The following is a 72,089-nucleotide window of genomic DNA, read 5'->3' as shown; positions in this document are numbered from 1 at the left end:
CAAGCTGAAGGACCAGTCTCACTCCCACTGAGCACCGCCCCCCACCCCACCCCCAAAAACCCTGAGTCTCTTTCCAGGCAGTGGGCAAGGTGGGCTTGAGCACTTGCCTCAGGCTACCCACTACCCAGCTGTGAAAGCAAATGGCTCTGTTCTTCCCCCACCTGTGGAGTCTGCATACCAGATTTGTGCCCTTCCCTGAGTTCTGGCCAGGAGGCTTCTCACCTCATTCAAATGGTTACAAAGTTCTGTTGGAGATTTCCTCACAGTGGTGTTTTCCCCCTCACTCCTCTGGCCATCCTCCCAGTGGATCCCTGTGGTCCCAGGCAGGAATGACCTGATTGGAGACCCAGTGGACTCCCAAGGCCTTTCTGCTGCTTCCTCTATCCCTGTATTTTGCTGAGCTCTCTAAATTGACTCACCACCAGGTAAAGTTGGAAACTTCTCCTGCAAACAGACTTTCAGTTTCTCCAGTGGGGGTGAGTGTTCAGGAGAGGAGGCTCTTCCTTTTCCACTTCTGCAGTTGGGGCACTCACAGTATTTGGGGTGTCTCTCAGGTCCTGCAGGAGCCATCTGCTTCCTTCAGAGGGTCTGTGGGTCCTGTCGGGATTGCTGCATTGTTCTTGCAGTTGATCTGGAGCTAAAACTCACAATGCAAGCCTCTGCATGCTGCTCTGCCCGTCTGAGTCGGAGCTGCAATGTAGTCCTGCCTCCTGTCTGCCATGATGAGCCGGTAGCTTCTTACTTTCTGTTATAAAATGTTCCAGCTCATCCGGTATAGTTCTAGCCCTAGGTGTGGAACCAGCTATTTCTCCAAGGAGCTCTGGTTATTTTGATCCAGAAGTAGTATTTTAAGGCCACAGTCTCAATGCTGGGTCTCATTACTACTGGGTTTGACATTGGTTCTAGATCTTTTCAGTGCACATACCAAGAAGTTTTATTTTAGGGTAAAGTACATTATGAAATGTTTAAAGATAAAATACATAAGCCTATCCTGTCATTTCCAATTGAATTCAAGTCTACAAAATTGTATTTATCTCTACTACCTTATATCAGTGTTCCTTCTTCCCAAGCTGAAAAACCCCGTTGTGAATAACAACAGAAATGACAAAATATAGTTCCTCATTTGCTTTGTCTTAAAATGCAACAATACAACTTTGAATATCCATCATCAAGATTATAGTCACAAAAACATTTTACAATTTTGTTTTTTACATTTCTTTTTGTTCTTACAGTATATACTACAAAGGTTGTTATGGTCAAATTACTATGTTTTTAAGTCACTTGAAATACTTTTCCTCTACGTATTATTCTATTGCAATATACATGTGGTCAATACATACACCTTTTGGTAAAACTTTAGGAAACTTCTCTGAAAAAGCTGGGACATTAGAGCCAAATTTTGAAGTACGTTATATGGCATATTTAGGTAGATTCTTCTATATCTGGAAGTAGAACACCCAATCTCTAATTGGCTTGGGCAAAAACAGAATCTCTAACTACTATAGATAAAATGTCCAGAAATAACTCCCCCAGTCACTTGTCATCTTTGCTCTTGCCCCAACTCTGTTCCTGTTTTTCATGTTTGGCAAAGTTCTTAAGCTTGCTTCCTACAGTAATCCCCAGAAGGTTTGGGCCTCTAACTTCAGCATTCTAACATCAGTGAAAAATAAACTGCTTTTTCCCTAACAATTCCATAAATATCTGGAGCCAAGATTTCATTGGTCCATAGAGTGTGATATGCCCTTCCCTAAAACAATCACTTTTGATACAAGATAAAGTGCACTGATTGGCTTAGGCCTGGGCATGTACACACATTAACTAAGACAGGCAGAGGAAGTTCTTCAGTGAAAGTTTCCTGTACTCTTATCAGACAATGGCAAATTAATGATTGATGGTCAACAATAATAAATTCCAGAGTCATTTATACAACAGATAATTTGATAATTAAAGCATATTTACAATGTTAAGGCTTTATCATCAGATCCCACAGGTTCACAGCAACTACTGACACTGTATATAACTGGAATTCCACAGAGTTTTAGAGCTGGAAGGAACGATGGAAATTACTTTGTCCAAGCACTTCATTTGTACAGAATGGAACTAAGTCCCAGAAATTTACTACCCCAAAGCCAAAAGGACCTCAATGCATGGGAGTATGGATAGAAGGAAATATATTATTAGACTGTGAGCAGATGGGCTTGCCTTAGGAAGGTCCCAGAAAATCACATTTTCACTTTATTCTCTTTTTTAACAAAACTTCTATTTTGGGGCATAATTTGGTGTATCCTTCCAACTCACTGCCCTCTTCTTTGGCATAATACGAAATCCACCCATCATGCTCACTGGAAGTACAGGCCTGAGTGCATGACTCTACTGGCTTTCTCCTCCTGGTCTGCAGACAATAAAACTGGAGATAAGCATCCATCTTATGACCAGCCAGTGAGCCAGAAAAAACATCGTATTCTCAGATAGCAAATTTTTAAACTAGAAGACACATAGATTGAAGTTACCCCAGCAATAAAGATTAAATTTAGATACTCATGAAGAGTTGAGGCTAGCAGATCTGTTGAATCATAGAGAAACAAGATGAAAATAAGAACAAGGCAAAACCGTGGAGACAGTGAAAAGATCGGTGGCTGCCAGGGGTTGCGGGGGAGGGAATAATGAACAGGTGAAGCACAGAGGATATGAAAGGCAGTGAAACTATTTTGAATGATACAGGTATACTTCTTTTTGTGCTTCATTTTATTGCACTTCTCAGATATTCTTTACAGGCTGAAAATTTGTGGCAACCCTGCATTGGGCAAGAGGTTCAGCACCATTTTTCCAACAGCATGAGCTCACTTTGTGTCTCTGCATCACGTTTTGCTAATTCTCACAATATTTCAAACTTTTTATTGTTACATCTTTTAAAGTATTTTTGATCACTGAACTTTGATGTTACTATTGTAATTGGTTGGGGTGCTACAAGCCACCCACTTTTAAGATAGCAAACTTACTCTATGGATGTTGTGTGTATCCTGACTACTCTACTAACCAGTCATTCCTACATCTGTCTCTCTTTTTCCTCGGGTCTTCCTGCAATGGCCTTTAAGTGTTCAAATGAAAGGAAGAGTTGCACATTTCACACTTTAAATCAAAAGCTAAAAATGATTCAGTTTAGTGAGAAAGGCATGTTGAAAGCTGAGATAGGTCAAAAGCGAAGGCCTCTTGCACCAAACAGACATTTTTTGAATGCAAAGGAAAAGTTCTTAAAGAAAATTTAAAGTGCTCCTCCAAAGAACACACAAATGATAAGAAATGTCTTATCATGTAAGAAACAGTCTTATCAAAGACTTCATAAGATAAATGTCTATCGTAAGATAAATGTCTTATCAAATAAGAAACAGTCTTATTGATGATATGGAGAAAGTTTTAATGGTCTGTATAGAAGATCAAACCAGTCACAACATTCTCTTAAGCAGAAGCCTAATCCAGAGTAAGGCCCTAACTCTCTTCAACTCTATGAAGGCTGAGAGAGGTGAGGAAACTGCAGAAAAATGTTTGAAGCTAAAGGAGTTTGGTTCCTAAGGATTAAGGAAAGAAGCCTTTTTTATAACATGAAAGTGCAAGGTGTGTCAGCAGGTGCTGATGGAGAAACTGTGTCAAATTATCCTAAAGATCTAGCTAAGATAATTGGTGAAGGTGAATACACTAAGTAACAGATTTTCAATGCAGACTAAGCAGCCTTATTTTGGAAGAAGATGCTCTTTAGGACCTTCCTAGTTAGAAAGGAGAAGTCAATGCCTGGCTAAAAATGACAGGCTGACTCTCTTGTAAGAGACTAAGGGATTGGGTGAATATAGGTTAAAGCCAATGCCTATTTACCATTCTGAAAATCTTAGGGCTCTTAAAAATGATGCTAAATCTACTCTGCCTGTGCTCTGTAAATGGAACAACAAAGCCTAGATAACAGCACATGTTTGTACAGCATAATTGACTAAATATATATATATATATATATATATATATATATATATATATATATATATATATATTTTTTTTTTTTTTTTTGAGACAGAGTTTTGCCCTGTCACCCAGGTTGGAGTGCAGTGGCATGATCTCGGCTCACTGCAAGCTCTGCCTCCTGGCTTCACACCATTCTCCTGCCTCAGCCTCCCAAGTAGCTGGGACTACAGGTACCCACCACCATGCCTGGCTAATTTTTTGTATTTTTAGTAGAATTGGGGCGTCACCGTGTTAGCCAGGATGGTCTTGATCTCATGACCTCGTGATCTGCCTGCCTCAGCCTCCCAAAGTGCTGGGATTACAGGAGGGAGCCACTGCGCCCGGCCAGTTGACTAAATATTTTAAGCCCGCTGTTGAGACCTACTGCTCAGGAAAAAAAAAAAAAAAAATTCTTTTTCAAAATATTACTGTTAGTTGACAATGCACTGCGTTACTCAAGAGCTCTGATGGAAAATACAGGGAGATTTATGTTGTTATCATGCCTGCAAACATAACATTCATTCTGCAGCCTGTGGATCAAGGAGTAATTTTTACTTTTAAGTCTTATTTAAGGCATACATTTCATAAGGCTGTAGCTGCCATAGATAGTGATGTTTCTGATGGATCTGGGGAAAATAAATTGGAAATATTCTTGAAGGGATTTACCATTCCAAATATCATTAAAGTATATAAGTGTATTGGTGATTCATGGGAGGAGGTCAACATAGCAACATAACAGGAGTTTGAAAGAAATTGATTCCAACTCTCATGAATGACTTTGAAGGATTAAAAACTTGAGCGGAACAAGTTAACTACAGATGTGGTAAAAATAGCAGGAGAACTAGAATTAGAAGTAGGACCTGAAGATGTGACTGAATGGCTGCAGTCTCATGCTAACACTTGAGTGTATGAGGAACTGCTTCTTATGGATGAGCAAAGAAAGTGGAAACTAATTTTTGAAATAGAAACTACTCCTGGTGAAGAGGCAGGGAACATTGTTGAAATGACAACAAAGGATTTAGAATATGACATAAATGTAGCCAGTAAAGCAGTGGCAGGGTTTGAGAGAATTGACTCCTATTTTGAAAAAAATTCTAGTGTGAGTAAAATGCTATCCAACAGCATTACATGCTACAGAGAAATCTTTCATAAGAGGAAGAGTCAATTGATGTGGCAAACATCATTGTTGTCTTATTTTAAGAAATTGCCACAGATACCCAACGGTCATCAACCACCACCTGTTCACTCAGTAGCCATCAGCATTGAGCCAAGGTCTTCCGCCAGCAAGAAGGTATGACTTGCTAAAATCTCAGATGATTTTAGCATTTTTTTTTAGTAATACAATATTTTAAATTATGACCTGTACATTTTTAGACTTAATGCTATTGCACATTTAATAGACTACATTACAGTGTCAGCATAACTTTTATATGCATTGAGAAACTAAAAAATTTGCCTGTGACTAGCTTTATTGTGATACTTTATCGCGATGGTCTGAAACAAAACCTGCAACAGCTTTGAAGTATACTTGTGCTATAATGATGGATCCTGTGGCAAAAATCAGTTCGGTAACTTATTGAAGATTGTATATATAGAAAGTGACTGGGCAGGAGTTTAAACTTCAACATTCTGACTCTGGAGAGCATCCTCTTAACCAAGAAATACTGTCTAGGATTTGTTGGAGGCAGGAGAATATGAAACCTTTTAGAGAAGAAACTCTGTTGAGTTCTTAGCAGCTTTTATTCCAGATCCCATAAGTCTACCTAAAGTTTGGTTTCTAGGTCCATGAGGTTTCTTTACATAAGCTAACCACTTCCTCGCACCCAAATTGATCTTAGACTGGTATGACTTGAGTAATTTTTATTGCCATTAAGAGACCTATATAGTATCTTCATCTGGATACAGCAAGAGCTGGTACATTTTTCCTTCAAAAGAACCATTCAAAAAATCACTGGAATCTCTGTCCTGCCCAAAATAAAGATTACAATGTGTATATCTGGTTTTTTATTTTAAAAAATTATTACCAAGTTTGTAGATACGTTCCTATCAACTTTTCCATACAAAGCATGAGGCATTAAGAACTACGTAGTGCTGAGTAAATGTTTTTGAACTATACGGAAGTTCCAATCTCCTCTTTTGAAAGTCAAGAAAAGTTGTGTTTATTAGCCATGTGGGATAAATATCTAGAGTAGGATGAGTTTGCCCAATGTGGTACAGATCAGCATATGTTTACCTTGAAAGTGAGTACAAGTTTCTATACTAATGACCAAGATCAGTTTATTGAATTGTTCTCTGTGCATTGATAGATTTATCATCGGGGCTTTTAAAAATTATTAGTAGAATATACTCCCAAGCAAGTGAAAGCAATGAGTAAAAAATTAAGACATAAAAAGCATGTAAACATCATGCTTTAACTAATAGCTTCCTTTGAAAAAGTCAAACACTGCATATGATTGTAACAACAGCTGTGCTCACTTGTTTTATAGGTTCGTTTATATCAAGATGCAGGCAACAGAAAATTAGAGGAATTCAAAGAGAAAAATATACATGTAAAAGAATGGACAAACTCTAGAGACTCGGCTCTTTAACATCTGCCTTGTATTTGGCTTAGAACATGAAGTTAATGCTCTACTGCTCTCTAACCATCCCTCAAAGGCCTCTGACAGTCCAGTTTTACTTGCCCTAACTTCTCAGAGACGGATGGCTCCCTGTAAGCAGTAGATTCTCCAAGGGAACTTACTGATACTCATTACAATATATTCATCACAGCAGAAGCTCTGTTGACTAAAGGAAACAGGAAGTGGGGGGTCTGAATTCAGAATCCTATAAATCAAAGGCTTAAAAACAAATTAACAAAACTTTACTTACATTTGTCCCTATAGGAAACTTTGGAAGGGAGATTTACTGTGTGTTACTTTAACCAAAGACCAAAGGAAGAGTTCCCTGGTTCAAACATCTAACAAACCATATTTCTTTCATGTATGAGTTATGAAGAACAACTATAAAACTGCTTGGCTCCAAGAAGAGATAGGTACTCTTTTGTGAAAAGGGCAAATATTCCTTTAACAAATACTTCTGCTGGCAGATTGTTAATGGGGCCATCACAAGGGGCTTATGTGATGATCCAGAAGATAATTGAGAAATTTGGGATGCTTGTTCTTCTCTACCAAATCTGGCTTATGTTATTTCAGAGCCAAGTTGTTGACCTTTTCTTACTTCTTTTGTTAAGCTGTGGTACCAAAAGGATTATATATCCAAACACTTTTAGAGAACCTTTTTACCAAGAGAAAAGTAGGGTGCTTAAATATATTGAATACTGCTGCATTTAACCTATTTAATTGGAACACGTTAATTAGATCTAATTGCAAAGTTGTTTTAATTGGAAAATCAAGCATTGCACTGATATTGGTGTGCATGATTAAACAAAGTAACTGAGGTCACCAGTAGATTGTATAAGATTCATGCCTGTGATTGATTAAGTATGAAAGTTAATCAATTTAATTTATGTGATTGATGTTGATTCTTTCCTTTTGAAATTGCCTATTTGTATCTTACTTTTATGAAGATACTGTGTGTGGAATGTCAAATAAACTACAGTAACACTTCAATTTGTTTATTTTCGTATAATGATGTGTTTATTTCTGATCTAAGTAATTTGAACATGGCTTTTGTGTCACTAATTAAGATTTTCAAGTTACTCAAGATAAAATTAGGTTTTCTATTAAGAAAATTTAATTTTCTTGAGGAAATAATTCAGGCAACATGGGAAAATTAACCTATTAGTTCCATTAGTGGAGTTGATGGTTTATTGCCTTAAAACATATGCCATGCAGCTCAGGAACAAAGGTGTCCCTTTTTTAATCATCTCAGTGTCAATATGCTTCATGCTTCCTGATGACTATGAAGATAATTGTAATAATAATGAGAAGATGAAGAACATTTATATAGTACTTATGATGTACCAGGCATTGTTCTAATTTCATTAAATATAACTAATTTGATAATTTAAATTATGTAAAAGCATTTGCTTCTGGGAAATTTTATCAAAGTCACAGTACTAATATCTTCTCATACATTAGATACTATCTCCAGCACAGTTGCAAACATATATGGTTAAGCCATTGCAAATTAAAATTATTTGCCTAGGTCACATAGGTAGTAGGCCTTTGATACATTTTCATATTTAACATTGAGGAAATTGGCCTAATTCATGTGATTGAATCCATACCTTGTTTCAGTCAGGATTCTCCGTCTATAAATATGCAATTTTAAGCTACATTCCTGGCATATAATACTGAGTTGTTGCTGTCAGCTAATGCTCCCTGTCATTCCACTTCTTGCTAAGAGAGAGGTTTGTTAAAGATTTCCTTTAAGGAATTGGCTAATATGATTGTAAGGAGGGTGGCAACTCCAACATCTATTGGGCAGGCTGGCAGAGTAGGCATGCAGGCAGGAGATGATGCTGGAGTTTTGAGTCTGAAATCTGTAGGGCAGGTCAGCAGGCTGGAAACTCAGGAGTTCATAGTTCATACTGCAATCTCAAGGTAGAGTTTCTTCTTCTCCGGGAACCTCAGGTTTTGCTACATCTACAGATTAACCATATCTATAGATTAGCAAAATCGACAAAATGCCTTTACAACAATAACTAGAAAAGTGATTAAATGACTGAGTGCTATAGCCTAGATGAATTGACACAGATTAAGCATCACATAGCTTGACTTTATATGAATGCAATACCAAGTTGAGTAGGAGTCATGGGAATTAATATATAATTAAATACAGTAAAACATAGATATAGCACTGTTCTGAAGCTAGATAACAGTACTAATAACTTGATAATAGGCTTGCCATATTAAAGTTGCAGCATACATTGAAATTTTGTTCACTGAGCAACTTTTCTAAACTTTTCTTTCTTTTCAGTTTTCCAAATTCTTGCCACCTGGGGCTATGGCAGTTTTGGCCCAAAACTCATAAGCAGAGGTCTGCTAAAAAAGGATGTTATCATAAAGAAAGCTTATTTTTCTTCTCTAAGAGAATCATTGCTGCTGCACAAAATTTCCCTTTCCCTTTCCTCTTGTCTGAACTATAGAAATAAAGCCTTGAAGAACAGCAATTACTGGCAACCATGGGTACAAAATTCAACATCGTAAAGGTGACAGAGCCGTAAGATAGGAAGAGCTGACTTCCTGGTGTATAATGCTAAGTTATTGCTCTAAGCCAACACTCCCTGTCACTCCACTTCTTGTTATATAGGGAAAAAAGTCAATCTCTGTTTTAAAGCTATTACAAGATGTGATTCCTGGGCTTTTGTCTGTTTCCATTTTTTGTTGGTATCTGGACACAATTCTAACAAAGTTATTACTTGATTTATTAATACACAGAGAATGAATTTATGAGTTTATATTTATTGCATATACAAAGCAAATTTTGATATAGAATTGAACCACCATCTTTTGTAAGCAAAGTTTTTATATCAGGAGGAATAACTCCAAAAGAATCTTAAAGCATTACAAACTTTCTGAAGCAAAATCAGGGCTCTTATAAGAATATGCACTGTTGACTGTAAGGGACTATGAAATCATCTACATAACCTGCCATATTCCTACCTTACTCCTTAGTCACTGATACTACTAGAAGTTAATGTCTAAGATAAAAGATAATAAGACCTATTTTTTGAATTTTTGGAGGGGAACACTCCAGCAATCAGTTTAAAAAGGATTAATAAGGAAGTTAGAGGCAATGGTAAGCATGAAAGTTGTATGAGACTTTTTAGAATTAATGCTATACACTTTTAAACTGTATTCTAGATTAATTCCTCCCCTCCATAGAGGTGGGAGGGAATGATAGTGGTGTGAAAAACGTAATTTCACCTTTTCCCTGGTCTTGCATAATGTTTACCATTTAGTACATAGCCATGAAGAAATATACACTGGATCATTGAATCCATTATAGCAAGTGAGTTAAATGTGCAAAATTCTAGAGATATTTATGTCAGAAGTACATATAGGAGAACTGACAAAAATAGCAAGAAATTAGTCTTAAAAGAAGTTTAAAGAGAATGCCTCTGAATTCTGTGAGATCTTGAAGTGTACAAATAAAAGGAACACCGGTTTACTTAGCAAAGTTAAGATTACAAGAATGAGACTTGTAAGTATATATAGAAAGATATATATAAAAAGATATATGGAAAGATATCTCTTGAAATTTTAAGATCCTAGGTTATTCACACATGTGCATGTGTATGTAAGTGTGTGTGTGTGTGATGTAAAATAAGGAAAGAAGCTTCATTCCAAGGGTTTTCACAATCTTGAGGTATTAATATAGACTGATCCTGGCATTTCCATGTATTAGTGTTACCTTCTATGTGTTTGCAACAACTTCCTCCAATCTTCAAAAGTCTGGGAACTCAGTGTCAAGTAGGTGACACGTAGGCAGTCAGTACTATGTGTGGTGGAGACATCCCTTACAAACATAAGTCAACATGTATAAATCTGGTGATTTTACATCAGATTTCCTATTTCTAGTTCTCTTGAATATAGAGAAAATGTAGCAGCACTTGATTTGCAGTGCAAGATGGCATCAATAGGAAGAAGCCAATGAATGGGTGCCCTAATAGACTAGGCATGCAATCAGAATTCACAGCAGGCCTCACTGTTCTCCCCAGAAATGAAATGCTCAGTCAGGTATCATTAACCAGGGAACTTGAGTTGTCTTGGTATAGAAGAAATACAGAAATATGTCTCTATAGCCACATCTCTATTGGAAAGGGAAAATGAAATGTAGACCAAAAGGACTTCGTAGTTCAAGAAAAATGGGATAAGGCATATTTTATTAAAAGACTACAGCATATTTAAAGCATGTTTGATAGCAAATTGACAGTGTATTTAGAACTAGGTTGCTTAATATGATTATCTTAGCCACATGCAGCCCTTGAGCATTTGAAATGTGGCTAGTCCAAATTGAATATGTGCTGGAAGTTGAAATGAACACTGAATTTTGAAGAATTAGGGAAAAAAGAATGTGAAACATTTCTGGAATAACTTTTTTTTTATTATTATACTTTAAGTTCTAGGGTACATGTGCACAACGTGCAGGTTTGTTACATATGTATACTTGTGCCATGTTGGTGTGCTGTACCCATCAACTCGTCATTTACATTAGGTATATCTCCTAAGGCTATCGCTCCCCCCTGTCCCCACCCCATGACAGGCCCCAGTGTGTGGTGTTCCCCTTCACATGTCCAAGTGATTTCATTGTTCAATTCCCACCTATGAGTGAGAACATGCAGTGTTTGGTTTTCTGTTCTTGCAATAGTTTGCTGAGAATGATGGTTTCCAGCTGCATCCATGTCCCTACAAAGGACATGAATTCATTATTTTTTGTGGCTGCATAGTATTCCATGGTGTATTATGTGCCACATTTTCTTAATCCAGTCTGTCACTGATGGACATTTGGGTTGATTCCAAGTCTTTGCTATTGTGAATAGTGCCACAATAAACATACGTGTGCATGTGTCTTTATAGCAGCATGGTTTGTAATCCTTTGGGTATATATCCAGTAATGGGATGGGTGGGTCGTATGGTATTTCTAGTTCTAGATCCTTGAGGGATCACCACACTGTCTTCCACAATGGTTGAACTAGTTTACAATCCCACCAACAGTGTAAAAGTGTTCCTATTTCTCCCCATCCTCTCCAGCACCTGTTGTTTCCTGACTTTTTAATGATTGTCATTGTAACTGGTGTGAGATGGTATCTCATTGTGGTTTTGATTTGCATTTCTTTTTTTTTTTTTTTTTTTTTTTTTTTGAGACAGAGTCTTGCTCTGTGGCCCAGGCTGGAGTACAGTGGCCCGATCTCCACTCACTGCAAGCTCCGCCTCCCAGGTTTACGCCATTCTCCTGGCTCAGCCTCCCGAGTAGCTGGGACTACAGGCGCCCGCCACCTCGCCTGGCTAGTTTTTTGTATTTTTTTTTTTTTTTTTTTTAGTAGAGACGGGGTTTCACCGTGTTAGCCAGGATGGTCTTGATCTCCTGACCTCATGATCCGCCCGTCTTGGCCTCCCAAAGTGCTGGGATTACAGGCTTGAGCCACTGCGCCCAGCCTTGATTTGCATTTCTCTGATGGCCTCTGGAATAACTTTTAAATTCATTGTATGTTAAAAGAAAATATTTTTCTATCATTAGTTATATAAATCATATTACTAACATTAATCTCATTCATTTGCATTTTTCTTTCTTTTTCTTTTCTTTTCTTTTTTTTTTTTTTTTTCTTGAGGCAAAGTCTCTCTGTGTCACCAAGGCTGGAGTGCAGTGGTGCTATCTTGGCTCACTGCAGCCTCCGCCTCCCAGGTTCAAGCGATTCTCCTGCCTCAGCCTCCCAAGTAGCTGGGATTGCAGGCACCTGCCACCATGCCTGAATAATTTTTGTATTTTTAGTAGAGACAAGGTTTTGCCATGTTGTCCAGACTGGTCTCGAACTCCGGACATCAAGAGATCCTCCTGCCTTAGCCTCCCAAAGTGCTGGGATTGCAGCCGTGAGTCACTGTACCTGGTCGGTATTTATTTTCTTATGAAGTTACTAGAAAATTTAAAATTCCATGGGTTTCTGGCAAATGCCACTTGGCTTGCAAGCTGTGATATATTTCTATCAGACAGTGCTAATCTAGAATATACATCTAACCTATCCATCCAACTTCACTCATTTTTCTTACCACTCTGGCTTTTATAGACATATAAAAATTTTAGCCCCTTGTATAGGATTAAATTTTGTAGTATTTCTGTTTATTCATATGAAAAGTAAAAAAAATTCAATCTATGGAAATGAGAAATATTTAGATATTTTTAAAAACCATGAAAGCTGGGTACAGTGGCTCACACCTGTAATCCCAGCACTTTGAGAGGCCAAGGCAGGGTGATCACCTGAGGTCAGGAGTTTGAGATCAACCTGGCCAGCATGGTGAGACCCTGTTTCTACTAAAAATACAAAAATTAGCCAGGTGTGGTGGTCTGTGCCTGTGGTCCCAGCTACTCGGGAGGCTAAGGTGGGAGAATCGCTTGAACCTGGGAGGCAGAGGTAGCAGTGAGCCAAGATCACACTACTGCACTCCAGCTTGGGCACCAGTGTGAGAGAATCTCAAAAACCAACCAACCAAACACAAAAACTACCATGGAATTTGTTTGAAAAGTCGGGAACATCACAAATAATTTCCATAAACTGTCTCTTAGAATAACAGACTCATTGTACTTAGCTGTCATAATTTAGACTTGTTTTATTCTTAGAAAGTAAAGATATTTTTGAGATAATATTAAGCAGTTATACTCAATTTGCAACATAAATCCGAATTATCAATGATATCCAAATATTTTAAACTGTATAGACACAACTTTAAGATAATATACTGCAGATCTACAAACCCTTATGTGTATTAGATTTCAGATTTTATAGATGTTTTAAAAGGTTATCTCATTTCTGTACATTACTGCATGTTACCTAATATTCACAGTGAAATCCAGGGCAGTACTCTGCATGAAAAACCTGACTATTTCTCTAGTGAAACGTATGAACATTCGCAATAAATGGAATAAATGGAGTGGGCAAATTGTGTCATTTCAGTCCGAGTTAGAAACATACGTGAGATAGGTTGAGGTCAGGATAGGTTTTGCCACAAAATACATTCTGAAAAAGTCTTTTGGTTTCCAGATATTTTGGGATTTTGGAAGTGTGGGTAAGGAGTTGTGAAGTTGTATTGTGTTAATACTAAATTACTGAACTAGACTTATTCTTTATTCATCTTTTTAACTCAAAAAGGAACTATAACAGTGCATTTTTAGCTTCCTTTTCTTCTTATATGTTAACTGCCACAAAAGTATGTATTGGAATTATTTGGTTTTATGATGCTATAAGACTAAAAATTCAAATAATTCTTGTATAACTAGCAGGAAAAAAAAACCTATGCCATTAAAATATTCAGGTACCTGAAGACTGACTGACTTATTTTGTCACTTCACCTTTTCTGTGAGTCAAAATTTTCATTAATTCTTTACAGTCTTTAAAGACAGTTTTCACCAAAACTAAGAGGAGGTAGAAAAAGAAAAATAGGTATACAAGTCTGCAATTTGAACTTAAACACAGAAAGCCTTTTCAGTAGGAATTATCTATTTTAATGTTACCATTTTAAAATACCAAAAATTGTTCTTTTTATTTTCTGAATCTAGGACCCAAATTTTTTTGAATCTCCTGAAAACCACTAGCAGTTGTTTTATTACTTAAAGAAAGTGACACTGAAAAATACTGTTGAAATAATGTTGACTTATCCTGTATGTTTTCTTTGGTGTTCAAACATATGCTTTCTATTTTTATCTCTCCTTCAGTGGTCTTAATCCAGGCCATAATAAATTCTTTGTTCAAGCTCCAGCCTCTTTCAAACAATCCTAGCCTCCACATTCTTCCTATGTGGGTCCTCTTCAAGGCCAAAGCACCACATGGCTGTGGTTAACTCTTATTGCACTCTTATTCTGTGCCAGATCCTTAGTTAGGCACTTTTTAGATCTCTTTTTATTTTTATCTTTGAATTTTTGCAACAAATTTTGATTATAAAATGGTATTCAGTCAATCAGAATTTATGAAACTTCCCCAAAGTGAGGAATCTGCTCAAAATCACAGTTAGGATTATAAGTGCTATCTGAATTTCTTGTTTTCTGAATGTCATTCTCTTTCAGGGGAATAAGCACCAATTAACTGAATCATTAAATCACTTTCTTTATCTTCTAAAGAATACTCTAGGGAGTTCACCAGGGTGAATTCAAACATAGTCCATGTACATAGTAATTTATATAATTGTGCTACAATGTTGAAGTTATAAAAGAAGTACAGGTTTTATTTGTTTTTATTATCAGCACAAGTCAACATTCAGTTTGAATGTCATTTCTTTCTCTAGACTATTATTTCTAGCTAGAATTCTCAGTCCATGTTGAATATTAAATAGAAGTGGTGAAGCACCCTGGAATACTACGCAGCCATAAAAAAAGAACGAGATCATGTCTTTTGTGGGAACATGTTTGGAGCTGGAGGCCATTATCCTTAGCAAACTAACACAGGAACAGAAAACCAAATACTGCATGCTTTCTCTTATATGTGGGAGCTAAATGATGAGAACTCATGAATGCAAAGAAGGGAACAGCAGACACTGGGAACTACTTGAAGGTGGAGGGTGGGAAGAGGGAGAGGAGCAGAAAAAATAGCTATTGGGTACTCGGCATAGCACACTGGTGACAAAGTAATCTGTACAACAAACCCCTGTGACAAAGATTTACCCATATAACAAACCTGTGCATGTACCCCAGAACCTAAAATAAAAGTTTGGAAAAAAAAAAAGAATTGGTAAAGTAGATATCCTATCTTAATTCTTAGTGGAGGGAAAAAGCAGTCAGTCTATCAGCATAACGTATGATGTAAGCTGTAGGTTTTCTGTATATTACTTTTATCAAGTTGAGAAAATTCTATTACTGCTTTGCTGAGGGCTTTTATCAGGAATGGAGTATAGACTTTCTTAAAGGCATTTTCTATATTTATTGAAGTAATATATTTTCTTCTTTCTTAAAACAGTTTGTTAATATGGTGGACTACATTATTTTGAAAGTTAAATCAGCCTTGCATTCCTGGGATACACTCCACTTGGTCTTGATGTGTATTCCTATTTAAATATTATTAGATTTATTAAAATTGTGTTTAAGAGTAAGCATCTATGTTAATAAGGGATATTGGTCTGTAATTCACTTTTCTTGTATAACAGCTATAAGGTTTTGTATGAAGGAGAGGCTAATCTCATAGACTGAATTGGGAAGTATACTCTTTTCTAAAATATTCTGAAAAAGTTTATGTAAAAATGGCATTATTCTCCCTTAAATGTTTCGTAGACATCATCTTGAAGATATCTGGCCCTAGTATTGTTTTTTTTTTTTTTAATTTTAATTTTTATTTTATTTTATTATTATACTTTAAGTTCTAGGGTACATGTGCATAACATGCAGGTTTGTTACATATGTATACTTGTGCCATGTTGGTGTGCTGCACCCATCAACTCGTCAGCACCCATCAACTCGTCATTTACATCAGGTATAACTCCCAATGCAATCCCTCCCCCCTCCCCCTTCGCCATGATAGGCCCCGGTGTGTGATGTTCCCCTTCCAGAGTCCAAGTGATCACATTGTTCAGTTCCCACCTATGAGTGAGAACATGCAGTGTTTGGTTTTCTGTTCTTGCAATAGTTTGCTAAGAATGATGATTTCCAGCTGCATCCATGTCCCTACAAAGGACATGAACTCACCCTTTTTTATGGCTGCATAGTATTCCATGGTGTATACGTGCCACATTTTCTTAATCCAGTCTGTCACTGATGGGCATTTGGGTTGATTCCAAGTCTTTGCTATTGTGAATAGTGCCACAATAAACATACGTGTGCATGTGTCTTTATAGCAGCATGATTTATAATCCTTTGGGTATATACTCAGTAATGGGATGGCTGGGTCGTATGGTACTTCTAGTTCTAGATCCTTGAGGAATCGCCACACTGTTTTCCATAATGGTTGAACTAGTTTACAATCCCACCAACAGTGTAAAAGTGTTCCTATTTCTCCACATCCTCTCCAGCACCTATTGTTTCCTGACTTTTGAATGATTGCCATTCTAAGTGGTATGAGATGGTATCTCATTGTGGTTTTGATTTCCATTTCTCTGATGGCCAGTGATGACGAGCATTTTTTCATGTGTCTGTTGGCTGTATGAATGTCTTCTTTTGAGAAATGTCTGTTCATATCCTTTGCCCACTTTTTGATGGAGTTGTTTGTTTTTTTCTTATAAATTTGTTTGAGTTATTTGTAGGTTCTGGATATTAGCCCTTTGTCAGATGAGTAGATTGCAAAAATTTTCTCCCATTCTGTAGGTTGCCTGTTCACTCTGATGGTAGTTTCTTTTGCTGTGCAGAAGCTCTTTAGTTTAATTAGGTCCCGTTTGTCAATTTTGACTTTTGTTGACGTTGCTTTGGGTGTTTTAGACATGAAGTCCTTGCCCATGCCTATGTCCTGAATGGTACTACCTAGGTTTTCTTCTAGGGTTTTTATGGTATTAGGTCTAACATTTAAGTCTCTAATCCATCTTGAATTAATTTTCGTATAAGGAGTAAGGAAAGGATCCAGTTTCAGCTTTCTACTTATGGCTAGCCAATTCTCCCAGCACCATTTATTTTATTTTTTATTTTTTTAAATTTTTTTTGAGACGGAGTCTCGCTCTGTCGCCCGGGCTGGAGTGCAGTGGCCGGATCTCAGCTCACTGCAAGCTCCGCCTCCCGGGTTTATGCCATTCTCCTGCCTCAGCCTCCCGAGTAGCTGGGACTACAGGCGCCCGCCACCTCGCCCAGCTAGTTTTTCGTATTTTTTAGTAGAGACGGGGTTTCACCGTGTTAGCTAGGATGGTCTCGATCTCCTGACCTCGTGATCCGCCCATCTCGGCCTCCCAAAATGCTGGGATTACAGGCTTGAGCCACCGCGCCCGGCCAGCACCATTTATTAAATAGGGAATCCTTTCCCCATTTCTTGTTTTTCTCAGGTTTGTCAAAGATCAGATGGCTGTAGATGTGTGGTATTATTTCTGAGGACCTAGCATTGTTTTAATGGAAAGGTTATTAACTACAACTTAAATTTATTTAGTAGATACAAATCAATTCAGTTTATATATTTCTTCTTGAGTGAGCTTTGGTAGTTTGTATCTTTAAAGGGCTTTTTCCTTTTCATCTCAGTATGGACTTTATGAGCATTGAGTTTTTAACTTCTGTGAAATCTGCAATAATGCCACCACTCCCATTCAAAATATTGGTAATTTGTGTCATTTCACCCATCTTTTCCAATTGGTCTGGAGAAAGGGTTGACAATTTTATTGATCTTCTCAAATAACCATTTTTGTTTCACTTTTTCTATATTACTTCTGTTTTTTGTACAATTAATTTCTACCCTTATCTTTATGCTTTTTTACTTCAGCCTAATTTCAGTTTACTTTCTCCAATTTTTCTGATTTCTTAAGGTAGATGCTGAGGTCATTGATTTGACATTTTCTTCCTTTGTTAACATAGATATTTAATACTACAAAATTTCTCTTAAGCACTGCTTTACAAACATCCAACGTAGTTGGTAACTTGTATTCTCTTTTCAATCAGCTCAAAATACTGACACTTTCCTCTTTAATGTTTTCTGACTTATTGGTCAAGAAAGGCGATATGTTATTTAGTTTTCAAATTTTTTATTTTGTTCCAGAGATCTTTTTGTTTTTAATTTCTGTTTTAATGTGGTCAAGGAAAAAATTTGTAGGCATAACTATTTTAAATTTTAATGAGATTTGTTTTATACAAATCTATATTGGAAAATATGTAGTGTGTACTTCAGAAAAATGTAAATTCTGTTGCTCTTTGGTAGAGCATTTATAATGTCAAATAGAAAAAGTTGGTTAATTGTGTTGTTTAAATCTCCTATACCATTATTCATTTTTCTGTCTGCCTGTTATATCAGTTATTGAGATGGGATATTGAAATCTTTTACTCTAATTTTAAATTTATTCTTAGAGTTTTGTTTTTTTTAATCAGTTTCTGTTCCATGTATTTTTAAGCTTTGTTATGAGGGGCTTAAGCAATTTGTATTGTTGTATTATCTTGATGAAGCACTTCCTTTATCTTTTTCTCAAAAAGGACTTCTTTATTCCTGGTAGTTACTTGACCTGAAGTCAATTTTGTCCAATAATAAATTGCAATTTTTTTCTTCCTTTTAATTAGTATTAGCATAACATATTTTTGATTCCTTTATTTTTAATTGATTTGTGGTTTTATATTTAAGGTGTGTTACTTGTAGGCAACATCTTGCTTTTTTATCCATTTTGATGATCTCTACATTTTAATTGGGGGCATTTAGTCTATTTATTTTTAATATAATTATTAACAGTTTTAGGTTTAAAGGTATTACAATATTTATTGCCTAGTAGTCCTATCTGTTCTTTGTTCCCTTTTTCCCCTTCCAAAGTTTCTAGATTAATTATATTTTTATGATCCCAACCTATTCCCTTTAAAATTTTTGTGGTTATAATGCTTTGCTTTATTACTCTAGTGCAATAAGCAACTCTTAAACATAGGGACAAGAGTGCCTGCTCTTAGCATTTCCATTCAACATTTTACTGAAGGTCTTACAGTAATGCATGAAATAAAATAAATTGTAAAATAATTATAAAGAAAGAAACAAAATGGAAATCGTCTTCAGGTGATTGCTTATCTTGAATACCCCAATGAATCAATGAATAAATTATTTGAATCAGGGTTTTCAGATTTAAAGTCATTATAAAATGATTGTTTTTTATTCACTAACGATTTTTAGAGAAGTATCATTTTACATTGCATATTTATGTTGAGGCTATAAGCATTTGTGGAGGAAGTGTCCAGGATTTATGGTTGGTTGTCTCTAATGGGTTTCTCTACCTTGTTCAGCCCTGATTTTGTCTGTGAAATTTATTTACCCTAAATTGCATGAGACTATGAAAAATAACTCTCAAGTTCATCTATTTGGCAAACATCTTGAGGCGAAATCTCCACTTATTTTTCACTCACAACCTCACCTGAGTCTACCTCACTTTCTTGCCAAAGAATTGTGCTATGAATTCATTTTATTAGATTAAAAATAATTTATCCAGTAATTTTAGTTGTTTTTATTTTATTTTTATTTTATTTTTATTTTATTTTTTTTTTTGAGACGGAGTCTCTTTGTCTATTTTCTGTCATATTTCCAGAAATGTTTAACATGTATAATTCCCACAGTTGTATAATTCACTCTGTATAATTCCTACAGTGATACAGTGAGGGTGACAAGAAAGATTTTGGTAACTCCAACTCAGGAAGATTAAAATTAGCCAGGTAAATAATTTGCTGTCTGTCTCATAACTTACATGGGACAGAAGATACATTAAAAGTTCTTTTGTCTCTTAGTCTAGTGCATTTAAATATAGTACTTTGAATTAAATACAAAAATAAACCAAGTACACAGTATAGTAAAACCATTTCTTTACTGTATTGTGGTACAATTATATACATTTAACTTAAACTTTTATTATATTTTTGATTAGGTCTATTTTTAACCTAACTATTTAAGAAAAATCTAGCGAGTCCTTACCATGTTCTTGCTCCTGGTAAGTAAATAAATCATTAACATATAGTCCCTATCTTTATAAGTTATGACTCTTAGGTTGCTCATAATAGAAAGCTTAACTCACTCTGGCTTAAAAATAAAGATAATTAATTATTTTATATGACTGAAAAACGCAAAAATAGGAATGACCTCAGATGAGATTTGATTCAGCAGCTCAAGTAAAGTAAGCTAGGATCTTACTTTTCTCTACTCTAACTACAATGATGTGGGCTTCTCCACCAGACTCCAAGTAGTACACCATCAGCCCTGCTCGTACAGGCTTTCCCTCACATAGCAAAGTCTAGGTTTCATATTCTGACATCATAGCCCCCATGAAAAAAGACATAATATCCTCTGCTAATAGAAAGCTAAAAAAGAGAAAGTAAAAAGTTTTCTCTCCTAGAAAACCCTAACAAATATATACCCGTGTGTTGCATCAGCCTATTTGGGGTATTAGTACATGACTGAAACAGTTGCTGTTGAGGTCATGGGTCATGCGGACTGGAATGAGCCTGGAATTGAGGATGGCTTTGACTGGTCATTTGGTATGTAAACCATATGACTGATAATGATGGTTGTGAGAGGAGGGGTTTTGAAAAGATAATTCAGAAAAAACTATTAAGAATAAGGAAGGTGAATAGAGGCTGGGGGAAAAATATTTCTGTCTTTCATGCTAGTAGAGACAGCTTCTCACTTTGTCACCCAGGCTAGAGTGCAGTAGCATAGTCATATCTTGCTGCAGCCTCAAATTCTGTACTCAAGCAATCTTCCCACCTTGGCTTCCCAAAATGCTGAGATCACAGGATGAGTCAGTATGCCTAGCTTGAACCAGGAACTTTAAGTCATCACTAGATATTGTTGAATTATTGAGTGTAGTCAAGTAAAATAGTCAAATCTTAAACAACATGTCTTTCCTGATATTAGGAGAGACTTCTCTGACTGTACTTTCTTGTGATATATGTTTCTGCTTGTTTAGTGTAATCATAGGATTCAGATTTATTCCTATAAATTTTTATAATGTTGATCTTTCACAGTCATTCTAGTTTGAGCCTTTTCAGAATGCTAATTCTGTCAACTCTCATATTTCCTTACCCTCCTAGCCTGAGGTCACCTGAAAATCTGATAAGCAAGTTTTCTTTATCTCTATCCACCATGTAGATAAAAATGTTTCACAGGACAAGGCCATATGGTTTTACTTTTTTTTGGATCATTGACAAAAGCTTCAATAAGTAACCACTAGTACATGATAAAATTAAGGTATGAATATATACAGTTTTTCTATTAGTGCCTGTGTCTGCTTAAGTTAGCAGTGTCAATAAGCATTCACAATTGCATGTGATTATGGTCAGGATTGAGTAAGGATGAGAAGTAACACAAGAGTCAGGTGGATGTGTTGTACAAATTTCATGGTAAAATTTTAAAAAGACAATGATTTTACATTTTGATATATCCATTTCAACCATGCCAAAATAAACAAAAGATGTTCCAATGTTTACATATGTGTTATGTATCTGTTGGTTCCCATGCTGTAAAACCACCTACGGTGAGTTATTGACCATCTACTAACAACCCACTCTCCCTTCCCAACTGGTCTGCTGCTCTGATAGAGGAGTTTCTGAGTTTTAATTCATTCACCTAACCTTTTATGTGACCTTTGATTAGCCCAGACTGCTGTCATGTCTGTCCACTTAATCTATCAATATACTGTATGATCCCATGTTGGGTGGGACATGCTGGATGAATCACATAATTTGTTTATTGATGGTTTGTTTCTCTGGAAAATATTGGCATTTGATACTACCAGGAATAAGGGGAAGCTTTCAAATCAGGAAAAATCCAAGTGGAAGACTTAAGACAGCAAACCTACTAGGTAAAGGTTTATACAGATTTTTAAGGGGAATCCTTTTTTTTTATTTCTGCCTATAGCCAAGGCCAAAGCAGAAAATTTCTGTTAGTACACTTCTTGCCTACCTCTGTTTTTGTTATTTTCGTTTTATTGTTTATTTGTTTGCTGTTATTGTTGAAGGCCACACCACATCCCCACCTAGACCAAGGCCCTATCTCTTTCCTTGAGTGGCCATCACAGCTCAAGCCTCTAGCTTAGATATTGCCATATGCCTCAGGATAGCTCTAGCAATGGCCCCCTGCTCTGCGTTTCAGCTATCTTTCTTCATTTTGACCTCTCATGCAAATGCTTCCAATTACCTTCACCATTATTCACTCGTTTTCTTTACCCTCTTTAATCATCACAACTGAGGGCATTCTAATGTTAAGGTATAAAACTAGGACCTAATTAATTTATCTGAGTCTAAATTAATATCCTTCTTCTGAGTTATTATTTGTATTGTTCTATACTTTTCAAATTGTATATATGTATTTTTTCAATTTCATCATTTTGTTTAACTCAACACAAGATTTTCTTCTTTTCAGAGTCACTTAAAGTCCATGTTTGCAGCTTTCATTTGGGATGGCACATCCCCCTGGTAATTCATTTTAAAAAAAAAAGAGCTTGCCTATGTTCATTTTGAGTCCTATCTTTATATTATGTTGCCATATAATATTAATACATTATGGCTAAAAGAATATATGTATATATTATAAGATATTCTTAGGACATAATTTATATTTCTTAGTTTTCATTGCTTAGCTATGTGAATCTTTAAGACGTTATGATTAAGTTTATTTATAAATTGTGACACTGAAAACTATGCATTGCAATACAGTTGTATTTATCATTTTGTTGTGCTTTTTCCTTTCCAGATTGAAGGAAGTATGTAGAATGTGCACAGCCATATTTGTTTGCCAATATCACGAATTCAGAGATAAAAGATACAGTAAGGGAAATCAAGGTTATAACCTTTGAATTTAAAAATACTTCTTACTGTATGAATTACTACCCTCCCTAATTTGGGCTATAAATATTCTGCTCTTGTATATATATTATATATTATCTATATTTTATATACATGGAATCTAAATATTTATAGGCCAAACAAGAGGTGATGAATGAGCACCCACGTCTGCATTCACCACAGTGAAAATCTCTTATCAAAAGTGCACTTTTGAAAATTTGCATGTCTATTTCTTTTTAAAAATTTGATGATAGATTTAAAGCTTTAAAAAATGAACCAAATAATTCTGTCTCAAAACAGGAAAATTTTTGGCAGTTATCAGGACAATACAAACAACTTTTTCACATAATAGTCTTTTCACAATTCAACTTGACCTTGAATGTGATTGCTTTTCCAGCAGCAAGTACTGTTCTTAAATATATGATGCCTACCGTGTTGTCAGATGGGTGGCAGATCTGAAATGTGCAAAATGAGAAAGAGACATACAGCTAGGTACATAGTGTTTGTGAAGGCCAGATCTAGTCCTGCTGTGATGAAGTGTTAACTTGAAAGGATTGTTAACACTAAAAATCTCCCCCACCTTTTACCCAGCTATACCTAAATTCAACTGGCTAATGTGGGCACCACTGCTTTGCTTCAGGTGAAATTCATATGAACTATAAATGCTTGATCAGGAATATATCCCTGGCTTTGCCTAGTGAGAGAGACACAGCAAGAGAAAAACTCTAGGCTAGAAGCATCCTGCCAACCAATTGTTCCTAGTCTTCAGCTCAGAAATGAGGAAAGAAATGGGGCACCATTAGGCTGCATGGAGAGTTTAGGCTTCTTGACATTTGTTTCCCCTTTAAAGACCTCTTAATAATGTTGATTTATTGTCCATTTATTTCCTAGCAAAGGAAACGAAAATCTTCCAACCTGAAGATAACAATCTCCTTTCTGTTTTCTGTTTAGAAAGCATTGATATTAAGTCCCAGGCAATGTTGAAATTGGTGTGATTATTTGCAGTGCCAGGATGAGAGGCATCAGCAGGTTCTTATAAGTAAGGTTGCAACTTGGGTTAGAATGAGAATTATAGAAGGATAATTCAGAATAGACTTGGGCGAGAGCTAGAGACCTGGATCCAGATAAGTGGGACTAGGAGAGCACTCTGTGATCTCTGAGTCACAGAACAAGCCAGTGAAACTGAATGGGGCATCTTGGAAAGACTTTAAAATTAGAGAGATGAAGAATTTTCTTCAAGAACACATACCCAGATATCACTAAATACAGAGGCCGATCCTCATTTATGCCTTTCTTGGCAAAACAGGAGTAAGGCTCAAAGGAAGCCAGGTCAAACAAAATAGTGACTCGGATGAATGCAAATAAGGTGACAGTGGCACATTAGAATGGGTGGCTTAAAATGTGTTTGTTCCTTCAACAGGTATTTCCAGAGCCACTGTTTTTGGTTCCAGCCACTGAGTGCAGAGCTAGAGAGACTATAGTGTATAAAACCAGACAATCCCTGGAATCTCCACTCTAGTAAAAAAGAAAAGAATTATGCACATAAATATCAAATTAGAGCTATACTATTGCTAGAAAGGAGAGTGAGGGGATAAGAAACCACACTTAACTATGTACAGAGAATGCTTCCTTGAGAGAGAGAGTTTTGAACTGACATGGGAAGAAAAAGTAGGAGTTTGTTAAATGAAGGAGGGAGGGAGGGACGACAGATCTAGGCAGAGAAAACTGCCTGCCAAAGACCCTGTGGCTGGAGGGAATATATCAGTTATGAAGCATTAAAAATACCCAGAGTGGCTGAAGATAAAGAATAAAAGTAAGTATAAAAAGAGATGAGGATCCAGAATCTGATTATTCAGGGTTTTGTAAGTCACATAACAAAACTTTATCTGTATTTTAAGAGAACCAGCAGCTAAACTTCAAAGAAGGGACTGAATATCAGTAAGAACAGATGTAGGCCTCCTGGTGAGGTGGCACTTTTTAGGAGTAAAGAGAGGCAATGGTGACAGGTTGATCCAGGATGCAACTGGAAGAGATTGAGAGGATGGGAAAATACCAGAATGGGAAAATACATTTGGGGGAAAAAATTCATATGCAAATAGAAGCAACTGCAACCAGATAACACCCTCCCCCTACACTGCCACCGTAAAGCAACATTTGTCAGAGGTTGTTCCCAGTGCTAAGCCCAGTATATCTTGAAAATAAATGTGTAATATCACTCTCTGGTTCAGCTTCAGAATTTTTAAATGGTTCTTATTGTGATAAGAATAAATCTTAGAATGCAAACTGCAGGTGCAAGGAAGTCATTGAAAGTACCTGGGAAAGAGAAGTGTGTGGGGCAAAGAGGGAGCAAAAACTTTGCTAGGAAATTAAGTTATTTCTTTCCTCAATGTTTCTTTTCCTGGAGTGCACATAAAGTAATATTTCCTGCTCCAGCTTGTGTGATTATGTGAATGGAGATGGAGAACAAAGGGGAGTAAAGAATGGTGGTAAATATAATAGAAAACTGAAAAATCCTAGAATTCTGCAACTCAACTTTTGTTTGGCCTTAATAAGAGGCTTATTCAAAATGCAGAATCTCAGGCCAAAATTCGATCCTACCAGACCAGAATCTGTATGTTAATAGAGCTCCAGGTGATTTGGATGTACACTCAGGTTTAGAAATTGCTGTTTAAAAAAACGTCAATTTGCATCTCTGAGATGGGGTGTGGGGTTCTATATTCCTATTCATCATTTGGCAAATTGAGGTTCTTTGCTGCTCAACCTTCTCCAACATACACATTTACAGAACAGACCTCAAGTTAATTTTTAAGTGTGTGTATGCTTGAGCACTTCGTCGGTCTTAAGTCTGTTTAATGCGATTCAAAATTGCAGTGAAAGAGCAAACCAACGACAATGGATGAATGTGGAATGTAAAAATGACTGCATGAAAGGAAAATTGATAATAATGACAAATGAAGAGGGAAAACGTAAGTCAGAGCTCACATGTAAAAGAAAGAAAATCCCACATGAAAGGATGAGAAAAAGAACATCCTGCTAACCATAGGCTTAAGTCAGAAGCTCAGAGCCTTTCTTTCAAGTTTTCTGTCTATGGATGTTCTTACAGCTTTCCCCTTTTCCCTTCAAAAACAAATTGACTATATTCCAGCTCTCTACTGCTACATAACAAAACACACTAACATTTAGCAGATTAAAATAACAACTGATTATCTTTCATGGTTCTGTAAATTGGGTGAGATTATTTCGGTGGTTCTAGCTTGGGTTTTGTTTTTTCAGTCAAATGGAGTTTGGGTTGAGTACATTTCACTGGTCCCTATGTCTAAGGTAGTTCATCAGGTGATTGGCAATTGGTGCTGGTTATCTTTTTATTTATTTATTTATTTATTTATTTATTTATTTATTTATTTATTGAGATGGAGTCTCACTCTGTCACCCAGGCTGAAGTGCAGTGGCATGATCTCTGCTCACTGCAACCCCCGCCTCCTGGATTCAAGCGATTCTCCTGCCTCAGTCTCCCGAGTAGCTAGGATTACAGGCATTTACCACCATGCCCAGCTAATTTGTGTGTGTGTGTGTGTGTGTGTGTGTGTGTGTGTATTTTTAGTAGACACAGGGTTTCGACATGTTAGCCAGGCTGGTTTTGAACTCCTGACCTCAGGTGATCCTCCTGCCTAAGCCTCCCAAAGTGCTGGGATTACAGGCGTGAGCCACCACACCTGGCCTGGTGCTGGTTGTCTTCTGGTTGTGTGTTGATTGGAATGACTACAAATGTTTTCTCCATGTCCTTAGCTTCTCATTGCAGAGAAGGAGGAGGAGGAGAGAAAAGGGAAGGGAGGAGACAGCTGGGAGGGGTCGGGGGAAGGAGAATGAATTGGAGGGAGAGAGCAGAGAGAGGAAAGAAGAAGAGAGAGAGACTTTTAAAGAACACTAGAGAAACTTGAGCAGAATTTCCACAGGTAGAACAGAATATATAATCATTACAAATTAGATGCTGTTTTTCACCCCTCCCTAAATATAGATTTCATTTGCATCATCATCTCGTCTGCTAAATGTCATTTTTAAAATGTGAATTTTTAAATGTCAACTAACAAGGAAGTTTGATACTCAGTCGCTCCTGTTATTCCGACTCCACCAGTCTATTATTAAGGACATTTTAGCAGTTGATTGCTGATATTTCCAATTAAGCCTTGGTTTGTGTAAGTCGATTTAATGTGACTTTTTTTTTTTTTTTTTTTTAATGTGGTTTAGAATTTGCTGGATAGTTTGGTTGTAGTATATCCCTTTCTCGGCCAAAATGCATTAAGCAGATTTTTACAAAGAAATACAATTGCAATATAATTGCTGAAACTTCCACTGAGACACAATTTATATGCTCTTAAAGATGCCTGTTCAGGGGTTTCATAGAAAACATTCCGCTTTGAATGGAAAGAGGTATGAAAAACCTGAACAAACTAGAAAACTTCTAAAGTCTCTGTAACTCAGTGATCTTATCATTCTAGTGTCCATTTGACATCTAACTTGAGTAACTCATAGTGGGCTTCTCAACTCAAGCCCCTCAGATGCTTTCTAAAAGATGCTCAGCTAATTGCTGTTTCCATTGTCACTATCAAATTATCTATTCTACGAACAATCTGACTCTCTAATTAATGTTGTAGCACATCTGCATTAATCTGTCTGGTCCTCCAGTTCTCTAATGAGACACACACTCACTACAAGATCTTTCTTAAGAAATAATAAACTGACTGACTCAGCATGACACCCTCACCTAATTAATAAAATGGTGACCATTTTACAATCCCGTGCTGTGATTTTTTCCTTAACAAAAACTGTTTTGCAGATGTGCAAAGGGACACAAGAAAGAATGTAAATTTAGCAGTTCGTAACCTTTGACTAAACCAGAGATTAGATGGAATCAATACTGCCAGAAAGAATTTCCCCCAGTCTGGTAAATCTGGAAATGCAAGAAATTAAATCGGTATCAGAAAAAAAGGTCTGTTTATAGCGACATCTAGTGGTGTTTGCTTCCCTGTTTGCCCATTCCTAAATGAATTCCCCAGGAATATAGCAAATACAAAAAACTTATTATTTTATTATTTTTATCAATACAAACACGTAACCTATGTAGCATGTTATTGAAGTAACAGGAATAAATATTTCAGAAAACCACATGAATTAGTATGAACTGATGATTTGCAGAAACTATTTTTGAAAGTGTTACGGGTGAATGGATTATGACTGATGATGACCACAAGAATAGTAATGCCTGTCCTCACACAGAAATAGGTGTATTTCTTGGTGTTGAAACACATGACCATAGATTTTTTTTCATATTTTTTTTTCAGATGAAGCAGGAGATTCATGGTAGAAATAACCTTGTGAGAAATGAATCATCTCGTGGCAGATTTATCTTAAACTAAGATAACTAAAATGACTACATTCTCAAAAGGCTATCTTACAGAATACTGACAACCTCTTTTATCTGATAGTTTACACTGGAAGAGTTTGCATCACTATGCTAAAAATTGTGTGTGTGTGTGTGTGTGTGTATGTATGCGTGCGCGCACGCACAGGGAACTGAGGGGTGGGGTGAGGACAACATGATGATAAAATTTGTCCTGACACATAGAGTAGACTTTTTGATTAAACACATTTTCTAAAATGGTGGTGATTATAAAAGAATACAATTTTAAAATAAAATCAATGACAGGACTTTACAAAAGCAAGCAACGGTTTTTAAAAGTCATAGGTTTGTTACAATCCAGGGGGTTATAAAATTGTTAAGTAATATTCCCTCTGGCTATTTCAGAAGAGAATCAATTTTGACAAGGAACACTTTTTTTTTTTTTTTTTTTTTTCCAGAGGAAGTTTTTGCCTTGCACCTGTTCTGACACTCGAAGTTCTTCTAGGAGAGGCCACAGAGAAATCTATTCTCTGCGCTTCTCTTATACCTTCTGGATCACTTTAGAGCAGATCCCATTCATTATGGACAGATGCCGTCACTGAATTTATTCAATTAATATTTATAGCCAGTCATGCTCCAATAGCAATGAATGAGTCTGAACCAGTAGGAGATATTAATTCTTGCAAACCATATCTTCACTTTTTTGCTGAAAAGAAGTCTTACCTTGTATCACTTGATTTCTGTCTCCAGCACAGCCCCAGGACTGTCTTTCTGCAGGTGGCATCAGTATTATAGGACATTAACGTTTCAGAGCGTCCTTGAAGTGTATGTCTGTCCACTTGTACCCCTGCACTTCAAGGCACATAGAAACTGCTTTGACCTTTTAGGCCATCTCTTCTCTTTAGAGGAGATGAGTTCTTTAGAGAAGGATGAGTCCCTTCCAGCCTGACACAGTAAGCATTACTTTAAAAGCTTGTCATTCTACTTTATTCTCCTGAGTGATAACCATTTTGCCTACAAGTGTCATAGGTGAATATTTTGAAGACTAAATGTGACTATAATACTGCCAAGTTCTACTGTGAGCATTTCGGAAAATACTTTCTCCCTCAAATACATAATAAAGTTAAATAACTTGACTTTTTCAGACAGTCAAATTTATCATTGAGGCATAAATTAGTTATACAGTGGCATGATTTCAATACCACTTCTTGCCCACAGAAGGGAATTACAGTAAACAGATTCATAGAATTTCTCACCTAAAAATTTGTCTGGGTGTTCCAGGGCATAGCCACAGGCAGATTTCAGAAATCTTTTAAATATAAGAATTGAAAATGCTTCATATATGTACCTAAGGATAGGAGGAAAAACTTTACTTTTAACATCTATCCATAGGCTTGAATTTTACTGACTTTCAAAATCTTGCTAAAGGAACAACATTAAAATTCAGTAAAAAATATTCCGTGATACAATATGTCAAACACTTGGTGTATATCTGCAGCCTTAAGACTAAGTATAGTACCCTTCCATCACCTTTGGTTTTACTGTGTGCTGAAAACTGTAGCCCCAGCCTGGAAAAGTCATCTTTTCCAGTCCGGAAAAAAAAACATATCAGTGAGATTTTATTTGACAGTGGTCAGAGTTTCTGCAGCATTTTGCAAAAGGTATGTTGATGTAGCATGCAGTCGATAGTGGTTAGAAGTGTGTTCGTGTACGTACTGAAATTTATCAATAGTTTTAGATAAGTAATGCGATATTTATCTTAACTATCATGCCACCTAAAGTATCAAATAATCCTACATTAATGATTTTAATAAATATCACAAATGTCTTGTACTTCTTTACTCAAAGAATAACCAGTCACGTGTAAATCTCCTCTCTCTCCTCTTCTAGCTGTTTTATCCTGCTTTTATTTATTTCTCTCTCTTTTCTTTTAGCAGGCCTATTTAGTATCCATCTGCTTTTATTTCATTTAGCTGGATGCCTCAAGATGTATAAGTGCAATCTAAACTTCAGTCAGTCGATATTCATCTTTCTAGGGATGACCCAGCTTTCAAGTTCAGAGTGAGTCCTGTCTTCTCCAAGAAGGATTCCCTGATTATTCCATTCTGGTGGTGTTCAATTCAGCCTACATATTACACTTACCAGGGTAACTTTAAATATGTGTGTGTGTATGTGTGTGTTTTTTATACATATATATCTCATATATATATTACATATCTTATATATCTTATATATATAAAACATCACTTAATTATATATAAATAGCATATTTATGTATTGAATATTATATGCATATATATGTATACATACATATACATATATTTGTGTGTGTACATTTATAAAATTAACCCCATACCCAGATACTCTGATTTAATTGTTCTAGGGTAAAACTTTAATATACCGAGTTTTAAAAGGTCCATGGTAATTCTAATTGTATAGCCATGGTTGAGCTTCTTGCCATCTTGTTTTTGCCCTATGAGTAATCCTCACTTTTTTTTTTTTTTTTTGAGGCAAGAGAGGGGAATGGGTGATACATGCCAATGATATACAATCTAAAGGATAGAAAAGATATATAGTCAAAAATAAACCTCCTTCTTTACCCTCGCCACTCAGCTACCTTCCCCAGAGGCAAATCCTGCTTGCAGCTTTGGGGATCTCCTCTCAGAGACAATGTATTCACAAGCAGATATGAATATTTATCAGAAACTCCTCCTCCTACTCCCCTTCCCCCAACCATACAAAAGATTAAATACTCTCAATTCATGTGACTTACTTTTTAAAATGTTTTATAATATCTTTTTGTATTAGAACACAATTTTGTGTCCTTATTTTTAACGGCGACACAATATTCCACTCTAGAACATAATCCATCTTGTCTATTCCTTTTGCAATATTTCAGTCTACATATTTGCCTATTCAACACTAGCATGCATGTGAGAATATCTGTAGAATAAATTCTTGGAGTGAAAGTGCTAGATCCAAAATTTTGTGCTTCTCTCACTTTGCTACTAAACACCAGGTCACCCTCCAGAGAGACTGGATAACTTGACACTCCCACCAGCAATATACAGGTGCTTTTATTCTCTCTTTTCAACACAGTATATCAGCAACATTTTAACTACCAATTTGCGAGGTGAATAAAAAAAGTATTTCATTGTAGTGCTAAATGTCCATCTCTTCTGAGCAATGAGATTGAACAGTTTTTTCTCATGCTTAACACCCATTTGTATTTCATCTTTTACATACTGTTTGTTCATATCCTTTACACATTTTCTTATTAGTTTGTAAAATTTTAACCTCTGAATTTCTTTTTTTTCTTTTTTCTTTTTGAGACGGAGTCTTTCTCTGTCGCCCAGGCTGGAGTGCAGCGGCCGGTTCTCAGCTCACTGCAAGCTCCGCCTCCCGGGTTTACGCCATTCTCCTGCCTCAGCCTCCCAGTAGCTGGGACTACAGGCGCCCGCTACCTCGCCCGGCTAGTTTTTTTTGTATTTTTTTTTTTCAGTAGAGACGGGGTTTCACCGTGTTAGCCAGGATGGTCTCGATCTCCTGACCTCGCGATCCGCCCGTCTCGGCCTCCCAAAGTGCTGAGATTACAGGCTTGAGCCACCGCGCCCGGCCTTAACCTCTGAATTTCAAAGTTTATTGAGTCTCATGTGGCGGGTTTTTTCCCTCACATAGAATCTGCTTTATTCTTCTGTGCGTAAATGTTTACATTTGTTTTTAATTGCTTGGATTTCAGACATAGTAGAAAAGATACCTGTACTCTAAAATTATTTAAACATCGTAAATGCTGCTTATATTTTTATAGTTTCACTTGTACATCTAAATATTTGACCAAAATTTACCCTAAATTTACAATTAGTGTTTAATAGCATTGCTTTTTTATTTTTTAATATTTTAATTGTTTATATAATGCTTCCTCCTGAATTGGATTTTAGTTTACATGTAAAGATTAATATAATGGATGAAATAAGTTTAAAATAAATGAGAACAATGAAAAAATAAGTCAGACATAGGTGATTTTAGTATACAAATTGCATGTAATAAAGAAAAAGATTCTATCTAAAATTGGACCACAAATTTGGCCATAAGCTGGTAGACAACGTGAGAAGAAAATACGGTATAACCAGTTATTCAATTCATAGCACCAAAATTAATACCCCAGCACGCAAGTGCACATACACATATACACACCTCCCTATACTTTATCAATGAAAACACAGGTGTGTTTTTCATAAACACACTAAGATCAAATGGTAATTCTTAGTTATTATGAAACACAATTGACTTCAAATTTTATTTGTCATCACCATCAGATGAGGGAGCTTGTCTGTTTTATTCACACCTATATTCCTAGTACATGACTAAAACATTAAATATGTCTTGGATTTATGAATGAATAAAGGTTTATGTTAGCTTTTGACACTAAGTAGCTTAACAGGCTAGGGATATATGATTATACATCTTTTTAAAACACGTAACCTATAAAAATTCTAACATGAATAGCCTTAAGATAATGCAGTAGCTGAATAGAGTTTTTCCAGAAAGAGACAGCATACTATTACTATAAGCTAATTGCTAATTGTACATTATAAAATGTCTTAGTCTCACTGGATCTTTAGTGAATAGAGGCAGAAAATACTTGATTGGGTTTGTATTGTATTACTATGTAAGGGAAAATACTATTCCACGTAATTTTTCATGTGGTCATGACCCATTATCTTAGCCTGCTTGAATTCAAAACACTTATTATATTCTCTGTTATTTAGACTTTAACTGTTTGTAAATGTAATGCCTTTTCTCATAAATTAATTATAACCAGTAAAATTATTCCTCATTTTATATTTCCATTTGTTATACTTTGTTTTTATTTCTGCTCTATATTAGCTGGATTTATCATCTCTTGATTTAGAAGTTATAAAAAAAAATTCTTGTTCTTGTAGTTTTCCTTTATGCAAATTTCCACATATGCTTACCTCTATTGATTTATTAGACGATCTATATCTATAAAGTGTTTTTTCTTTAATACTTAAAAATGTTTCTCACTTTTTTTCATATCCAATGCTAATATTAAAAATTGTTATGCCAATCAGGTGGTCTTCTCTTTCTGTACTAGAGCTTTTAGAATTATCTTTTTTTCTTTGGTGTTCTTAAATGTTACAATTACATATTATATATGATCAGCACTTTATCAATGGTTTATATCTGAGGTCAGTAATTTCTCTGTTATACTAGTGTGTTAGTCTGCTGAGGCTATGAAACAAATACCACAGACTGGGTGGCTTTCACAACAGAAATATATTTTCTCACAGTTCTGGAGGCCAGAAGTTTAAGATCAAGGTACCAATCAACTCACTGTGTGGTAAGGACTCTCTTCCTGGCTTGTAGACTGCTGCCTTCTGGCTGTGTCTTCCCATGGATTCTCCTGAGTGCATGTGCACATAGAGAAAGAGAGAGTCAGGTTTTCTGGTGTCTCTCTTCTTATAAGGATACCAATCCTATAAGATTTGGGCCCTAGCCTTAAGACCTCATTTTACCTTGATTGCTTCCTTAAAGGCTCCATCTCCAAATGCAGCTACACTGGGATTTTGGCCTTCAACACATGAATTCTGGGGAGACAGAAACACTTAGTCCATAACAAGTAGGAATTTTTTTCAAACCCTTCTCTCTCTCTCAATCTCTTTCCTCCTAGCCCTGCTCCTCCCCTCTTTTTCTCTGGCTCTTTTGTACTCTGGCTTACTTTCTTCTTCTTGGGCTTCTACCCAGTGTTTCAATTTTTTTTTTTTTTTTTTTTTTTTTTTTTTTGAGACAGAGTCTCGCCCTGTCACCAGGCTGGAGTGCAGTGGTGTGATCTCGGCTCACTGCAACCTCCAACTCCCTGGTTCAAGTGATTCTCCTGCCTCAGCCTCCCAAGTAGCTGGGATTACAGGCATGCACGACCACACCCAGCTAATTTTTGTATTTTTAGTAGAGGCAGGGTTTCACCATGTTGACTAGGATGATCTGCATCTCCTGACCTCGTGATCCTCCCGCCTCGGCCTCCCAAAGTGCTGGGATTACAGGCATGAGCCACCATGCCCGGCCAGCGTTTCTATTTGTAAACTCCATATCCCTTTAACTTGCTTTTATATCTTTGATCTCTTTTTTATTTCCTGTATTTTTTCAAGTTTTATTAACATCATCTTCCAACTGTCTAATTTATTCATCAGCTCTACATTTTGGGTGATGATGTCTTATCTATGGGAGTTTTAATTCAACTACTAGATTCTAAAGTTATGATTTGTATTTTAATACATTTCTACTTTTCCTCCACATTGGTATTATAATTCCTAATTTATATTGTTATTTTATGCTTATTTTCTAATATTTGTTCTATTCCACTAATTCTGTTTCAGTAGGATTTTATTATTTGGTTTGTCATCTTTTATAGCAAAAGTTCTTGCCCTTAACTTCACATTGCAGTCACCAGGGGAGCTTTAGACACTGAAATCTGGGTACCATTGCTGTGATATTTACAAAATTGGTCTGTAATGCTGCTGCTTTTGTCTCAGGATTTTCTGAAGGAACTCAATTCTGTTGGTCAGCCAAAATTGGTCAGCATTGTTTGTAATGTCATTCTCTTTTAGGTTAGGTTTGGAGGAGGATATGTCAACTAGGTACATGGTTAATATGAGGGAAGATTAGAAGACTAGAATATTAGAAGACTAGTTTGGCTGTGCTTGCCTATTGATCTTAGGAAGAGGGACAATGATGGAACACAAGGAAAGAGAGACCCCAGGTACCACAGAACCCCTGCTGACCATTCTCTATTGCTACCTTTTTTTTAATCCACCAGCCAATATATCTGGTGAGGAATTTTCCTTTAAATTCTCAGAAATAAGCTTTGCGGAAAGGCCATCTCCTTAGATTGCAGTTCGCCATATCTGAGGAAATAGAGTGAAGAAAAGGAGGAGAAGTGAATGCTCCTGGTCATCCCAATGGGATCCTATACTTTAAATAAGCAGGGCTTTTAAACTGCTTGGGGAAGGTTAACACCTGAGGTAGATATTACTGTAGATCTCTCTAGCAAAGAACAGGTGATGATTTATCCTAGTACTGAAAAGAGATTTTAAGAGCCTTCCTTAAAGCAAGGATTTTTAAACTTGAATGTGCATCAGAATCACTGGGAGAGCTTGTCAAACAGGTTGCTGGGCCCCACCCTCAGAGTTTCTCGATTATAAAATTTGCATTTCTAACACATGACCCCGTGATGTTGATACTGCTGGTCTGGAGACCACGCTTGAAGAATTATTGACTTAAATCTCTCCTTTAGCTCAGGATCCAATTTTCTATCTAGGGATTTCCTGTATTTGTTTACATTTGTTTGTTTTTAATATTTTTAATTTTATATTGCTTTAGTTGTTAATTCCTGTGCTTACATTCCTTTCTTGCTTTCGGAGATTCCTCAAAGTTTACTTTTAAGAGAGAACTAGGAGCTTATCTTATTTTTACTCTTAATAGGAAACATGAAGCCCCTCCACAGTTTCTTATTATCATTTTGAATGTTGTTTATGTTTTTTTAAAAGTATATGCATTGTAGAAAATATTGTACAACTCAAAAACTTAAAAAGTAAAATTTACCTATCATTCCTCATAATAAACCTTAACGTTTTTGTTTAAATCCTTCCCATCTCTCTTTTTAAAAATACTAGATTACTTCACATATTGTGAATTATGAGTTAGGAATCTTAACATGAATGTGCATAGGTGATTTTTAAATTTCCTGTATCAAATGCTAAAAAAATTCTGAATGGAAACTCTGAATATGATTTATGTTCTACTCAATAAAAATCCTCTCTTAAAGTCTTTCTTACACGTAGAACTTTGAAAAAAAGACTCATATGGTTATAATTGGGTGTGCATTAGCCAAGCAGTCCAGGATATTTAAGTACAGAGTTTAGAAAATTCAGTTATACTATAAAATTAAAACTGGATTTCAATAACAAAACAGTTTTACTCATTTTTCAGCTAAATGATATCTTGATACATTTGACTGGTGCAAATTTCTACAATGTTCACAATCTTTTCCTTGAACTTGTCCTTTCACATCATAGGAGCACTCACATCTACATTCCTTGGGTGGAAAAAGTTGTAAGATGTGTGCCTCAAGAGTGGTTGGTACTACCATGCTTACTTGTTGCAATAATGCCACACCACTGAAATACCAGAATCTGCTAGGCTTGCACTGCTAACAAGTGATTACTGAAAGCATATGAATAGCATAACTACACAGCTTGATGCAGTAGAAAGACAGTGATTTTGTTTGCCTCTCCCATTTGCTGTCTGTCTTTTTCATGGTATAGCAATCTTTGCAAAAAAGCACTACATGGAATTTAGCTGGAACCAGATACTAGGCAATAGATTAATATATGGCTTATGTAAAAAGGTACTAACTGACTTTTTAAACATAATTTACATCATTTTGGATGCTAAGTAATAATAACAATATAAACTCCTAACATATGTCATACACTACTCTGTTAGAAGCACTATGCTATATGCTTTCTTTACCTTATCTTGTATAATATTTATGTCATAGAGTAGACCTATTACCAAGGTAGAGGTCATATATTTGAGTTAATCCATCATTTAATTATTCAATAATTATTTATTAAGAGCATATAGTTTGCTAGGAACTATGTGAAGAGCTGAGACCCTGAGCTGGACACTTTTTTTTCCTGGAGCTCACATACCACTAAGTGAAAGAAAAGATACAAAAGCAATAAATAAATAAACCGATTAATTGTAGCTTATGAAAAGTGCTTTGAAGGAAACCTTAAAAGAAAATCTTTAGCCAAACTAAATGTAATAGAATTTAACTGAGCAAAGAAGGATTTGCATTTCAGACAGCCTCCCCAGCCAGAGTTGGTTGACAAGAGACTTTTGTGCAGTCACAAAGGACAGGAAAAGGAAAGAGACATGCAGAAAATGGAATTGAGGAACAGAAACAGCCTCACTTCAGCTTAGTGTTTTTGCCTTATTTGAACATGGTTTGAACAGATAGCTCCCTTTGATTGTCCAAAACTTGGTATTTGGCACAAGAGTAGGTTACAGTTTGTTTACACCTCCATTTAGGTTAGAGTTCACTATATAGTGATACAAAGAAAACCTTTAGGTTGAACTTAAAGTATGTAAAGAGGCAGCTGTAGGCTAAACTTGGTTTAGAAAATAATAAAGAAAATGATAGAGGCAATTTAGGGAGGTGTGGTTAAAGAGAACCTCTTCTGGGCCGGGCATGGTGGCTCACGCCTATAATCCCAGCACTTTGGGAGGCCAAGGCAGGCTGATCAGGAGGTCTGGAGATCTAGACCATCCTGGCTAACACGGTGAAACCCCTTTTCTACTAAAAATACAAAAAAATTAGCGGAGCGTGGTGGCGGGCGCCTGTAGTCCCAGCCACTCGGGAGGTTGAGGCAGGAGAATGGCGTGAACCCGGGAGGTGGAGCTTGCAGTGAGCCGAGATCGCGCCACTGCACTCCAGCCTGGGCGACTGAGCGAGACTCCATCTCAAAGAAAAAAAAAAAAAAAGAAGAACCTCTTCTAAAAGGTGGTATTTAAGCTGAGACTCTTAAAGGTTAGCTAAAAGCTAGTCACATGTTCACCACTTTCCCGGGTGAACCAACAATTTTGAAGCTGTGAAATGAGAATGATGTGGGGATGTCTAATTCCAGTGTGGTTAAAGAACATTATACTTTCTTTGATTTAGTTCTTGTGTTTTCTTTAAATCCCAATGAATAGTATTGTCTCTTTTTATGACATATTCTATGTACACCTGTAAAGAATGTGTGCTCTGCTGCTGTTGGGTGCTGTATAAGTGTCAATTACATACACTTGGTTGATGGTGTTGTTCAATTATTCTGTATCTTTGATGATTTTCCTCTTAGTTTTTCTATCAATTACTATAAAAAGAGCATTGAAGTTTCAAGACCTAATAATGGATCTTTTCAAGTCTTTGGTTCTATCAGTTTTTCCTTCATGTATTCTGAAACTATTTTCTTGGTGAATTGAAGATTTTATTATTATATAATATCCATCTTATATCACAGGTAATATGTCTTGTTCTGAAGTCTACTTTGCCTGGTGTTAACATATAGTTACTACAGTTTTCTTTTGATTAGTTGTTGTACACAATTTTTGCCATTCATTTACTTTTACTCTAATTATATGTAAAGTAGGATTGTTATAGATAGATAGATATGGGTTTTTTCTTAAAAAAAAAAAGAAATCTTGACAATCTCTGTATTTCAAATGATGAGTATAAAACATTCAAATTTAATAGAATTATCAACGTGTTTAAATTTAGGTATACCATTTTACTACTGGTTTTCTAATTTTTCTTTTTCATTTTTATGTCTTCCCTTTGCTGCCTTCTTTTGGATTAGGTAAACACTTTTTTTTTTTTCTTTTTCAGTATTCTATTTTAACTTATCATTGAGTTTTTGAAGATATCACTTTGTATAGTATTTTTGATAGCTTCCCTATAGGGATTATGACACATGTACTTACTTTGTTACATTCTATTTAGAGTCAACATTTTATCACTTTAAAGGGTAAGCAGAAAATCATCACAATAAAGGTACATTTATTTTCCTTCTTTTATGTTGTATATTTTGTTATAGTTTATGTTTTCAATGATCATGTATATTTTAAAGAACTGAAGGAGAGAAGAATAGTCTCTTATATTTTTACCAAATCTGTTACTCTTCCTTTATTCCTGACATTCTAGGTTTCTTACTGATGACAAATGCTCTTAATTTAGTTTCATCAAGAATAACTTTATTTGATTTTCATTTCTCACGAATATTTTTACTGGATAAAGATTTCTGAATGTTGAATTATTTTTTGCATCACTTAAAAAATGTTGTTTCACACCGGGCGCGTTGGCTCAAGCCTGTAATCCCAGCACTTTGGGAGGCCGAGGCGGGTGGATCACGAGGTCAGGAGATCGAGACCATCCTGGCTAACATGGTGAAATCCCGTCTCTACTAAAAAGATACAAAAAACTAGCCGGGTGAGGTGGCGGGCGCCTGTAGTCCCAGCTACTCGGGAGGCTGAGGCAGGAGAATGGCGGGAACCCGGGAGGCGGAGCTTGCAGTGAGCTGAGATCCGGCCACTGCACTCCAGCCTGGGCGACAGAGCGAGACTCCGTCTCAAAAAAAAAAAAAAAAAAATGTTGTTTCACTCCACCTTGACTACCATGTTTCCTGATATAAAATATACAGTATTCAAATCAGAATTCTCCATTTGTATTGAGTTTCTGGGTACATTCAAAAATTTTTTCTTTGTTTTTTAATTGCAGAAGTTTTATTCTGATATGTTTGAGTGTAGATTTTTGTAGCTTATTCTCCTTAGAGTTTCCTGAGCCTCCTCAGGCATCTTTAAGATTTTATCTTTGACCAAATTAAGGAAGTTTCTGGTTATTTTTCTTTAGATATTTTTTCTCATATCATATACTTTTCTTCCTTCTGTGGTTCAGATGACACCAATGTTAGGCTTTTTTACTTTGTTTCACAGGACTCAGAGGCCCTATTAATTTTTTTTAAGTCTCCTTTTACCCTCTTCTGTGAAATGGTTAATTTCTCATGATGTGTACTCAAGTCATCTGCCTCTTTTCCTCTATTATCTCCATTCTCCTATTTAGTCTATCCAGTGAATTTTCTATTATGACTGTCAAATTGTTCAGCTCTAAAATTTCCATTTTTCGTCTTCACATATTCTATCTCTTTGCTGAGGCTTTCTATTTTTCTATTCATTATGTGAGTCTTTTCATTTGCCTATTAGAGCATGGTTATAATATCTCTTTAATATCTTTATCTGATAAATACAACAGTCCTGTCATTTTGGTTGTGATTTTTTTATTGTCTTTTTCTTTAGGAATTAAGAGAAGATCACACTGGTTTCTCATATGCCAGATAATTTTAAATTATATCCTGGGCATTTTGAATACTATGTTATGAGATCTGATTATGTCTTAAATCATAAGAAAAAGGTTGATTTTCTTCTTGTATTAGGCAATCGACATATTCAGGCTTATGGAACAAACTCTGATCTGTCTTCTTTGGATTGTGGTGCCAATGTCCGCACCATTTCTTTAAGTGTTTTCAGTGCTATTTGGATCAGTCTGTGTGTGTGTTTCCAGGTAGCAATTTTTGGCCTGGGTGATGGTCTTTATTATAGCTTAGTTTTCTAAGCCTTATTATACCATCTGTGGTCAGATGTTTACATGCTCAGCTCAGGGTATAGTCCAGCAGTACATACACAACTTTGTGATATTCATCTCTCTTTCTTCTCTCATTCGCTCTCACTCTCAGTCTTTCTTCAGCTCCCTCATTTTTGCAATCTCCATAACACTTCTCAATTTCCTGAAGCCTCTTTTCCACATCCTTTGGTCAAAAAGCCTGGGCTTTAGTTTACCTGTTTTCTATGTACTTCTCATAACTGAGTTTGCATTTGGAGCCAAATAGCAGGGGGACAGCAAGAAGTCAAAGCAACAGGGATCTCTCTTATGTTCTTAGGATCATGACTCTTCTGTTAAAAAAAAAAAAAAAAAGTTAGATAGGGTGCTGTCAATACTGTCACATTGGGGATTAAGTTTAAACATGAATTTCAAAGGGAACAAACATGCAAACCATGAGATCACTTTATTTGCATTTTTCCTTTAATTCCCCTTTCAATCCTATGAAATGGAGGCATCACTATTTCCAATAAGAATTAGAGACATAGCTGGGCGTGATGGCTAACACCTGCAATCCCAGCACTTTTGGAAGTACAGGTGAGAGGATTGCTTGAGCCAAGGAGTTCAAGACCAGGCTGGGCAACATAGTAAGACCTGGTCTCTATAAAATAAATATAAGAAAATTTAAAAAAAAGAAAAGAAAGGAAATGTTCTCTTTCCTAGTTTTAGGTATCTGTTGAACTACTATTATTAATGCTTCAGCTATAGAATTCTCTCAGGGCTAGAGTGCAGGAGATAATGGAAAAAAAGGAAGGAAGAAAAATAGCCACCAAGATTTCTCCCACTCTCTCTTTGTTTGAGAAGTCCTGTTTCCTATTTCTTGAAGCTCCTGGAGCTCTTTCTGCCTTCATCCAGTATGCAATTTTATGCTGCCTTTGTTTCTAGGCCAGGAAATACAGGAGAGGGGAAAAATGGCAATTTCACCACCAGTTTAGTGATACCTTGAATAACCGTCTTTTTTTCCCAATCTACCTACTAACATTTATTCTTTTTAGTCCTCAGATATCTGTATTTAGTCTTGCATTAAGTGAGAGAGACCCCTGTTCAGGAACCTCCATATTTTGGCCTGCTAAAAAACAGAATTTAAAAAGGTAACCAGAGAAGAATGAGTGATGGAAGTTGAAGGAAGGGAGGACAGCTGGGGATTATAGACAGGAGCAAGATCATAAATAGAGAGTGTATGGATTTCATTCTAATAAACATAAGAAGTTTCTAAGGAATTTAATCAGGACATAAATATAATATGTATATTACAAAAAGATCACTTGCACTGCTGTATGGAGAATGAATCGTAGGAATTTAAGATGTATGTTTGTGGTTTAAACATTAAATACCAGTTGCATAGAGAAAGAACATTTTCAAGGTGGGGCACAATAATTTGCCAGTGGATTACATATGGGGAAAGAGGAAAGCAAAGCAATAAGGATGATGCTGACATTTTTACCTTCAACAACTGGACAGGCAACAGTAACATTTACTGCTATGAAAAAGATGGAGAAAAGGCAATAATTAGAACTGAATATAGAGGGGTTTTTGATCCTTTGGATGTGCCACATTTAAAACACCAATTATACATCCAATTGGAGATGTCAACCAGGCAGTTGGATTCATTCTATTCCATTATTGTGAGTGCTGCTGATGGTGAGCTATCTTGGATATATTAGGCATATGTTAAAAAAAAATAAAAATAAAAAATAAAAGAGCATGCATAAAGCACTCAAATATATTTCTCTATTTCTCACAAATACTCATGATGGGTCAGTAGTGCCATGTTACTATGGGCAGAAATCATCCTATATGTTCCTGGAAGCTAAGCAGAGACTCACATTTGTTGGTGCTGGGTTGATTGGAGGTAATTTCATAAGAAGCCTAAAGTGCTTAAATTTTATTGTATTACTTACAGTTGTAAACCAATATTTGATTTTTGGTCTCTTTTACAGTCAAAGTACAATATGATGCACTACTTCTCAATGTCTGAGTTATTTGAAACAGAAAAGGATCTTTCAGTACTTTTAACGGTTCACATTGTTCTTTCTCAGGCCATGTCACTTTGATGCCTCTCTGCCTGTGTGTGATTAATAGATGATTCCTTATCCTTCATTTGGTCTTCTGGTCTCTAATGAGTAACTATTATTCAGAACGCCTGCTTAATGAAAAAAGTCTGCTTTCTGGATCTTTTTACCATCTAAGGTTTAGAACTTGAGGACCACCTGGATTTCTAATTGCTAACAAATCATGACAATCTTTCAACTCCTCATTACATCTGAATTATTAGCCTAAATCAGGAAATGTGCACACACAAATGCACACACACAAACATACACATACACTGTACACATATATGTGCATACATATTCACTGTGGTGAGCAATATAGGATGGCCCTATACTTTTGACATTCTGTCTGTATCTCTCAGGAGGAGGGATGTAACAGGAGCCATGTTCCTCCAGAAATAAGAGAGTGAAACAGAATGGCATCTAATTAAAATGTTTACAGCATTTCCCGTGAGATATAAGCCACTGACATTTTCCAGACTGCAAGCCAAGAAATGCTTAGGATTATACAGATGTACTTTGCAATCTACAATTGCCATGCAATGAAAACATAGCTTAGACACAGTTCAGGAAATATAGATTGGTTAACCTTTCTTTAGAACTCAGAAATTAAAAGTTAGGTCCGATGAGAATTTATGGTAAGTTGAGCAGCTCATCCTTCTCAAAGTAAATCAAGAATCCATTTTCTCTTTTTCATAAGTCATCTTCCTCTAGAGTAGTTTCTCTCATCTGTATCTGAGGCTGCCAAAACCACAGCTGCTTCATTATATCTCCTCCTCCCAACTGCTCTACTCTTCCTGCTAATTGTCACAGTCTGGCAGTCCTACACCATCATATTTCCAAGAGGCAAGCAATGATGCTTACCTCAGCTCTCTTAACCTCAGCTCTCTGTCCATTCCTCAATTTCTCATAATATCAGTCATTCATGTCTTCGAATGATAAATGTTTATTAAGCAACTAACTACCCTGTTCCAGGCACCCTTAGAATGATGGGATGTGTCAGTAATCAAAGTAGACATAACTTCTGTTCTCATGCAGCTTACATTCTGGTGGGGAGAAGGAACAAATAATGAACAAGAAATAAGCAAAGAACATTATTTTCTGTGGTGATGAATACCATGAAGAAAATGAAACAAGCTAGGGGAAAAGATTGTGCCAATGAGAAGAGTAATTTGGTCCTTTACCTTCAATCCTTCAGCGTGCAATTCTTCACTTCCTTCCTTCAAGGATTGGTATTGCCCTAGAATTGGTTCTTTCACTCACAGAGGCATTCATGAAGACCCCAAATGCTCAGGTTATTTTTCATAGTTCATTTTTATTAGTCTAAAATAACTGTTTTAGGCTGAAAATGGAGAGTGCACTTTCTCACTCCAAGCTTAATTTCCTATCGGCAATGGGTGTAAGATTTTGCGTTATTATGCAAAGCATCATCAGTTCTTGCTTTTTCACTCTCTGAGACCTGAAGATTTTTTGGTACATTGTCTAATAGAGACATCTATCTGTTGCTTCTACTTATATTATTCTTGCAAAAATGCTACAGAACCTTTGTGAGGAAACTAAGCATTCATATACCTTGAGCTAGACTTGAATCTTAAGCAAAATTATTTCCTGTACTAATCACTGTAAGTGGAAATGTGGCAATATACAGTATTCTCCCTTTGTGCAGAGAAATGGATTGCAGTGGGATGGAAGAGAGGAGATATTTTACTATTTCATTAAAATAAGTTAAGATAGAATATGCTTTGGAACTAAAGAAAGCATTCCATATTAACATTTCTATTAAACTGAGTATTACCTAGAAAACTCGCAGACATATTTAGAAGCTAAGTGTGAATTTGGGTATAGCCTGAATATAAGAAAGCATTCTTAACTATTAATAAACCTCTAACGACTATATGCTAAAGATAGCTTGTAAGTGGCTGTTGACTTTAATCAGGAATATTTTCTAAAACTGCTTATATTTATTTACACCTTCTCTCTAAAAGGACTCATAGAGAACAGCTTTTGGGTTTTGTTTTGTTTTTTAAACTCGTAATAATCACCACTCAGCTAATGTACAACAGGCATTCTAGTGGCCTTTCCATATGTCCATTGCATAGCAATATATATGCATAGAAGCAGAATATAATTGAGATCACCTTGGCATGCACACTTTCACAATACACCTAAGCAGAAAGCTATATAAAACATACTGCTTCTTGGCCGGCGCGGTGGCTCACGCCTGTAATCCCAGCACTTTGGGAGGCTGAGGCGGGTGGATCATGAAGGTCAGGAGATCAAGACCATCCTGGCTAACATGGAGAAACCCCGTCTCTACTAAAAATACAGAAAACAACAACAACAAAAATTAGCCAGGTGTGGTGGCAGGTGCCTGTAGTCCCAGCTACAGTCGGCGTGGTGGCAGAGCTACAGCCAGATGTGGTGCCAGGTGCCTCAGTCCAGGCTGAGACAGGAGAATGGCGTGAACCCGGGAGGCGGAGCTTGCATGGACGAGATCGCGCCACTGCACTCCAGCCTGGGCGACAGAGTGAGACTCTGTCTCAAAAACAAAACAAAACAAAACAAAACAAAACAAAACAAAAAAACAAAAAACAAAAACAAACATCACCATACTGCTTCTTAGGTATCAGTGGCATGGGTTGGTGGGTCATGATAGATGATAGATCTCTATTTTATATTGCAATGGAATATATTAGCCGCCTGGCAAAAAGGGTTACATATGCAGTCTAGATTCAAGGATACCAAACTATACGAGGTTTGAAAACAATTTCGCAACAATGGAATTCCATTCATCTAATTTTATTTTTTCTTTTAAAATCAAAACACATTCATTGACATAACATAGGAATTCTAGATAAGCAATTTTAAAAAGACTTAGCATTGTTAAAACCTTAGGGCATTTTTCAAAAGGCTCTTTTTTACAGAAATTGTGATTTTGTATTATTCTAGTAGTCTGATCTCTTTTCCCTTATACCTGGCACTGTGCAAGACTCAATGGTGAGCAAAGATGATTAACTTCTGCTTTCATATTCTACAAAATAATGTATCTTTCCATGTTGATACATATTCATTGTCACATAAATGCCTAAATCTATGCTTTACGTATTACTTAACCTTGTCCCATGCAGACATTCCATTTTTCTCTACCTTTTTCTATTATTCACAATAATTCTCCTGTGAAAATAAATTCTGAAAGCAAATGTCTCTTCCCTCCCACCCAATTCAGTTTGACCTCCTACCTTCTCCTCTAATGCAGTGCCAGCTATTGATCTGATTATATCATGTGCACTACTGTAGAAGTGTGCACTATTGTAAGAAGTGCTTTGTATGCAAACCAAAATAATAGTGTAATTCAAAGTGTGTAGTGGTTTTTGATGCCATCATATTCAGCCAGCAATTCTTTAAAAGACAATTCAGGTGGCGCGCAGTGGCTCATGCCTATAATCCCATCACTTTGGGAGGCAGAGACAGGCAGATCACTTGAGGTCAGAAGTTCAAGACCAGCTTGGCCAACCTCATCTCTGATAAAAATATGAAATTTAGCCATGCCTGGTGGTACAAGCCTGTAATTCCAGCTACTCAGGAGTCTGAAGCAAGAGAATAACTTGAACCCAGGAGGTGGAGTGCACAGTGAGCCGAGATCATGCCACTGTACTCCAGTCTGGACAAAAGAAGAAGACTCCATCTGAAAATATATTAATTAAATAAAATAAAAGCCAATTCAGGGAAAATCAACTTGCCAGATACTGAATTTATGGGATTTATGAAACTTAATTTTAGACACCTAGCACTTCCTCATTTCTGGACATTTTATATAAATGGATGAGCTTTCCCTTAAACATAGATTATTTTTCTTTAGCTTGAATGCTTATACTTTCTGAGAATTGATCATTTGACAAATTGACTTCAGATGTATTGTTTACCCTCCCCCAATGAAACATTACTGAAAAAATGGCTTGTACTTGGAGGAGGGCAGGTGGTAATACTTACTTGTCCAAGGTCGTTCTACCATCCCTTTATCTAGACTCACAAGGATTTATGTATATGAATCAGAGCAATAAGCTCACAGAGCTCATCCTCCTTTCTCACAGTATCAAGGTTTATCCTGATAGGTGGAAGAAGGAAATGATAACTATAACAACGTCTAATCTCATGTCCATGAATAAAGAGGGCTTCTTAAGTTTGATTTATAAATGATCATTAGACCTGGCATTTATAGCCTATATGATTTTTCAAAGAGATCAGTTTTGCCGGCAAGGCATGAATGCAATAAGCTGAGTCATCATCTCCAATATTTCACACAATTGCTGAATTCAAGGATAGGTACTAGAAATGGTCTTCAGAAACTTTTCTCTCATTCTAAAACACTTGGATCTGCAATCACAGCTGGACTTTATATGGTTTCAAAGCCACACAGCTGCTTAAGAAACCCCATGGCTCTACCTTGATAAATAGTGGTTCCTTGAAAGTGTGAAAAGCCAGAAGTGAAATCCTAATTTCACATAATAGAAATGTAAATCAGAATCTCTTCTGTGCATTGCATTTGCGTGGAAGTTGATGGTAAATTTTGTTCTTTCTCTATCATTTTATCCTTTTATCTATTCATTGTTGAGCACATGGAAGCTACAGGCAGTGTATGAGTGCAAATATTTACTAGGCTTGAGAATAACAGGAACAAAACACAATCTAAGAAAATAAATACATTGCACTATATAGAATTTAAAGTAAACATTACATAAAGTGGGCATAATTCATCCTTTGTTTTCTTACTAGATAAGAAAAATCATATAGCAAAACGTAATGTAAGATGCGGTAGTTACCATACGTCAAGTATAATGACTTAAACACATTTTCTCTGTAGGAAGTATTCCTATGATAATAGGGCAATATGAAAACTTGCCTGTGATAAAAATAAAATATGAATGCAAAAGATAACTCAGTATCTATGATGCCCCAAATACAATATTATATTATGCAAATATACATTTATTCATAATATATACACGCTGTGAAATCATATTAAGTAAATATCAATATGTAATTCCATGGAGTTTCCTATGATTATTTTCTAAAATATTAAACTTAACATTTAATAAGTTCAAAGTCTTTTGCCCCACTCTAGTGCCTCAGGTTTTGAATTTAAAAGCTCTTACATTTTATAATACCAACATGCAAATAAACACTAGCCTGGCCATTAAAAAGCATTAATCAAGTATTGTTTATACTGTCTGAGCTTGTCTAGAATGTACAATGTTAACTCTTTTCTGAATGTATGTGAGACTGCAGCAAAGGAAGTTTATGTTAACCAAAATGCTGAGATAATATTCAGCCATCTTTAACATATGCTGTGTAGCAGATTCCGCTGTGTAGCAGATTCCGCTGTGTAGCAGATTCCCCTGTTTGCCCACTCGGGATCTATTTGCTCCGTTTGCCTTGCTTAGAGTACCCTGCTTTGGTTTATGGAGGATGATAGATAATGATTAATGTAACCCAACATAAGAATTCTGTTTCTTGCTTTGACATTCTTCTTTGCAACTAGCAGTGATCTTGGGACGCAGTTGAGGTTAGGCTCAGAAGAAAGTCTACTGGAGGAAGTGGGGTGACTTTCCTGGTAAATTAGTACACACATAGCTGCCCTCTTTTCCTTATTCTTGTGTGAACATGGCCATGCTCTCTGGATTTGGAGCAGCATCTTGGAACTAGGAGACAAATGTGAGAAAGAATGCAAGCATCCTCACTATGGCAGAGTGGAAAGATAGAAAGAAAAATCCATTTCTAACCCACACTTCACTTCATTTACTTGAAAGATAAAAACTCTCTAACTCATAAGGACTTTTTCTAATGCTTATTTTCCAAACTAAATTCTATGTCTAAATCTGCACAAAAGAGTTCCTTACTATAGCAGAAGTTTAAGTGGACAACTCTACCATGATTCAGGCTTTCATATCCAGATTTTATATGTAAAAATGTATAGCTCTCTTAATACATATCAAGTCTGCATTTTATGAGGGCTGTTCATTTAGCTTTGTTACTTTTTCTATTTCCTTGGCCCAGTTTCTTTTCTCTAGTATTCTCCCCCAAACAGGAGCTAAAAATATCCAAAATCTGTAACCAAAGGACCTCAAAAATAGTACAGCAAGACAAAAGGAATCTAGTTTTCCGGATATTTTAGGGAGTCCATCATGCTCAATTCTTTGCTGCCACACTGGCAATGGGAATTGAGATGATCTTGTCTTCCCTTGGGCAGCCTGCTCAGGAGGCTTTGTATGAGCCATGGGGGTGCTACTGCAAATGGTATGGCACATGCAGTAGACAGTAAGAATTGATGGCAAAGATAAATAAAACATCTGTTCATATCAGGTGTGTACCAGGTAAATATCAGCTCTGAATATAGATACAAATAAAATGTAATCTTGATTGCTATGGTTATAAACGTTTTATAAACAGATTATGTGTTTTTCTTAGCATTGAAAGGAGGCTAGAGAGGAAAGAATTTGAAGCAGAAGCAAAGGAGAAGTAAAAAATATATAAATATAGGCTTCAGTTGCCACTTACAAAATATAACTAACTAATTTCACCCAAGGTAGAATTTAACATACTGAAATCAGCTTAAGGTTAGGAAAGACGAAAAAAAAAAAAGGTTAAAGGTAGAGAAAGTCATGAAGTCAAATGCTGCTAATATGTCAAGTAATTTGAGGACCAAAAATTAATCATTATATTTAATTACATGGAGTCATTGGCAATCCTCAGAAAAGCAGTTTCTATGGAGTGTTTGGGTGTGCAAGCCTGGTTGGAGAGGGTTCACAAGTATATAAATGGAGAAACAAGTTTATCCACATCATGAGCAAGCAATGAGCCAAATCTGGGATGCAGGACATTCTACAGGACAGCTAGCCTGACTCTTTAAACAAGTGAATGAGATGGATAAAAAGGGGGTAGGGAGAAAGGTTGTTTTAGATTAAAGGATATCTAAGAGCCGTAGCAACCAAATAAAAACTGTGGCACTTGTTTGTATCCTGATTAAAACAAACTAGAAAGTTGGAGAAAGTTAAATATGGACTGTTTATTAAATGGTATTAAGTAATTACTGTTAATTGTGTTCAGTATCCTAATATATGTGTGGCATATAAAGAAATGCCCTTTATGTTATTTTTGATGCATTCTGAAGAATTTGGGGGATGAAATTATATGATCTTTTGTATTAGTTTTGGAATTCAGGAATAAGAGAAGGGGCATGGGGAATAAAAAGGATAAAATATAAAGAGGTCAGGCTTCAGATAGATCTGTACTGAAATTTGGGGTCTGCTCATTGTTGCCTTTATAAGCCACGGTGCACAATACAGTAGGCATATAGTGATTGGAATATGAATGAGTGCATAGCAATAGGTATTTGTTAAATGAAGGAATGAATGAACAGTGAATCAGTGACAGTGCATTATTGTAGCAGGATGAGCCGCAGACAAAACTCCTCAGACACCAAGTTAAAGAAGGAAGGGGTTTATTCGGCCGGGGCATTGGCAAGACTCCTGTCTTAAGAGCCGATCTCCCTGAGTGAGCAATTCCTGTCCCTCTTAAGGGCTCACAACTCTAAGCGGGTGCGTGTGAGAGGGTGGTGATTGATTGAGCAAGCATGGAGTACGCGACTCGGGGCTGTGTGCAGCAGTAATTAGATCGGAACAAAATAGGATAGGGATTTTCACAGTGCTTTTCTATATGATGTCTGTAATCTATAGATAACATAACTGATTAGGTCAGGGGTCAATCTTTAACTACTAGGCCCAGGGTGTGGTGCCAGGCTGTCTGCCTGTGGATTTCATTTCTGCCTTTTAGTTTTTACTTTTTCTTTCTTTGGAGGCAGAAATTGGGCATAAGACAATATGAGGGGTGGTCTCCTCCCTTATTCTGATGAATTCCAATATTTTGTAAACAAAAAAGTTGGGAGGGACATGTACAACTAAAACTATTCTTCTATCGTAATGTAAATTGCACTCTACATAAAATATGAAACAAGAATGAGACTTGACTAACTCTGATAATCATCTATATACTAATCTCATCTATATCTTAATGAATGCTTAATCTTATGCATTCATTGAACACCTGTTCTGGATAAGGCGCTGGGCTTGGCATTTGGAAAATATAGTGAAGGCATGGTCAAAGTCTCTGCCATTTAAAAATATGTAAACTATCTGGACTTGGGAAAGGAGGCATATGCTTGAATCCACGGCAGATAGAAATTAGTCAATCAATAGATGTTTGAGTAACACAGTGAGAGGAAACAGAGAAAGGATTGCTTTTTCTGGATGGTTAAAGCAGGAAAGTCCTCATGATTTAAATAAAATTTGAAATTGGAGACTAAATGTCTTAGCAAGATCTGATTGTGGTGTTTTGTTTTTTTCTGGCAACAAGAGAGAGATTGCATGAATCAAAAATTTATTTATTTCTAGTCTGTTGGCATTAAAACAGCCTTTGGTCCTTACGCTTTGATCCTGAGTGATTTTTTTTTTCTTATGAACGAGCATTTGTCTGACCATTGACTCACACACTCCCCAAAGCTGACTGTAAGACTCACTTCCCTTTGTAAGGAGCTGACACTTCACTCTCCAAAAATATATTAAGATGAATAAAAAATATAAAGACCAAAGATGTTATAAATCATTATGCAAATAAACAGCTCCCACTCAAATGTGGGAAAGGGCAATGTAAATGCTGGTGGTGGTGGCTCCAGAGATACTTGAGCTTTGCAAGGACAAGAAGGGACAAGAGGGCCGGGCGCGGTGGCTCAAGCCTGTAATCCCAGCACTTTGGGAGGCCGAGGCGGGCGGATCACGAGGTCAGGAGATCGAGACCATCCTGGTTAACAAGGTGAAACCCCGTCTCCACTAAAAATACAAAAAACTAGCCGGGCGAGGTGGCGGGCGCCTGTAGTCCCAGCTACTTGGGAGGCTGAGGCAGGAGAATGGCGTGAACCCGGGAGGTGGAGCTTGCAGTGAGCTGAGATCGCGCCACTCACTCCAGCCTGGGCGACACAGCGAGACTCCGTCTCAAAAAAAAAAAAAAAAAAAAAAAGGGACAAGAAGGGACAGTGCTGCTGCTGCTATGGTTGGCATTGGATTCACTTTTACCTGTGCATCATGTGCCCTACTGAGCTCTGTTTCTCACCCTTTTTATTTAGATGAGGGTGTACAATCTGGGTGGGGGGGGGGGATTTACTCTAGCTTGCTTAATGGTTAGCTTCTATTCCAGCAAAATGTTAGAGTAAAAATGGAAGGACAAGAAGAAAATAACACTTCAAAAGAGCATAACCTAGTTTGTGTTGAAGGATACTTAGGCTGATATATGGCAGAGTTCTGAAAAATGAATAGATCACGTCACTTCAGTACAAGAGCCAAAGCCTTTTATTTACCAATTCCCTTGTGTTTAGTTAGGAGTTCAAATGGTTTTGAAAGCACTCCTCCGTAAATTAAAATACTCTCCAGATGTTTTGGCACTGTAAATGGCCAGGCTAAAACTCACTTTTAATGAACTGTATTTTAATGTCAGTCTTTCTCCTGTCTTCTTAAATGACAAAGAACTCATCTGACTTTGTAATGAATGCTCAACTGTTCCATTACCAATTCTGCCATTTTTTTGTGCCTCTGTATTTTCCTGCAAATTCATGGTGATTTTAGATGTGTTGAGGAGGAGAAAGGTTAGGAGATTTAGAAAGAAAATAAACCTAGAATCAGTGGGACATGAACTCTCTGCATAGAATACAAAAACCTGGTTGCGACAATTTCCTTACAGGAAACTGAAGGTTTGAAGGCCAGAGGAAACATAAATAAATACAGAGGATATTGAACAGAATAAATAACCTGAGACTACAAGCTCAGAATCCATGACTTTGAGTTGGCTGTAATTCCTGTGTCACATTCTTGATATTTAGAAGCAAAGGTTTAAAGAAAATTGTGTCCCAAGGTTTCACAGAACTCAGCTTCAGGATTATTTGGATCAATGTATTTGGAATTGCTTTTATTTTGTAAACTTACATATATATGACTTTTTTCTCTACTGTTCTGCCCATTGAATTATAAAACCACTGACATCATGACTAGATTAAATGTTATATAATTTTATTTCTATGTTTCTCCTTTCAGAAGTCCTGATGTATTCAATATTTGTATCATTTTGCCACATCAGATCTTTGAAAGGCTTTATGCTGTTTTGATATTTTGAGTTTTGATAGCAATACTTTTATATGTTGAGTAACATATATGTTCAACAGTAGCTTTTTACTTACATATGTAACAATCCTTATAACAACCTTGAAAGATGAGCTTGATTATCTCATTGGACATATAAAACATAGAGCTGAGAGGCTTTTAATTGTCTAAGGTCACAGAACTAAGAAATGGAAGAGCTCAGAGATTTGAACCCTGTATTAGTCCATTTTCATGCTACTGAAAAAGACAAACCTGAGACTGGACAATGTAAAAAAGAAATAATTTTAATGAATTATAGTTCCACATGGTGGGGGAAGCCTCACAATCATGGCAGAAGGCAAGCAAGAGCAAGTCACATCTTACGTGGATGGCTGCAGGTAAAGAGAGAGAGATTGGGTGGGGAAACTCACCCTTATAATACCATCATATCTAGTGAGACTCATTCGATATCATGAGAACAGCATGGGAAAGACCTGGCCTCATGATTCAATTACCTCCCACTGGGTTCTTCCCATGACACATGGGAATTGTGGGAGTTAGAATTCAAGATGAAATTTGAGTGGGGACACAGCCAAACCATACCAAACCCTGTTGAGAGTTACTCCAAAATCCATGTACTTTTCCATCAGGAAAACTTACTTTGCTTTTTGGAAGTGAAATTCATGAACAACCTTATAAAGCAAGAATCAAGTGTCTCTTAATCAAGTGCCTCAGTTTGCCCAGGATTGAGCAGTTTCCTGAAACATAGAACTTTCAGTGCTAAATCTAGGTCAGCCATGGACAAACCATGAAGTTGGTAACTGATATGGTTTAGTTGTGTCCCCACCCAAATCTCATCTTGAATTCCTGCATGTTGTGGGAGGGACCCAGTGGGAGGTAATTGAATCATGGGGGCAAGTCTTTCCTGTGCTGTTCTCATGGTAGTGAGTAAGTCTCATGAGATCTGATGGTTGTAAAAAGAGGAGTTTCCCTGCACAAGTTCTCTTTCCCTGCTGCCATTCATGTAAGACGTGACTTGCTCCTCCTTGCCTTCTGCCGTGATTGTGAGGCTTCCCCAGCCATGTGGAGCTGTAAGTCCAATTAAAACTCTTTCTTTTGTAAATTGCCCAGTCTCAGGTATGTCTTCATCAGCAGCATGAAAACTGACTGATACAGTAACTTACATGCCAGGAAGAGCTCCTGTCAAATAATGAAACAAAACATTGAAAAAAGTTATTGGTGGAATGGATGCCTAAGTAGAGTATATTTTATCATATGTTTTCTTCTAGACAATAAAAAGTGACTTGGAATCTTAGAAGCATCAATGTGTAGACTAAATACTGATTTAGATACAAATCTAGAAATATACAAATTTAAAAGTGAAATTATAAAGAGTAGTATGACTCAGCAGAGTTTTTCTGTTATGTATGGATTCTAAAGCCTGTCATAAACATCACAGAAATAATTCATCACATTAATTTGACTATTATAATCACCGAGTAAATAAATTCAAATAAAAATGACTTTATTGAATCATATTATTTTTGCAGTTCCACCATAGAGGAGATATTTAGGTTAATAAATGTATATTAGAAGTTGAAGTAAGGGAGAAATACATATGCTTGTATATAAAACTCTTTATGATATGTTAAGTATTTAATGAACTTGACATATTTCCTCATGAACATACTTTTCAATCTTGTTCCTTGAAACTCACTGTTAACATAGATAAAGCTGCCGCTCTGTTTATAGTCATAAACTACTCAAGAATATTATGTTGAAAGATCCTATCTTTAAGACTTTTTTATTTCTTTCATTAATTCTATTATTGAATTTGAATTTATGAATATCAAAAGAAGGTTTTGAAAACGGATTGTGGAAAAGCTTCAAATCAATGAGCTCTTTGAAATGCACTTGGTTGTACTGTATTGCTACTTCATTTGCTTCCTGCATTATACCACTATTTTGTTAAATTTTGCATTTGAAATGTAATTGCCTATTCAGTAATTCCTAGCATTAGTCAGATTTCTTGGATGACATAAATATTGATTTACTTTTACTTTGACTGATAAAAAGAATAACTATCACTGAAGCATGCAAAAAAAAAAAAAAAAAAAGAAAGAAAGAAACCCTCTGTTGAGAAGTCTATTCGAAATGCTTTCATTTGAGCAATTTGTGTTTATAATTTTTTAATATGCCAATTTTATTACAAAAGACAAGTAAACTCGAATAGCTTGAGTACAATTGGAAAGGTTGCTTTTGTGGATGTTTGACTGTCATTTGTAGCAGCACCATCGGTAGGACAGTCATCAGTATCACCACTAAGGGGGCATAATAAAAGCCATTTGGAGTCTTTTGTATTTGATAACAATACCTATGAAAAAGAATAAGACAAAAGAAATAGGTAAAGTATACTCTGTTGTAAATGGGGATTTATTTTAATATTCTAGTGTATTCATTTCATGAGTAAGGCTGCAAGATGCCTGGTCAGTAACCACCAGGTTGGAACAGTGTGGGAACACATTTCTGGAGGGATTCTCTGATCCTATGCTGTAGTCTAATAACATTTCTTTCACACTGGAGACAACACAGAAAGAAAGGTGTGAAGAGACGATTTTCTTCAGTCCATTTAGTTCCTGAGTGTAAACCAGGGTTTCTCAATTTTGGCACTATTGACATTTTGAGCTGGATAAATCTTTGTTATAGGACTGTCCTGCACACTGTAGGATGCTAAGCGGCATCCCTGGCCTCTACTCATTAAATGCCAGTAGTATCTCCCCAGCTGTGACAATCAAAAATGTCATCAGACATTGCCAAGATGTTCTTGAGGGGCAAAAATTCCCCAGTTGAGAGCAATTGGTATAAACTACAGTATGTTCTCCTTCAAGTAAATCACGTTTTAAAATCAGGTTAATTATCCAAATAACTTGTAGCTGTAGAAGAACGTGTTTAGCTTCTCCAAGTGGGAAGATGGATATGTAGGAAAGAACTAATAAGAAACTTATGGAAAGGTTAGGGCAAAAACTTTGTCCTTTAACTCTGAGAATGGTAGAAGGTGTGTCACCATTTTACATGACCTCTGCCTCTGTTACCATCTACTGTACTTTATTTGCACGTATTTAGCCAACAGCTAAGGACTTCATGAACTTGACTCACTGAAGGGGTCAGACTGCCATGCTCCTGAATTGTTCTTAAACAAATTCTCCATTACATTAGGCACGAATATGCTTTTCTTTAATGTCAGGCATGCTTATCATCTTATTCTTCCTCATTTTCTTCTAGAATATGTGTGGGCACTGAAAAGGCAGTTCTGCGCTATGGATTCAGTTCCTGTAATACACCTTCCATGTACTGGATGCAACACATTTTTAACATAGTTTTTGGTTTCTTGCTTTTTTTTTTTTTTTAAAGGTGAAAGTACATTTGCAGTATTTATGTCAACTGATGTACAAAATTATTTTAAAAATTAACTTTACGGTAATGTTTATGGTAATGGTTCCCAAATTGTGGTCCCCTGATCAATAACATCAGCCTCACCTGGGAACTTGTTTGAAATACATAATTGTCACACCCTATAGCAGACCTACTGAGTCAGAAACTCTGGGATGGGGTCAAGCAATCATCTGTGCTTTAGCAAACCCTCTAGACGATTCTAACAGTCACTAGACTTTGAGATGCATTTGTGTGCAGCTTTCATTTTTAGGGATGTTGCAGTTTACCTGCAAACTGGAATGTGAGCACCAAATGCCCTTGAATATTTTTCCTTTAGCTATTCATGTGATAGCAGATTTCTATAAGTCAGAGAGCTTTAGAAAATTAACTAAAGGCAAAGCACAACATGTATATTAATAGCATCTCCCAAACTCATATTCACTTCATTTTTTCTCTTTTTCTTCTTCCTCTGCTTCTAAGAGGCCATAAAACATTTTCTCTTAGCCCTGTAAATTGGCAGTAATTGACAGCCGGCTTGGGAGTTCAGCTATAACTCCAAGTTTTAAGGAGCCAGGGACATGAACCCCTGCTTCACCTCTTAAGATGGATGTTAGGTCAGGAGCAAGGAGCAGTGGGGTAAAGGTTTCCCTGGAAGCTTGGACTCAAGGCTATTGCCTGCAGCCTTTGCTTTCAGTACATTGAGTTCAATATGAGGGCTGCCAAATGAAAATACCTCTCACCAGCATTATAGTCATTTTTCTTTTTAACCTACACCTGAATGACCCAGGAAGTGTTATATCCAATAACAAATTTATCCGTGCTAGCTGACAAACTCCACATGTTCCCATCACCCTACAGAAAACAGTGCAAGAGATTCTAAGCCAAGCTAGCGCTCCATTTAGCAAATGGCAAATAATAACGTCATCTTGACAATTACAAGCTGTTTCATGCTACTGACATGTCAGAAGTAGTAATTGCATATATAAAACTTCTAATGCTATCAGGTAATCAATCTGTGCTTCATCCTGTCAACAAATGCTTCATGAGCATCTATTATATCCAGATATAGTGTACATAAAATTAAATATCATAGTCCTTGGCATCAAGATGCTCACAGTCCCATCAAGGAAGCCATAAACCAATAATTATTTAAGAGCTAAATGCCATGATCAAACACATGCTCACAGCTAAAATAAACTTACATCTGGATTTTTTAAGATACTACGATTTTTCATGATTTATCCTTATGACCTCTTGCTTAATGTTATATTTCTCAAGTCATGTATATTTTCCGATTTTTGGCTCGGAGAATAGGCAAAAGGGTCTATGGACTTAATTTTCAGTCTAGTTTTTCTGCTGATTTCTATATATTCTTATTATACTGCTTACTGTTTCTGAAATATAAGAAGGAATTCAGACATTTTTCTGGAGGCAACAGAGTCATTGTATTTACAAGTCTAGGAGTAAACCAAGCATTTGCATGTTTTAGGGCATCTGGCAGGTTTTGCAGTAGTGGCTGGTGGTGAGAAACTCTTCAGGAGAGAGCAGTAGGTACCATAGCCTAGAATTTAGGCAGCAACTCAAATGGAGGCCAAAGAAAAGTAAAATTAAAACAAAGACTGTGAATCATGTCTTCACATAGAAAACTGTCAAAGCTCTCTTAATAAGGGTGATATTTAAAACAATAGAACTGGTTCACTGCAGAAATATTTTCATTTAGATCCTGAAAGAAATTACTAATAAATTAGAGAGCAATATCAGTAAGGTTTTTAAAAGATAGATAACTAGTAAAAAGGAATCTTTCTGTAAATATATGACCATCTATTAAAATGGTCCTCCCATAATATTTTATTTACCAACCTAATCTGCTAGACTCTCGACTTGAAAAATATAGATGCTCATAAAAAATAAAGCAGAGAAATGAACTTCCTACCCTAGGGAGTGATAACCAGTAAGTGAGAAAGCTTATTTTTGTGGACCACTCTTACCACCACCATCAACACTGCCAAAAGGTGCACCTTTTCTAGTCTTTACTTCCTCAATTTATAGCAACTTCATTGACCTCACTGTTCAATTCAGAAACCTGGAGATCTGTCTTCACTTCTCTGTCTTACTCTTCATTTAAGACTAAATCCTGTGTACTCTATCACTAAACTGGCACTCCAGTGACATCATCTGAGTTGAAGGTAAGACTACTTCTCCCTTGAATATGTTGTATCCTGCTAATTACTTTTCTCATCTCCACTTTTGCCATCATCATCCATTCTTTACATGAAATAGCAGCCTTTTAAAAGAGTAAACGAGAATTCTCCTTTTAAAAACACTTTAGTGGCTTCCCATTGCTCTTAAAATGAAACTTAAACAATAGCATATAAGGTAACCATTACTAATACACCCAGATTACAGGTGAGGGAACCAAAGCTTTTAACACTTAATTTTATCAAAAACATGTGATTGACAAATGGCTGAGCCCAGCCAATCTAAATCTAAATAAGTAATCTGCTGCACACTTGCTGCCCCCGAGAGTTGGATTTATGGTCTTACTGGATAGACACAACAAGATACATGAAGCTAATTATATAACAATCATGCCAAGAGCTGTCAGATATAAATATTTAATAATAACCATAATTTCAACAACTAAAATTTTCCAGACATACGTGTTGAAAACCTATAAACTCAAGGCTTTGTGCAATGTCATTTTTCTCCAATTCTTTTTTTTTTTTTTTTTTTTTTTTTTGAGACGGAGTCTCGCTCTGTCGCCCAGGCTGGAGTGCAGTGGCCGGATCTCAGCTCACTGCAAGCTCCACCCCCCGGGTTTACGCCATTCTCCTGCCTCAGCCTCCCAAGTAGCTGGGACTACAGGCGCCCGCCACCTCGCCTGGCTAGTTTTTTGTATTTTTTAGTAGAGACGGGGTTTCACCGTATTAGCCAGGATGGTCTCGATCTCCTGATCTCGTGATCCGCCCGTCTCGGCTTCCCAAAGTGCTGGGATTACAGGCTTGAGCCACCGCGCCCGGCCGCAATGTCATTTTTAATTCTCACAGTAAAACTTATTTACTCTGAATACCAATGTAGGATTTTGAACACAAATGGGTAGCATATGGAATTAAATATCCTGTAATCAATGTATCCTACCATTTACTTGCTATGTGATTTTGAAAGAGAATTAATTCTAAGCCTCAGTTTCCTCACTCTCTAAAATGAACTTAATAATAATGGTTATTGGCCAGGTGTGGTGGCTAATGCCTGTAATCCTAGCACTTTGGGAGGCCGAGGCAGGCGGATCATGAGGTCAAGAGATTGAAACCATCCTGACCAACATGGTGAAACCCCGTCTCTAGTAAAAATAAAAAAATTAGCTGAGTGTGATGATGCGTACCTGTAGTCCCAGCTACTTGGGAGGCTGAGGCAGGAGAATCACTTGAACCTGGGAGGTGGAGATTGCAGTGAGCCGAGATCGCACCACTGCACTCCAGCCTGGCAACAGTGAGACTCCGTCTCAAAAAATAAAGAAATAAAAAAAATATATATATAAATAATATGATATAATGTAAATAAAATTAATAAAAATATAAAAAATAATTAATGTTTATTTTATATAATTGCCTTGAACACAGAAAAGGAGATTTTATTATGAAACATCTGCAGCTAAAATAGTGACAGTATCATTAGAGGTTTATTTACATATGTGTGTGTGTTTAGATGTATTTACTAAAGTGTCTTAAGTAAATTTAAGTCATTGGTAATTTTAACAATGCTTTTTAAGTAAGTAGATCTATGTTGACACACTGAGGCCATGTCGAGGAAGTAGAATATAATCATGGTGGCCAAATAACAAATATTTTTCTTTCCTTTAATACTAGCAATTTTATACAAGTATTTCATTAAAGCAATTTAACTGAATGCAATTTAATTGTAGTCCATTTGTATCCAGAATTTAATCAGAGAAGCAAAACCATTAGGAGATAAATAGACAGATCTATACAATTGTTACATGGATCTTACCTTATGCAATTGTGGGAGTTAGTTAAGTAGTTTCTGCAAGGTTCTTGTCTTTGCTTGTGATGCTGGAGCTTGAAGTCCACAAGGAAGGTAGTTGGAAAGGGAAGATGATTGTAAAGTGGGGAAAAAAAAAAAAAAAAAAAATCTAGAATTCACATATACAAGCTAGAGCCACAAAACAATAAACTGAAATGCATGCCATTTCTTGTTGCCTCTGACCTTGATGGTATAGGGGTCCATCAGAAGTGATTCTCCTCACCGTGGAGTTAAACACGAACACCTGGCCCCAGAGTCAGACAAGCTGAAGAAATATCCAAGGGAAGGTGCACTAGTTGTAGATCCACCTCGTGCCTCACACCAATAATTTAACCAGACTGACAAAAATATGTGCAAGATATAAAATAGTTGTTGCTTTACTTCCACCCACTAAATCGCCTGCAAGAATCTTTCTTGGTCCACCCTAAGTGGAGATATACAGGGAAGGTTATTCTGGGAAATGTAGCCCAGTACAGCCAAGCTGACACAGCTTGCAGAGCCAGCACAATCCACTCCTTATCAATTTGGCACTCATAAACATCTTAAGTCATACTTAGTCTACAAAAAAGTTCATGACAAAGTCAAACTTCCACCTAACATGATATATCTCTTCTAACTACATCTGAAAACAGGCTTCTTTTTTCCTTTTAGTAGAACACAACATCATGGTTTTTTTTTGTTTTTTTGTTTTTTTTTTTTTTTGTCTTTGGATGATATTTATTATTCTCCTCATTCAAGCTTCAAGTTGGATATCTTGTAATTTCAAGACTATGATATAAATTTAATTACTATTAATATATCTTATATTTGATAAGATGAGAGAGGAAGACAAGGGAGATACTTGGTTAACACAAACATAGTCATATCAAAGTAAGAAATAAGTACTCACACTATTCTAGTACTGTTCTGTAATTGGTCATGTGGCCATAACTGGCATTTATGGCTACCTTCTTCCCCTACTCGTTTCGTATTTTCTTTGCACTCAGCTAGCCTCTCAACTGGTCAATGAGGTGCAGAGACACAATTCTCGCTTTCTGAAGTATCCGGGCCCTTAGTGAAACATCCTGAATTGGGCTGCTATACTTTTCCACCTGCTTTAATCACAGGACTTGGGAATACTAACAAACATTCTAGAGGATCTCCTGCATCATAGAAATTCTCCTCTTACTCTGTCTGTGTAGTGGCTTTCTCCTGGGTGGTTAGGATCTATAACTCTCTTCTTTGCCTGTTGATTCAGAGGCATGCGGAGCCCAAAGTGGCCAGGTGGCAGTCTCAATTTCCTGTTCAATGGAATCATTGTCATGTCTCCTGGGAGAAGCATTCTTCTTTTGGAACCCAGATGTCTAGACCAGCAGAAACTGAAGTGGTAAGGATGGAAGACAAAAATCTAGTTATTGGATTGCTAGGGATAATGTTGAGAGGGGCCATTCTTATTTCTACCCCTTGGTTCCTAGATATGTAAATCCTAGTTGTTAGAGAAACAACATCATATACCATATGCTGATTTAATGCACATATTTTATCTTGGAGGACATTTTTCTAGGCCTGCATTATGTTGCCACCCAGATGCTGTCATGAATAAGACTTCAAAGGGCCATTTCATCAGTCCATCAAGCTAGCTGCTTCAGCGCAATAGAGAATATGATTAGACCAGTAAATTCCGTGAGTTTGGGTATATTGCTGCACTTTATTTGCTGTAAAATGAGTTTCTTGGTCAGAAATGATGCTATGTGGAATACGGTGAATAAGATATCCTATAAATCTGTGGACAGTTTGAAGATGCACTGCTAGTAAGAAGGCAAATCTATATCCAGATTAATAGCTCAACCAGTGAAAACAAAGTGCTGTGCCTACAATGACAGAAGTGGCCCAGTATAATCAACCTGGCAACAGGTAGCTGGCTGATCCTTCAGGAAATGGGGCCATATTGCAGGAATGGTATTTGTTTCTGATTTTGGCAAAAGGGGCATTCAGTAATAGCTGTACCTATACTGGCCTGGGTGAGAGAAAATTCATGTTGGTGATGCCCTAGATAACCTTGATTCCTGCCATGATGGCCACTTTATTTATGAGCCCATTATATAATAACTGGAGTGGCTGAGAAGCCAGTAATGGACATAAAGTCAGGGAGATTTAGAAGAAGCTGGAAGCTACAAGCATAGGCTGTAGCCCAGTGAGAATTTACATTGAAACCTGTATATGTTCTCACTGACTCTGAAATTTTTGGCATGGGTGATCTAAAGTAGTTGAAGTTTTTCCTCATGAAGTTAAACACACACACTTGGCCCAAGAATCCAAAAAACTGAAGGACAATTTTAAAAAAATATAGAATAGTCTCAGGCCCAGCTGTAGCCTTATGCCAATGAGGTCAGTTGAAAGATCAGCAGCAACATATGTGAGTGACAGAAGAATGTCTTTGTGGTCCACCCGAAACAGAAATATAAAAGAAAAGGAATTCCAGAAAATGAAGTACAGACTAGCCAAGTTAAACGTTACAAAGCCACTTTGAAATAGTAAAAAATGTTAGGTCCCTAGATGGTTGAAGTTACTATATAATTTTGGTTTGGAGAACTTTATTATAGACAGAGAAGAAAGAGTTCAGAATTGGAAATCTGGAGATTGGGAGTTTCTGTCATAGTTCAGTCATTACCTAAACACATAATCTTTGTTAGGCCTTTATCCTCACCCAGCCTTCATTTCTTTAGTTGTAAAATGAAGTGGATACACTGGATTATATTTGAAAGGGTTCCCTGTGTAGTAGGTAAAAAAATTGATTGTCAGGATGCTGAGAAACCAATTCTGATTATACCTCCTTCTGATCCTTGTGCAAGAGCTTGGGCTTTTTGTGCCTCAGTTTCCTCTTCGGTAAATAGCAATAGTATTATAGAACTCATAGCAATATTGTAAGAATTAAATGAGTTAAAATACTTAAAGCTCTTAAAATCATGAGGAGTATGTGGTCAACGCAGATTGAATGGTAGCTAGTGCAGTAGCCATAATTTGCCTGTGAATTTCATAATTTCTTGTCTCTTGTAGAAGTCTAAAAACCATATGCACTGTCTCAAAGTCAATGCTTTGACTTAGGAATTAGAAGGAAATTACCAGAGGTCTTGGTAAATTTGTTTTGTCATTGGTAAGTTATATGATTTTTCTCTCTTATTTGATACTGATGCTATTAATAAGGATGCATTGAATATCCATAATGAGGTGGACATGGTACAAATATGCAAATAAAGCAATTATTTAGTGGCCTTAACCAAAAGAGTGTAACAGGGTGTGGAAGGTTATTAATGGTGTAAAGAATGCTGACAAAGGAGCTTTTTCTCTTTAATAACAATGCCCAAAGAAGTGGGTTTCAAGTAATTTAAATAAATAATTCTGATATGTATTTGGAAAACTACCAAAAATGATCTTTTATAGACATAAAATCTGATCCTAGTCGAATCTTTGCTTTCTTTTTACACACTCACCATTCTCTCCCCTTGTTTCAGTAACTCTAAATACCATGTAAGGGCATGATGTGAAACCTGCTTACCCACCCTTCCCAAAGAGCTTCCTACAGCTCTTGCTCTTGTGAGCTCATTTTCTGCCTTCACTCATGTTCTTACTGAGGGTTATGAGGAACACCTGGTTAAAACAGAATCATTATGTATAAGAAGAAAGAATCATTAGATTTAAAGAAGGAAGCAGAGAACAGAAGAGGATTTATTGGCTCACATAACTGAGAAACCCAGTGGGCATTGTGGCTTCTGACATGAGTGCTTTTGGAATTTCAAACAATGCATCAGATTCTCTGTCTCTGCTCCTCCTCCCCTTCCTCACCCGCTCATCACCATCCCTCAGCTTTGATATATTTATTATACATTAGCAGTTTTTTCTGTGTGCCAGGAATAGTGGCTTCTAGCAGCTCCAGAGTTTGATTCTTAAAGCTGGTTGGCCCAGACAAATAGAGTTATTGTGTCTCCCTCAATGTCCCTATACTCTAATACAGTCTGCTTTGGTTACATACCCACGTGTGTCAATCTGCTTGGGCTGCCATAACTGAATGTCTCAGTCTGGGTGGCTTCAACAACAGAAATTTATTTTCTCACAGTTCTGGAGGCTCAAAGTCCATGATTAAGGTGCCAGCATAATTGCTTACTGGTGAGATCTTTGTTCCTGGCTTGCAGACAGCCACCTTCTCATGGCCTCAAGTCCCTAGTCTAATTCTATTTCTTGATCTGCATTTGTTTACAAACATTTTTTTTCTTAGTCACATACTTACATTTTGTTTTCTACATCTGTGTCTGTGTTTTCTGTATCTGTGTTTTACCTTACAATAAAAAGGTAACACCATGGCTAAGTCATGGGATAGCAAGTTTCTCATTTAAAACCATATATACCAATTCTCTTTACAGTAACCAATGATAGCCAAATTGCCAAGGCTGAGGTTAATGTTGTGGGGAACTGTAATAATCTTACAAGCAAGGCAAAGAATAAATGGGAACAAAAATGGACCGATTACAAATAGAATGACAAAAAACTAACAACACGAGGTGGTTACCCAAACTAAAAGAGTAGTACCAGGACTGCTGAGAAGTAGCTGGCCTCTAGATATATTAATAGGCATTCCCAGGAGAACTTGATGATTACTTCCATATGAGTGGTGGAAGAAAAGTTTATACATTTCCAAATTGAACCACAAGATCAATAGTGATATCATTCAAAGAAAGGGAACAACTGAGGATGTAAAAATAAGGTATAAAAAAGTTGGGAAAGGAAGAAGATTATGAGTTCAAGTTAGACAAATTGTCTCTAAGGCACCAGTGATATATGCAAGAGAAATACCAAAGCAATTTATATAATTGGAGGTTGATAATTCAAGGGAGGAATCTCAGCTATAAATAAATATTTGGAAGATGTCAGCATGTAGAGCACTATTGATTCATTTCCTGGAAAATATGTAGGGTGAGGTGGAAGAAACATAATAGATTTCTAAGGATAAGCAACATTTAAGGACTGGGCAAAGAAGTAAGAGATCTTCTCCCCCCAAAAGCAGGGATTCTGAGATGAAGAAATTTCATGGTATAAGAAAAATCAGAGCCGGGCGCGGTGGCTCAAGCCTGTAATCCCAGCACTTTGGGAGGCCGAGACGGGCGGATCACGAGGTCAGGAGATCAAGACCATCCTGGCTAATACGGTGAAACCCTGTCTCTACTAAAAAATACAAAAAACTAGCCGGGCGAGGTGGCGGGCGCCTGTAGTCCCAGCTACTTGGGAGGCTGAGGCAGGAGAATGGCGTAAACCCGGGAGGCGGAGCTTGCAGTGAGCTCTGATCTGGCCACTGCACTCCAGCCTGGGCGACAGAGCGAGACTCCGTCTCAAAAAAAAAAAAAAAAAAAAAAATCAGAAAAGTTAAATTTGAGGGGCAGAGAAGGAAAATAAACAGAGCTTAATATTCAGATAAATCAATTACATAAATCCTAATATGTTTTGGCTGAAAAATGTTTGCCATTGGCATATCCATGTTTTGATAGAGAAAACAGGCAAAGGTCACTGATGTTGAGGAAATGGTGAAATAAAAGTTTGGGTGTTGGCTGGGCCTTCTGCATGGATGTTGAAGTCAGCCAGGATGATTGCAGAACATTAGGAAAAGAAGTCTCTCAGCCAAGACCAGAATAATCCGTGCATGGGAGGAGATAGAATAAGTTAGAAGAAATTATCCCTAGTTGCCTGGCTTCCTCCTACTTCTGCTAACAGCTCTCAACCCTAAGTGTTACTTTTTAAGGAAATCTCCCCTCAACCCCACAACACTAAATTGGGCATCCCCTAAAAGTCCCTGTGGTGTCACTTAATTACCCCATTATATCCTTTAACAACTCTGCAATAAAATGGAACAGTTGGCTTTCTCTCCATGAGTCTATTCGCTCCTTTAGCTAACTTCAAGACTATGCCTGTTATTTCTCATCTGTTTAGCACTGTACTTGGCACATAAAAGTCTTTTCAAAATGTTTGTTGATAGAATGAATAAATGGAAAGATAAATAAACAGGAGGAGTATGGAGGGGCAGGTGATCCAGAAAGCAGTGGGGTTTACTCAAAGATAGAGGAGTGCTGAGGGAGAACAGACTGCAGCTTTTGGCCCCCCCTGTAAGAAGTTCAACAATGCCAGGTTTGCTGGTGCTGCCAGAAATACCGTAGCCTAAAATTGTGAAGTTCAATTATTTCTGTGCACAAAAAAATCTAGTAAAACTAAAGCTCCAAAAAAAAAAAAAAAAAAAAAAAAGGATGTCATTGGAAAATTCAAGAGAACGCATTTTTTTTTTTTTTCAGGAAGTATAACATGTTAAACTCATCAACTTTTACTATTCAAAGTTTTGTGAGTAAAACAAGCTATCAAAAATTAAATAAGAATTATCCTTAGTCTCATTATTTGACATGTTAGGGAAAGGGTATGGATTAAGAAAAGATGGAAGATAGTAGAGAAGGGCCAGATAATAAAGGAAGATAAAGAACTAGGAAAAAATAAAAGAATATTGTCTAGTTAGTGAGATCAAACTAGGTATGACAATATTTACTGACCTATACTGTACTACACACTATATTCTGTATTTTCACTGAAAATAAGGTTTCTCTGTTTTTAGATTAATCTTGCAAAGTAGGCATTATTATGCATGAGAAAAAGATTTAGAGAATTTATAATTTGTTCAAACAGATAAATGCTGCAATTGGGATTCAGATCTAGCAGGCCCTACCCCAGTTTTCACTACATGGGTGTTTCATTGAGGTTTCATCCCTCAAGAATTTGAAATGAAAGACAATGTCTGAAAACTGTATGAAGAGAGATTCTGTGTGTGTGTGGTTGTGCACATGTACGTGTATGTAAATGTATGTATGTTTATACATCTATCTATATGTATCTATGTATTTGTGCATCTGTCATCTATCTAAGAGAGATAGAGGTGGATTATTTTTGATCAGCAAAAAACTCTGTAGACTGAGCAGGCTCCAGGATTATTGCAAATAATGCCTGTGCCATGTTAACAGCACCATTTTCAGAATTGTCTCTGGATAGACTAAATCATAAGCAGTGGGATTGTACTTTAACTGCTAGTATGAAATTTTTTAAAGGTCATAATATAATTTGAGAATATAATCTCATTATGGGGCAATATTTCAGCCTCATATTTATGGAACAAATATATAAGATTTATTTCCTCTTTTAACTCTACATATGTTAGGTGGTAATATTTTGAGGCCAATGAATTATACTTTTAAAAAAAATAGCAGACTTTAAGATCAGTAGAAATTCCAAATTTAGATTTAAATGTATTTTAAATAAAAGAATCTTTTTTAGAATGTGTAACTTTTTGGTGTACAAGATATGTTGTTACGTTTGCTGCAACTTGGTTAAGAAATAAAGATAGCTATAAATCAAGGTAAAATGAAATATATGACCAAGCAGAATTTTAATTATCTTATATAATATTTTTATTCTCTCTTGTTTTGATTTTACATTTGCTAGAGCATTTTTATTATTTACACTGACATTTTTGAATACAAATTGAACTACTGAGGAGTTCTGGAGGTTCATCGTGTCTTGGGGTCTTTTACTGTGTGGAGACTTCCCTTTTGACACTTAAAGAGAAGAGTTGACTCACTAATAGGATCACCAGTTCTGGTTTTCCAACGTAGTTCTGGAGGTCACAAGGTTACAGAATTCGATTTCCTTGATGTCAGTCTCAGTCCATCAGTGCCCACATGGACTCACTCCTTGTTTTGACCTTTTTGTTTTCTTTTCTGGGAAGGAAGAAGTATGCTTCTTAAGTCAGTTGGCTTAGTGAATGTTTTCATGTTTATGTTAATCAGAATGGGAATCACCTGTGATATCTATGGTTCTAAACAGAAATAAATAATAAAGCATCACAGATTTTATTTCATAAGTTTATCCTAGGTGCTAATATTTGAACATTTTTTTTTTCGGCTTTGACTAGCTTTCTCTCCACAATTAATTACATGCAGACATAAGAATGTATTGATGATATTTGCTCACAGATGTACTCCTTAATTTTAACTGGCTTTTAGTTTAATACCTACTGTGTTAAAATATATAATAATTATCTATTGTATACAATATGCTGTGGGTAAGTTCAGTTTGGAAATCAAGATATATGAGCCAGGTACTTGAGAGCAACTAATTCAGATGTAGGAATCATGGAATGAAAGAGAAAACAGATCCCTTCTTAAAGGAGTCTCAGGGATAGGGAGGTTCTTTACAGGATATGCCTGTAAAGAACAGGCATAGGGAATAGCAGGACCCTATACAGAGATCAGTGGGATTTGTTCAGAGTCTGACGTGCCTGGAAGGTAAGCCAGTGGGCCACGAGAGGGAGTAGAGCTAGAGTGGACATCAGAGAGAAAAGGACCAAAGACTGAAGCTAAAATTGGATACATTGTTACTGGAAGCAATTGTATCTCTTTGGCTTGCCTCTGAATGCAACTAAATAGTAGACACCTGTCATGAATATCTTTTTCTTTTTTTTTTTAAGTACCCAGAGTCAATACTAAAGGTATTGAGCTGCTTGCTTAAAGAATAAATCAAACATCCAGACATGTCCATCTCAGGAGAATTGTATTTAAAACCCCCTTTAAAAAATTCTGTATTGATATCTATCTTCTTTGGATCTATATATGGAATTTTTTGTTTGGGTTTCATTTTTAGTTTTTAATCTCATAACATATATCAAGGTCAATTTTTGGTTTTCCTACAAGGTCTTGAGAGATACTGAATTGGTGATTTCAGATATTATTGGTTTGGGAAGGTCCATTCTAAACTGTAAAAATATATATAATATTTTGCTGACATGGTTAAGTGACCTACAGAGTCAATGTCTCAAATCCTTCTCATTCTTCATCTATCCTCCCATCTCTGAGGTCAGCCTGCTGACTATGTGATTGAAATCAGAGAAACCTCAGGTAATATATATTTGGAGGCAGGTGTTTTATTTAACCCTGGATGATTCAATCTTATATGACTTGGTTAGATGACAGTCACTGAACCATGAAATGCCATGTATCTCTGTGGCTATTGTTTTATAAATAAAATCATTGAAGAGAGTTTCATTATAGTAAGAGCCACTATGTGAGATGTATCAGAAAAATAAGTTGATGGACCATAGACAGGCAACTTTTATTTTAAAAAACTGGCAAAAAACCCCTTATTTGTACTCATCCAAATTTTGCTGAAGTTTCTATCATATTAATAATTATTTTATAGAATGTTAACTAGAAGCAAATAGTCCTTTGAATCACAAGCATATTTAAATCTATACTGAATATTCATCTCATTAGTAAACGGTGCCATGCAGTGAACGAATAAGCCTTCCTTTACTACAGAACTCGTTATTTTAAAATCTTTTGATAACAGAAGTGAAACAACAGTAATTCAAAGTGCTGGGCTTTGGGAAATACTGAGGTGACATTTTGGATGTATGTGGCTTAAAAAGGAACTCAAATACAAAGACAAATTCTCTTTATTTTATCTGTCCTCATGTTCCAGCCAAGAGATTAAATTGAATATTGATTCTAGAAAATGTGACCATGCTGTTTTAATGAGAAAGAGAAAGAAAGAGAGAGAGAGAGAGAGAGAGAGAGAGAGAGAAAGAAAGAAAGAAAGAAAGAAAGAAAGAAAGAAAGAAAGAAAGAAAGAAAGAAGGAAAGAAAGAAAGGGAAAACAGTGTAAGTACTGATTATCTAGACGACAGTAAGATGTTGACATCTTTACATCTTTCTCTAGGGCGTAATAGTTGCAAGAAAAAAATAAGGCAAAAATGTGTCAGGGTTGATTGGTATTATATACAGAAATACCAGAAGAATTTATAATGAGGCTGAGAATATGGAACTAATGAACAAGTATTACAACAAAAAAGAAAAAGGAAGATTGGTGTGGGAAACTGGAGGTGAAGTAAGGAGTAGTCAGTGAGGAGATCAGACAATTTCTCTAACCCTCCAGGACCTGAACACACAAAGGAGCCCAATTAGAAATAAACGAGCTAGAAGAAACATTTCATAGTAAATTGGGGATTATCAGTTTGCCTAAAGGGAATGAAACCAGAGCATTGGAGCCTCCTTGTTTCAGAACCACTTGTTTAAAATTTCTTTTTTAACATTGACACCAATGTTCTTGCTTTTCATATTATAAATTTTTAAAAATCATGTATAAAACAAATTAACAACTGAAGTTTCTGATTTCTGAGAGAGAATTTATTTTCAATTGAATCATGGCTACAAAAAGATTTGAAAAGTATTTGTCTCATGTTTTATCTTTTTTGTCCAGACTGGGTCACTGTCATGTCCTTTGGGTATTCTCAAATTGCAGACTTTTTACTCTGAATTTAGCCTGCACCTTCTCCAGATGCAGGTAACATATATCTAACATGTATAGGAACATGGTACTTGGTTTTGACTTGGCAGAATATAGATGAACAATTTAAGGTCCTTTCTGGATGCTTAAATAAATTGAAAAGACAACAAAAAAATAGATTCTTTTTAAACAGAAAAATGGACAATATGTAGAACCAAGACGCTTTTGTTTCAGTATCTCTCAGCATATCAGTTCTGGCCTCTGGTTAGTCATTACGTAAGCCTAGGGGAACACAAATTTTTATTATCTTTGTGAAATGAGGGACCTCATGAATGAGAGCAGTGGAGTTTCTCATCCTCCACTGAAAGATATGTATTTTTTCATTTTCTCTACAATATATTTCAAAAGACAAAGTTTTGTATGACCATCTATTCTGGCATCACTGGTTCTTCCACAGCACCCATGACACACAAAACGTTCAACCTTTCATGGCTATCTGATTTTCTGGAGGTGAGACTGGAATCTTCCCTTTTTCTTTTTTTTTTGAGACTGAGTTTCACTCTTGTTGCCCAGGCTGGAGTGCAATGGCACAATCTTGGCTCACCACAACCTCCGCCTCCCGGGTTCAGGCGATTCTTCTGCCTCAGCCTCCCGAGTAGCTGAGGTTACAGGCATGCGTCACCACGCCCGGCTAATTTTTTTGTATTTTTAGTAGAGACGGGGTTTCTCCATGTTGGTCAGGCTGGTATTGAACTCCTGACCTCCGGTGATCCACCCGCCTCGGCCTCCCAAAGTGCTGGAATTACAGACCTGAGCCACCGTGCTCAGCCCTGGCATCTTCCCTTTTAAGATCCCAAGTTGTCTACCCTTTACACACCAGAGGGCGATCTAGGCAGGATTTGAAGGATTAGCTGCCAGGTATTAAAATGATTAGCCGGGCAAATTTATTAATTCATTCTACAAATATTTGTTGAGCACCTGGTACTTGGCTGTGTACTTAGGGACAAAACCCCAAATACAATACATTCTTCACTCTCCAGGAAATCACAAGTAAGCAAATAATCACAATAGAGTGTGATAAAGGCATGATGAAGGAAGCCTGCAGGAGGGGTAACTAGGCAATTTAGAGGGAAAGGAGGAAGTCAGAGCAGCATTCCTAGAAAAACAGACTTTTGTACTGATCATTAGACAGTAAAGAGAAAAACTGAAATTGACTATTTGAAGGTGGGTTTCTTTGTGGGGGAGTTAGGTTAGAGGTAGTATTTCAGAAAGAATATCTTTCCTTCATTGTTCATTTAGTAAATATTTATTGAGCA

This window comes from Rhinopithecus roxellana, chromosome 3 (assembly GCF_007565055.1).
Source record: "Rhinopithecus roxellana isolate Shanxi Qingling chromosome 3, ASM756505v1, whole genome shotgun sequence".
NCBI classification, from domain to species: Eukaryota; Metazoa; Chordata; class Mammalia; order Primates; family Cercopithecidae; genus Rhinopithecus; species Rhinopithecus roxellana.
The sequence above is the reverse complement of the archived record's forward strand: the minus strand, read 5'-3'. Positions refer to the sequence as shown.